This window comes from Amblyomma mixtum, chromosome 3 (genome assembly GCF_055824585.1).
Source record: "Amblyomma mixtum isolate Tamu chromosome 3, ASM5582458v1, whole genome shotgun sequence".
Taxonomy (NCBI): Eukaryota; Metazoa; Arthropoda; class Arachnida; order Ixodida; family Ixodidae; genus Amblyomma; species Amblyomma mixtum.
Window position 1 is genome coordinate 253,068,031 of NC_143014.1, and position 60,948 is coordinate 253,128,978.

Consider the following 60,948-nt stretch of genomic DNA (forward strand, 5'->3'; position numbering starts at 1 on the left):
AACGAGAGAGGAAATGCGCACTATCTGTCTCCCTCCCGGTGAGCACCTGAAGCGCGTCCTGGCGGAAGGGATGAAGAAAAGAGTGAAAGAATTGAGAGGGCAAGAGGCGCTGCAGGGGAGGCCTTTTAGTTAATTTCAACTACCTGGTGTCCTTTAACGTGGCTGACATGGCACAGCATGCGGGTGTCTTTTGTGTTTCGCTTCCATCGGAACGCGGTCGCCGCGGCCACGATTCGAGCCGTGCCCTCTGGTTGAGCAGCCGAATGCGCTACACAGCCACCCCGCCGGATAACGATTACATTCCAGCGAGGCAAACCATTCAGTGCAGTCAAATGAGTCAGTGCCGTCGCCAACGTATGATCGTTTCCTGATTCCTTATACCACTCAGTCATCACCGCAGCCTTTCGCGCGGTTTGTTACAACCGGCGGCGTCTCGCGCTACGTGTGTTGGTTAGTCGTCTTTCTAATTTTTCATCGTTTGTTTTGTGCTTTCAAACGCTTGGAGCCAGTAGTGCTGCGCCTGCGTGGCTGTGCAACTTAGCCGGTGGAGCCAAGAGATGAAAAGGCCAGACTGTGTTGCCAATGGCAGTTTTATGTAGCTAGATAGAAAGGTGAAACGGCGCCACATCGTGTCACTGAGCACATGAAGAGCGGGCGTGTAAGCACTGAAAATAGTCGAGAACACTCAGTGCGCTACCCATTACTGCAAGTGACTGAACGCGGTGGCACATAAAGAACCAAAAGCAGCGACAGAAGACGGGCACACCCTCCACTTAAGAAAAGTTGCTGGTGGCGGAGGCTGCTCAAAGAGCGAAAGCAGCCATGGAAACTATGCGCGATGACTAGTTCGAGGAACAGAAGACGGTGAATACATCTGCACGGTCAGCTGCCAAACGCCGTATCAGATGTTGCGCTGCCAAAAGACATAACGTTCCCTTCAAGAACTGATTTCTTAGGACTAAATGACTAATTATTTTCCTTTATCATCATCTTTGGCACCTGTGTGGGCGTGCGGCTTTAGCGTGACAAGATGAAACCAGATGTCTTGTGCGAGTTTCTTTTCGTATGGCCTGATGAAGCCTCGGCACCGTGAGAGGTGGCTCACTGTCGCTACCAAATATTTAACTCCTGTGCCCACTCCACAATCACGTCAGCTTACACTCACGTTCACTCACACTCGTATCCACTCATCCTCACATAAACACAGCTAGCAACAACCTTGCCGCCGAGGCTGGTGCTATATATAAGTTTAAATATCGAAAGCGGTTGGTATTAGAGACCGCAGTGTAGCGGAACGCTGTCCTCCCAGAGGAGAGGATTCCGCCGATGTTTTCCTCCCTGCTTGTTAGCATTCTACGGAAAGCCTGAGATGGAAGCCGGTGTGCCACGTGCCGCTATAGCGTATTTTTCTTCGACATATGCTATCGCCGTACTAAGGAAAGCCTCAGACTGCCGCCGCTCTGCCACGTGCCGCTATAGCGTATTTTTCTTCGACATATCCTATCGCCGTACTTTACGTTCAACTTTTCCTCCAAAGGAAACACATCACTGCTCATTACGCGCACGCAAAAAGCGTAAAAGAAAGCAAAACAAAAAATGCACAGTACCGGTCATTGTATGCCAAACATCCTAAGTGCATAGGCATGTTCCACCTGACGGTTCTCAACTAGTCTCCACTCCGTCCTTTGAAGGAAAAACAATTGTCGCAAATTGAGCGCCCTTCATCTTGGGTGTGAAAATGCTTGAGAGTGTTAAAATAAGATCACGCACACAGAACACTGCCGGAACACAGACACACAGGATGGACGCTACAGTTTAAATGATGGTCAATTCAGTGGCCGTGTAGTTTAATCCCTCGCGCCGCGACTGTTTTCACCAGACGTTTACAAAAGAGGTAACTGAAAAAGAGCGGATACATATATTCTAAGAGGAAGCTTAAGAACGCCGCAATGAAGCAACAACAACAACAACAAAAAACACCAGAAATGAATGCAAACATGTTTGAACTTTTAGGCCCCGTTTTTATGCCCTGTTTTTTTTTTGTTTTTTGCGCATGCTCGTAAACTGCAGCGACACAGCAGAACCAAGTCAAGAAAGGAAACAAGGGAAGCGTTGCAAAAGAAAGAATGCACAGGTGATTGTACGATGTCATGCGACAAATCGGCGTTATCAATGTTGCTTGTACAGTCAGGCCGGAAGGAAACGCCAACAGCACATGTAAACAGAACAAGATATCTTGCTTGTGTACTTTCAGCCTCGGCGTACAACCATCCAGATCCAGGTTCCCCTGTAAAAGGTATACCGGAGTGCGCATTGATAAACCGGATGTAAAGGAATATCTCTCTGCAAATAGAATAGTGCGGCAATGCGTGTTCGCGTTTCATTCCTGCCTGACTGTACATTTTGCTGCTACAGTGATCGCCTGCTGTTTCGCCTTTGAATTGTATTTCGCCGCCGCATTTTGTTGCAGTGCTGCGTGGACTTTTCGTGCGCGGAGGCGTGTGGAGGGCCGTAGTGAGTGAATGGGTTTTGGGTGAAGCTTCTGTAGGGTGAAGGTAGGTTGTTTGGTGGTGGGTCCAGGATCCTGGAGCAAAGATGGGTGGAGAGCAAAGGTGGTTGGGTAGTGGGTGGTGGCTTCATGAAGGGTGGCCGCGGCATCGCACAACAGCAAACGGACATATTTCGCCCAAGTAAGGGTACAACGGTAGCTATTTGAAGAAACAATACCAAAAAGCGGAAAAACGCACACAAGGAAGGAAGGGGCTCGTTTATATACGAACCAAAATAAGCAACAGGTGACAGTATTGCTTTATTTTTTTTAAGTGCTCAATAAATGGAGAAAAAATTGCATAAGCTGCTTGGATATGAGATTTTTGCTGAAATTTGGCAGGAAAGACAACCAGAAGCCATTCGTCGCATCCGAAACCCCATCAATCGCATGCCATTTGCAGGGCTCTACTACTACTCCTCTTCCTGCTTTCGGATGTATTCGTGTTGTGTGTAGCCGAACCTTCCGAGTGTCCGGCAGCGCAACACACGACTGCAGCGAGGGATATGGCTGTGGTCGGATGAAGCATGCGGCCTTCTTAGACTGCAGCCACGTGGAACGTGGGCGAACGGAAGGCAGCGGAGTAACGCAATTTTCCTTCTCTAATCAGAGCTAAAAAATAACGAACCTCTTTTCTTCGGTTTCAATGACTACTGACTTCCTTTGTAACACAAGGAAATTAACACACAGGAGTTCAGCCGAAAAGAGCTCTGAGGCGTAGCTGTCAGGCTGTGTTTAAAAGAACGTCATATGGACTGGATGGTGCATATTATTTGAGACTCAAAAAGCAATAGCGCTAAAGGGAGACGCATACAAGAAATACTGACACAGGATATGCGCTGTTATGCGTCAGTCTTTCTTGCGTGTGTCTCCCTTTAGCACTATTGCTTTTTCAGTGTCAGGTTGTGGTTTAATGCATCTGTACGGATAAAGGTGCGACGGTGACAGTGCTCAGGCAGTTTAGTCCTTCGACCTGCTTAAAGGGCTTCAAAAACTTCCCCACTAGCGTGCAGCTTGAATCTGCCGAGAACATCTGGCGATGAGGGCTGTATGTGCACAAGGAACGTAGCAAGGATGAGATTACAAGAACCCCTGCTCCGTGTACCTCGGCGGCTGCGCGGTGCTCCTTTTTTCTTTCCTGTGTGTGTTTTTTTTTCTCTGTCGGCGCATTCTTAGCCTACTGCCAACGTTTTTAGATAGGAGCAGTTGGAAAACAGCGCCGGAGCACTAGGGAGCGGCGCGGACCCACGAGATCGCCTCCTAGGTGGTGGCGCTGCGGTCGCTTTAGGATGGACGCGTCGTCTGCTACTCCCTGCTTGAGGAGCGTCAGCAGAGGCTTTTCGGTTTGCGGTTTAAGGGGGTTTAACGTCCCAAAGCGACTCAGGCTATTAGGGACGCCGTAGTGAAGGGCTCCGGAAATTTCGACCTCCTGGGGTTCTTTGACGTGCACTGACATCGCACAGTAAACGGGCCTCTAGAATTTCGCCTCCATCGAAATTCGACCGGTGCGGCCGGGATCGAACCCGCGTCTTTCGGGTCAGCAGCCGAGCGCCATAACCACCGAGCCACCGCGCCGGCCCAGCAGACGGCTGCTAGCGTGCGAAGAAAAACGTATTTGAGGGATACAAACGTAGTTGTCGCCTGAATCTCTTTTGAATGAATGAAACAAGACCGCTTAGTAGCGTTTATAACCATAACTTTAGGCGGGCACGATAAAGACGCGTTGGCAAACGGCTGCTCGTCTCGTTGTGGCTTCCTAGCTCGGCAAACTTTCAGTGAGCCGATATAGTGAGCGAATGCTGTGCTGAGTCATGGAGGCTGAAAAGCTCATTGTTCGGGCTTCTTTTATCGTATCTGCATGCATGCCAGGGCAAGTTACTTTCTTTAGCCTCCTAGAAGCCGGTGAGATTTCGTATTTAACGAGGTGATTCTACGAAGTAAGTGGGATTTGCACCCAGGCCGAAGCGGCGAAATTAGGTAGGTGGTTCTGTTACTTCTGAGAATGCCAATGAGTCAATCTTTTATTCCTTAAAACAACTGGTGAAAGATCTGAAGGGAAGATCGCTTAAATGGTGTCTTTCTACTGCAATAGGTGCTGCAGGGTGGGCACTAATGATCCAGCACTTCGCAAAATTGAGTGCTGTTGCTGCGACTTCAGCCGCAGTTTTAGAGGGGTTCTGAGCGACGTGTAAGAGTTGTTGCGCTTCATATCGCCAGTAAGACAAAGAAGATAAGCATTAACGGTCAGCTGAGATGCGGTCTCCACACGGCTGACGAAGCGGACCTGCAAACTACTTTGCACAGCCGCATATTACTCACGTGAAGAATTTTATCAAGCAAAATTATGAGGGGGTAAGCTGCATGCCGTGTTTCTTCCATTTTAATGAGTGGATGCACGGAACGAAATGCTTTCAGTTTCACTCAAGGTCTACACTCAAAAGCTCAAAACGCCGAGCATCCTGCCCTGTCGCACCCAAGGCGTAGAGCGCACGCGAACTTTGCAATACGCAGGCGAAATCCAAGCAGTGAACATCAATAGCGACACGCGGCTAGAAGCAGCCGGGTACGGCGCAGACAGTGCGACTCTCGAGTCAGCGTAGACCATTTATGCGCCCAATTGGCCGCGTGACCATGCCCAGCAAATGGGTGGCGCAGTGGCGAAGAGAAAAACAACGAGGAGAAGAGCGCGCGCCCCCATCGAGACCAGCGCTGAGAAAACTAAAGCGCTACTGTCACCACTCTAGAAATGGGGATCGCGTCTCTGAGGTTAACGTAAGGCTTTTTGACGGGCTAGTCGGTACATATTCATATTTGAAAGGCTGTGCCCTAAAAAGACGTTCACAGGAAAAAGGACAGAGACGACAGGAAAGCGCTTCTTTCCTGTCGTCTCTATTCTTTTTCCTGTGAACGTCTTTTTAGCGCACAGCCTTTCAAATATGAGGTTAGAGCGGCGGCTGAACGGAGCCGCATCCGTTGAGCAAGTTTTCCAAAGGTCCTAAGCTAAAACTGTCGCCTACTGCCTACTCCTCTCAACGAATTTTTCAGCAAACTTCTTTTCACGAGGAACTACTTAAAGACTGCCTTTGTCAAGCGCCATGGTAGTCCGCGACAAACCGCTCACATGGATTGAATACTTGTGGAGCTATGAACACGTGCGTACGACTGCCGCCTGTTGTACTCTTTCCGTATCCATTATCTAGCCGCCGACAGCCCTACAATGTCTGATGGTTGGGACGTAGATTTCCCGCTCCTTGATAGGCAATACCTGTTATATTCGCCGTGCAATGCGAGCTATCGCCGAGATGTAAGTTGCTCATTGGTTTGATCAGAAGCTTTCGTAAAAATTGCTGCAGCTAAACGCGGATCCAGGACGTGCCAGTCCAGTGCAAATCTCCTGCGGGACGACCAATGTCCCGCAGGTTGTGAAAGTCTGAATGGCTGCTTGGCTAAACAGCTCTCAGATATTAGAGAAACTGCATAGGCCCCCAGCAGTAGAGCTCTTTTTTTTAAAGTAGAGGAACTGCTAGTTTCTTTCAGAGTAACAGAAAATGACGAAGGCAGAGTAGTGGCAGAGGTACGCGGCAACCTTGATACTCTCGTTAAAACACCACCCGTTACTTCCATCGGCCAGTAAAGAAAGTCTTGGCAGTAGCGCAGATTGAAATTGCTGAACAGTTGAACATGGAGCTAATAAACTGGAACAGTAGAGCCGCGAAGATTTCTCATGTTTATATTTGCACTCTCCTTCTTGCTGCCGTCGGTGCGCGACCACATCAATTTTTTTTCTTTTTTCTGTAAGGCGAGTGTTTGCTACTATATACTCGATACTATACTTTACTATATAATACTATGAACTCGATAGACGCAACCGGATCGCCCTGGTAATGCTGTGCTCACGTGCGACAGCGTCTACGACCTTCGGTACTGCTCACTGAGTTGTAGGCGCGCTATCTGGAGAGTTACTCATTATCATCATCGTTAGCCTGACTACGCGCACTGCAGGACAAAGGCCTCTTCCATATCTCTCCAATTAACCTTGTCCAGCGGCCCCCTTATCCTAGCAAACTACTTAATCTGATCCGCCTACCTAACTTTCTGCCGTCCCCCGCTACGCTTGCCTTTTCTTAGTTTCCAGTCCATTACCCTTAACTACCATCGGTTATCTTGCCTTCGGACTACTTGTCCTATCCGAACTAATTTCTTTTTCTTGCTTTCTACTAGTATGTAATTAACCCATGTTTGTTCCCGAACCCAATCTGGCCTTTTCGTGTCCCTTGACCTTGCACCTATCATTTTCCTTTCCATTGCACACTATATTGTTCTCAATTTAAGTTGAACCATTTTTGTTAGCCTCCACGTTTCTACCCAACAGTTGAGTAGCGGTTAGACACTGCCATTCATGATCTGAGAGAATCTGCCAAATTAGCTCCACCCCATTTTTATTCTTTTAGTTATTACATTCTCGCGATCCCGATCTGCGGTCACTACCTGCCTTAAGTAGACTTTTTCCCTTACCACTTCTAGCGTGTCGCTGCCAATCGTAAACTGCTGTTTCCTTCCAAGACTGTTGAACGTCACTTTGGTTTCCTGCATATTAATTTGCGGGACTTTAAATCTGCTATGCGTCCGAAGGTGAAGCCTGATGCAAAGCCAACCCTGCTGCGTTTTGCCAGCCCCGTAAGTTGCCGGCCTTCTATGGCTTAACTTCAAGGCTCTGAAATATGACTGTGTCTGCATGAACGCATAGCGCAACGGCATGGTGCTATGGAATGACTTGTTCGCATTAGAAGGACTAATCAAGGCGTCGTTTGGGAGCCATGAGCTTTCGCTAGTTACCTGCAAAGCTTAAGAAAGAATTTCTGGAGTCGTTTGCTAGCATCGTGAGTAAGAAAAGAGAAAAATTGTTGCTTCAGTCGCGTGCCCAACACGTTGAAGAGACAGTCATTCTCAACACCGAAAAGATAATGCGCCTTCTCTGACAAGCAGATCCCGACATGACTGAAGAGAAGACAGTAAACTTCTTGATGCATGGCGCTCGTTGTACTAGACTAGTGCTAACACGACGTGATTCTAAGCAAAATAATTGATCACTCACTACGATGCGCCCGCTGACCTTAAATCTAAGACCATCACATTGTTGACAGACGATGACATGCCCTCGAACACGATCCTCGAAATTCATGCGGACCTCAGAATATTTGTTGAAGGCGTCAGCGTCCCACTCCGTTTATACCCAAGAATTCTGCACAAAATATTTTTGAACGGAAACGAGTTTATGAACGCACTTTTCTCATATATTGTTAGATTTCAATATAACAATCAATATATCCGCATATCTACCGTCGCCAGGCTTGAATTTTTTTTCCCATTAGCGTTTTTGCTATCGTCAAAAGCGTTCCCCATTGGTTTTCTAAGGCACTCTTAACTGCTTGATGCTAGCGATTGAAACACTACAAAAGAAAGATGTTCTTACATATCGGAAGAATGGAAGATTATCTTCAATATTTCCGTATCTGTACCTTGCAGCTTTCCAATATACTAAATCTTTGTCGAAGAATGTCGTACATGAAACTTCATGGTCTCCGCAGTCGTCGACGCTACCGATGGCACCGAAAGTATTGTCAAAGGAAACGCGCAATTACAACTCCACCATGGTATCGGAATAGCTAGAGGCTTAGCGTGCTTCCAGAATATAAGAGCAAACGTTTTAGTGAAGAACTTCAGCCGCAAATACTGACGCTTGAGCAAAAGCTACCCCGTCCCCTTCCTGAATGAAATTGCAGTAGTGAGCAACGCATTCTGTTCTCCAGCTACATTATCAACTACCTCACTGATCCAAGCACAGACATCAACTTTCGACTTCAGCCCATCACTGCCAAAGCGCAGAAAACACGAGCTGTAAAGATTTTTAGGTGTATAGAATGTATTTTTTAAAGCGATTTTTTAAAGTTGCTTTTTACTCGTCAGAAGTCTAGTAAAGAAGAATCGCCAAGCACTGGATTATAATCAACGAATGCGCACGACCTGTCCTCCGAGCCACTACCGTGTCTCGACGCAAGAACACGGGACCAGCTGGGACAAGGTTGACCAGATGCCGACGACATCATACAGCCGCCATACAGCCTGGGATAACTGCCAGTTCATGTAAAAAAAAGAAAGACCGCATGTTACGATGTTCTGTTGGTACTGTGACTGTAGGTTGAATAACGTAACACCCCATAGCACGAATTAAATACATCTTGGACTGGCTGTGCCACGCGATGTACTTCTCGTCGATTAATGTCGGAAGCTACTGTTAGTAAACTGAAGTCTATGAAACAGGAGGAGAAAAAAAGAAAAAACGCCCTCATCATAGTTCAGTGTAATGCCATTCAGACTTCGTTCGGTCTACGCAACATTCACCGCGCAAAGTGCACAGTGTTGGCAGGCACCTAGAGCCGAATTTGTCTAATCTACTCAGATGACACTGTCGTCTTTGCTTCGAACTTCGACGACCTCCTGAACAGAATGGTGGAGGGGGGCAGTGGGTAGCCAAGGAAGTCATCATAACTATCAGCCTGACTACGCCCACTGCAGGGCAAAAGCTTTTCTCATTTCTGTCCAATTAACCCTCCAAGAATGAGGCAGTCAGGAGTAAGCATGAAGCCGGACGAACGCTACCTTTGCCTTCGAGAAGTTACTCTCTCTGGGCCGCATTGTAAGCATTGTATGATAGGGCCCACCGAAAAGTTCAGTCACATCTTGTCGGCAAGGCTATGATTTCTTGTGGCCTGAATTTTTCTGCTTCTCGACATCGTTGTGGTTGTGCCTAAACATTATTTTTCCTGACCACAGGGACAGCTAAACGAAAACCTAGCAAACAAATGGCCAGCTGCGGTTTCCTTCAAAGCTTTTCTTCAAAGCATTGCTTCATGCTTCAAAGCATTTCCTCGAGTGAATGAGCGTTGTATTTCGTTATTCTGCTTATTGTTTGTAACCCCATGTATTTTCTTAGTATTTGTCATTTTCAATGCCTTGTATAGCCCCTCTTGCATGGGCCAATCTATTGGCCTGCAGTATTTTGAAATAAATAAATAAAATAACTGGTTTGCCTGCTAGTCTGTACGCATTACAAACTTCGACAATTTTTTTCAAGGCCGCTTAAAGAAAAAGTGAACGATGTGCAGCTTACCACTCTCCTTCTTGGCTCCATTTTCTTTCGAGTTTAATCGAACTTGAAAATATCTGTAAATTCCCCAGTGCTTTTGTTTTGCTCATTCGTTGAAACTGAGCACCAGAAGATCAAGATCAGTAGTGGCAAAGGCGCTCTAAAAATGCATCTAGGCAGTCTACTCTACTCTGGTCTCGAAACTGAAACTTGTATGGGCTGCCTTTTGAAGGTAGGACTTCCTACTTGTTAGCTTCAAAATATGCATAGCACGAAGCTCGTCGAGCGGCAGCTGGATCATGCACAACGTTTTTCAAAACAAGAAAAATAGATATACTTTCCGACAGGTTGCATACCTGATGTCTTGAGCGTGGTACTCGATCTTCTTTGAGTGACCCCTGGCCGCTGTGAAAGTGCTGTAAAACGTGTTTTTAATACATGCGGATGTTTTAACCCCACATGGCCTGCGAAAAGAGATAGTAATCGCGATGGATCAACATAAGAGCCGCGAGTTCGCTAAAATGCCTGCCCAAAAAACTAAATAAAAGAAATAGTAATCTACAGCGACTACAAGTTCAATGGCACACTAAGGAGCAACTGGGCAGGTAAGCGCCGAGAGCTTCATAGTTATCTACAAGCCTTACTTGCATAGCATTGCTTGACGTCACCGGAAACCGGCTTGGCGGTAGCGGCGTTGTGAGAGGGCTTCAGAGAAACTCGCGCTTAAAGGAATATTTGGAAGAAGCACTGCATTTGCTGGAACGCCACTACCCGCAGGCCAGATCATATGTGATGCAAAGTCGTGTGAGTCGCTGCCTTTAGAAATTGCCATCTTGGACTGTGTAGTTGGAATGGCGCCTGACCTGAAGTTCCACACCAGTGGCAAGATGGAGATATCGAGCCTAGTATGTGTCAGTTTTGCGTTTTGCTCTCTCATTACTTGCTGCCAGGCAAATACAGCAGAGGCATCAAACAGAGGTCCAACCTTGCTGGACACGATTAAAATGGCTTTGGGCAAGGCTATGGACAACGGCTCTCCCGAAATGATGAAGAAGCTCCTGTACGCCGATTTGTCAAGCAATTGCAGCTTGGGGCTTTTCAAGCTCATGAAAGGCATACGCAACCTCGACCCATGGGCCTTGCGCTGTAAGTAAACACACATATTTTGATGGCGATGAATTCCTTCCTTGTCGCGGCGGTATCTGCACCAAACTGTGGGTGTTTGAAAGTAACTCGCTGCTGCCCGTCTTGATATTTACGGCTGGAGCTGGACGGGTTTTACCGTAAACAGAACAAGCATGAAGACAGAAAACGCAATACCTCAAATGTTGCGCTTGTTCCTGTCTGTGTGTTTCTTCGATATGCGGTAAATACCTGATAATGAAAACAATTTTTCAAGCCGCAGGATGTAAGCCATTGCTTTTGGCTTTTTACTTTATTTGCGCGTTATGCAGTAATAAGCCATTGCTCCACGTGATTTGAGATATGTTTCACAGCTGTGGTGTTTATAGCTGCCGGTGCTGCTACACTGCTGATCTTTTCAAAGCACACGATGAGGAGTACGTTTAAATAATTCATGATATCCTATGCGAGGTTATGCTACCAGACAGGCACTAAGTGAAAGGATAACGGACGACATCAATCTGCCAGTAAAGTGAAATCGTTAAGAAAAATATAAGCCATTCCTGTGAGCGTGCACGTTTGTATTGAAAACTTAGAAGGCGTCAAGTGCCTAGATTATTCGTTTTTTTTTTCGAATTCCTGTAGCATGCCTGTCTTACGAAATATTCCCTTGAAATTTCTAACTCGATTAGCGTAATTACGCATGCTAAGCAGAGATTATTATCTTTGAACAGCTTCCCGTGTGACGCAGCTGTTACTTACGGCGTTTCTTCTGCCAGCGATAAAGAGCATTGGGCGAAGCTGACAACTGTTCCCCTTTCTCTTGCGGCTAGCGTGACCATAAAAAACACAATATGCTACAGTGGTGTCACGCCTGTATGGTATTTTAGCAGGGATCATCATCTTTCATGCGTAATTATGAGTGTCAATTTCTTAATTGTTCACCTAATATCTCGTAACATGGGCGTGTTGCAAAATTTATATAAAGTGTAATAGCCGAAAAATACGACCGCCTCTAATATGAACGTGCCTGCTAATGGCAGGGACGGAAGCTTATTAAGTAACTCTATTTAATCAAGGAAGGAGTGGCGACAATTATGTGCGTCTGATCGCATAACCTACGTGCAGAAGCGCGCTCAAGCACTGCTCATCTTCCGTTGTCAAAAAAAAAAACACACCCTTAAAACTGAATTTCCAATGGCCCGTATTTTTCGATAACACGATTTATGAGTTCTCTTGTCGATAAAGCGCACGCGATTTGCAATCCAAGTGATGCTCCTTCTCGCGCTGTTAACCTGTTGTACGAATCGCTTGAAGGTATCGAAAGGTATCGAATGCACCGTTGCTGTTTACAACAATGCTCGTTGCTGTACGCTGTAAATACTTCTACTAAACCACATTTCTTCTTCTGAAATGCAGTTTTCTGAAGCGTTGGGAAGCCTTTGACATCACATCTGCGCAAACATGTTTTTTTAACGCTATAGCGTTAAGAACCCCGTTCAGCGCAAAACTCAGCGTCGTCGTCGTTGGTGGCGGCGGCGCGAGCAAAAAATTCCGAGAGGACCAACCTAGGTGGCCAACGGAGAGAACCAACCTAGGTATTTCATTGCAGTGGCGTTCACCAGCGTAGGTAAACGCGTGTCAGATATGACTCTGGGGATATTATCTTTAAAGTGTATAAGTTCTCAACAATATACTGTGCAATCTAGCTACAGCACAGAACCTCAGATTCATCAGCAGCCGCTCTCTTATTGGCGGTGGGGGTGAGGAAGACGCTTCTCCGATCTCGTCTGCAGCATTGTATACGTACACCAAGAATTTACCTCCTTCTCCATGAACGGAGCAAAGTAGTCGCATCAGTTCAGGAGCCTCTCAAACACACGAAGGACAAAGAAAAGCAGGCTGTGTCCGAAAAACCATTGAGGGAACACAAAAAAATCCTTTCAGTGCCATTTGACGGCGGTCACTAGTATAGCTCTGTACTACTTGTGTTTATTTCTATGTTCACATGTATACGTACGATAACAGAGCGGTCACACTAAAGTAGTTGTGTTGGGTTGGGTTTTACGCCACATAGGCATCTGAGGTTATCATGTGCCAAACGCAAGGTTAGCGTATTTGCGTTGAGTGACAGAAGTAGAATGATTTAGGATCTTAAAAATTTTGCAGAAGCTCTGCTTGCTTTAAAAACGCGCAAACACTGGAAATTTCAGCTAGAGTTTTTTCTCCCTTGAATCGCCTAGGACGAAACAGAATATGTGCATCGTAAGAATGTGGGAAAACACTTTTTATGTAGTATCTCGAGTTAACTGCACGAGCATAAGATATGGATTGCGACCGCCATATTTCCGCATAGTTCACAAGTCAGCTTGCCCTGTTTTGTCAGAATTAAGTTGTGTAAAGTGTGTGCGTCCGGAAGGACGACGCCATAGTCACTTGAACAAGGCGTTACTAGGTGTGTTCACTGCTTGCATTCCTCTAAGACTGGTTTTATCAGGTGTAGCTTGTCATATGCTTGATTACTACATGTGGACTACCATTTATACCTCAGTTTTCTGGGTAGTAGCTTCATCCAATTTTACTAGGCATGCTTATTTTTTTCGATTACCTTGTTGCGAGTTTGTGCAGCGCATACGTTTGCTCTCTCATTGTCATCACTTTCTGCGTGGCTCGTAACCCCGGATAATTTTTAGTTATATCCTTTCGTTATGATTCTCGGTATATTGAGCACTGCATTCCCCTGTGAAGATATGTCTGCATTTATGGAGTGTAGTAATGTTAGTACACTAAGGAAATCAGTGTGGATAATACTGTTCTCGATGTTGTCGGTAATTATTTTCTTCAAAGTTACTAACTCTGCATAACACTCGGCTTAATATATTTGCGTGAACGGAAGAAAAACTGTTTTTTCTCAGTGTCTCTCCACTACTGTACTTCCTACGTAAACTGCAGTTTTCGAACCACCGTGTAAAACTGGGTAGAGCTATCATATTTTTTCTTTTAGTGTGGGGTTTTCTTGTATGCAATGCTCTGTTGGTGTTTTGTTGAACTGCGTAGAGTGAGATCACAGGCTGTCAGCAAACCGCACCATGCGGCCAATCGGTCGTGGCTCTGTGCAATCTCCGGTAGTGTCCAATATACAAAGTTCACCGCACATCTCTTCCAACCGCATAAGCAATGGTCTCGCTGCTTGGTGTTGGTTGGGTAATATTATTCCAGGAAGACAACTTGCGACGACCGGATAACATAACGGTTTTGTTCGCTACCAATTTCTAAAAAAATATATCTAGATGTGAGTGCTGTTCCTCTAATTTCCAATCACGGCTCATTTTCAACCACATGAAGGCTGACTACAGGGGACGTTCAATATGGTCCCACGTTAGGCGCGGACCTAGATAATTAACGGGATCTCTGTGCTCTCGTAGTCTAGAAAGGGCGTACGAGATAACAATAAATGTGTAGAAGGCATACTTTATTGGACCCCCATCATTTCCTTAAGGACATATTAAAGATGTTCACAGCTCGGGAAGTCTAGACTTTCAAGTTGAATATGTGCATCAGGAGCGTGAGTTTTTTTTATAAAATGTTATGCCTAAAAATTTGTGTTCATGTTTTACTGGAAATAAGGTTTATTTATGTGCAGGATGGCACCGATCTCCAAGCTTGTTTGAGCGAGAAAAGAACAGCAACTGTTTTTTTTCAGGGAGAAATTTAAATTTAAATTAACTTCTGTCAGCCCAATTCGCTAGTTGGTTTAATGTAAGATATATCTGTGCATTGTGCAGTTTCTCTTAAATGTTGATAGGCGGGAAAATGTGCTTGAAATTTGAAAGTTAAGAACATCGAGGGAATAAATTAGGGACTGGGGAATTACTTTAGCTAGGAAATCGTTTTTACGATACACAGTGTATTACCTAAAATGCGCCCTTTGTTACCCAATTCTCCGGAACGAATTTTCTTGACAGGGTTGAACCCATACGTACCTGAAATGATCGGCCAAACAGGAAATCTTTCAAGCAGTTCGGTATCCTACGGCGGATACCTAGGTCTGAGAGGTCGCGGAGTATCCTAAACATGCATGTGGTGTCGCAAACCTTCTCCATGCCAAAGAAAACTGCTAGTGTTGTTTATGCATGAACGCTTCTCGGACTGTGTTCTCAAGGCGGGCGTAAGTCGGAAAAATCTCAAAAATTTTAAATGGAAACATAAAAAGAATTTAGCCGGCTTCGGGGTTCGAAGCGATGCCCTCTGCGTGCCAGGCGGGCACGCAACGCAATGGCGACGAAGGATTTTTTTTTATTTTTGCCTGTTGCGACAGGTACAGAAGCACCCCAACCGTGCCGTTAGGTATGGCGTCAAAATTTATTTTAATTTTCTCGATAACATCCACCACTTCAATGACTTCATGACAGAACTCTTGGTTCCTGAGGATGTCACGCGGCTTACATATATTTCAACAAAATAACTGCACACAGGACGCTGCCAGGATTACAGTTTCTGACTGCCATTCAAAACCGCCATATCGCATGCAAGCCAAGAAGAAACAGCACATCATATAGAATCAGCTTCTTATTAACAGCGAGAAACCGAATACCTATGGATGTGAACCGGAGGCCTGTTTTTAAGGGTACGTTGCAGGACGTTCCAAAACAATACAGTGTCCCAGCAATCGCGAAATAGATGTTCGACCCTCCCTGGGTTTCTACATAGGAGGCAATTAGTCCCCCATGGCAGAAACACACCCCTTTCTCGTAGCCGAGGACCTTTGTAGCCAAGGCATGTTAGAGGGGCACCCAGTGAACGCGCGGTGGTGTGTATGTCTTATTAACGTATGCTTGGGATGTACACTGATATTAGAGTAATGAATGAAAAACAAGTATAAATGTGCTACTTAGGCGTCAAAAATTGCGCGGAATTAAAAGGCGGTGTTACGGTGCTTCATTTCACTGAAACAAATGGCGTGTATGAGTATGTTCTGGCGCAGTATTCGCGCAGTGTGACCTAGATAGTGACTGGTAACCGGTAATTGTGAATGGCGATTGGCAATCGGTAATGTGATCGATAATTGTGATTGAAATCGATGACCGTGATTGATAATGTAATTGAATTGTGGCCGGTAGTTGGTGGCAAATGAGAATGAAGGGGAATAAATGAAAAAAAAGGAGTAGAAGCGCCATCGCACCTACTGTAAAGGCGAAGCTTAAGCGCCCTACTAAATATTTAAATGCAAACTGGTGCACGCGAATAAGTGGACGGGATTCTAGGATAAACATTAAGTTAATATTCAGAGCAGTTTCGGAAGATTTCGCGAGGGAACTAGTCAGTGCTATGGGCCTATAATTACGAGAGGAGGTTGGCAGCTGGCCAGGTTTCAAGAATAGTGTAATCGCGGCTTTTTTTCCGCCGTCAGGTGTTTTTCCTGATGCCCCTTTTTTGTTAAGAAATCTTAAGAGTGCGTCTATAGCAAGTTGTGAGAGATGGGCTAGTATTTGATGATGTATTTCATCACGGCCGGGTGCAGTATTTTTTCCAGTGGACCGTAGTGCTTGGATTTCTGCTTTTTGGAAGGCTTAGTATTTCCAGTGTATTTTTGTGCTTTAAAAATAGATGTGTGCAATGCAAGGAACAAGACAGGCTATAGAAATGTTCTTGTTCATCAATACTTGTTTGGGTACGAGGGTGATGGTGTAGGTTTGGTTTACGGGGTTTTTGTCCCAAAGCGACTGAGGCTGTGAGGGACACCGTAGTAGAGGGCTCAGAAAATTTCGACCACCTGGATGGAAATTCGTGCACTGACATCACACAGTACACGGGTCTCTAGCATTTCGCTTCCATCGAAAAGCGACCCTCACGGCCGCGATCGAATCCGCGTCCTTCGGGTCAGCAGCAGAGCACCATAACCACTGAGCCACCACAGCGGCTGTACCAGGGTGAGTCAGAAAAGGAATCGTGAAAGGAGCCGCCATCATGTATACGAACTTGGTGTCGCAATTTCTGTATGTGATTAAGCAGTTTGATTAATTTTGCTGTTTTCCCAGCGTCGCGACCGGTATGCGTTGCTTCAGCTTTCGCCTTTTAAAATTCATAACAATTTTTTTTGTTACGTGTTTTCGAAAACTTCCCTAGGCTTCATTTTCTTTCGTTTTTGCTTTTCTACGCTCCTGCGTGTACCAAACTTTGTAGTTTCGTCGTATCAATCCAAGCAATGAGGAATAGCTAGGTCCGTAGCAGCTATGATGCTGGTCGTAAATATTTATTTGAGTTCGTAGAGGAAAAAATAATCGGAAAACATTTCATCCGGACTGCCCTTTTCTAGAAACAGTGACCAGTCGACTTAGTGGAGCTTCCAACGGCGTCACACTGAAGTAGTCATTGCAGTATGTTTCAAAGGCGCAATTTAAAATGCTTGCTGTGTCTATTGCTGCCTAGGTGCGTAACTATGCTGTGAGAGCGCTGTTTTGTTTAAAAAGACGACCGGGTTGCCCCTGTTGCTTCTTCCACAAAGCATATCAAAAACTGTCTTGAGGTGACTTTACCACATTTCAAGGTAAAATAAAGCGGCAGATTTGAGAGTAGCGATCACAAAGTGCATCACGCCCACTACTTATGTTAAGTGCAGTCATTCTCAAAGCAAACATAAGAGCTGGAATCAAGATAGCATTCAGTTCGCTTCGAGACACAAGCTCTGTTACAGTTACTGTAAGGACATTCTTCTTGAGCAATGTTTCCACCTAATTACGCTCATAGCCGTTTTCAGTCAGGCGCTGTGTTTGGCAATTGTTTTGTCCTCGATGCTAAATATTTAGGCTTCAGCAGCCTACGTGCTGGGTAATGATTTAACCTTCGGTCATTTAAATAGAGACAAGAGAAACTGAACTGCGGCGCACCGCCACGGGACAGCAAAAACGAACGTAAGAAGGAGAAGGAATGAACTGTTTGTTTTTATAGATTTTTGAAAACAAAAATCTTAAGAAGGTTTAGACAGAGTCACAATTTAGTCGGTCGTGATGTAAAATGATATATAATTTTAGACCACTGGAAGGAAAATGAACTAGTGAACATTCTCCTTACTCAGGTAAAGCGGCACCCTCGGTGGAGGTGCAGTTTTTGTTTGGTATTTAGATGGCAAAAGCTGACAAAAACAGAGAAAAAGTTTGTTCTCCACGTTTTTCGAATTTGGCTGTAAACTGAAGCAGATAGTGAAGGCTATAGCTGCAATGTCACCATAACTTTTAAAAAGTGCAGAACACTAAAAGAGACTGACTGAAATGCCGGCCGCCTTCATTTCGATAGGAGGCTGAGGCTGAGGTCGGCCAGCGGCAGGGCCAGCCTTCCTCTCTGGACTGCTAATTAGTTCTTCACATGAGCTACAGTTGAGACTACAAGCTCACGGATTGCGTCGAAATACGTGACAATTGTATGTGCCCAAGGGGCGTGCCAGAACCAGTCGTATAAACAGCTACCAAGTTTTCCCTGTTGTTTCTCGAGGAGTAGAAAGTATTTAGGACACACCATGGTGTAAGGATATATTCTTACACCCTGGTGCGAACTGTCGCCGTATGTGGCCCAGTTTGCCACCGCGAGGACATCTGAAAAGCCGGGAAGCCTTTTTCAGTAACTATTCCTTACCTTTGCAGGAAGAAGTATTAATTCTGTACAGTAGTCTGGCAGCAATGACATTTTAAGTGATGCGAATAATACCACCTTACCTTGCGTCGTGTTCAAGATAACACATGATATAGCCAAGTGGGTGACCACGAACACCACACAAACGATAAGAATCTGAAGATGACAGTCCAGTTTCGTGGCTGAAAAAGTTGTCTGAAGCTGATGCACTGCATATATTATAATTTGACGAAACATTCTCCGCCAGCACTGCCTCAGTGTTCGACTTAAGAGCGTTAGCTATGGGAGCTTGAACTGTTTACATCAGTGTGCTCAGCACACGGGCAGAAGGCCAAATACAAACATCCGCGGATGTTTCCTTTCCAGAAACATCTCTCCTAAGACACAAGCATTGCCACCTACCCCATGGATTTTGCACTACTATTGCGATTTACAGCCACCTTCGCTATATCCGGTAATTTCCTCGTTATATCACTCAATAAATTTAATCAACGTGCATCACAATAGGACGAATCGCTTGACACCATCAGGAACCCCCTGCGACTAACGGTTCGGCCGTAATGGCCTTCTGAAGGTTCTCGGATGCACGGTTTGGGGGGGGGGGGGCATTGCTGCGAATCCCACACATATTTTGGGCTTGATCTCAATTAGTAATTTTATCCTTAGGAACATGTAGAGTCATTTGACGCCACTTGGAACATTCCGTGCCAAACGGGTGTCCCCCAAATTTTATGCAAATGGTGGTCTCAGGGGGGGGGGGTGTCCCACCTCAATGGCCGGTATACTGGCACATACGCGTACATAACGGATCGCAAGTGTGGGGATCAATTGATATAGTTCTGCGATGTGACGTGTGGTCACGTGGTTACTGTTTTGGTCAATTTGACCTTCACTGCAGACAGACGCGTCCTTGACAAGCGCAAGTAATAAGAGCTGAAGGTCTTAAAAATCGAGAGGCATAAATATATTCAACCCCCTCACTACGTGTCGACCAGAAGGAACCCCGAAAACAAGATTCGTGAATGTAAGTACAAGACTAATTACATGACATTGTCCTTTCATCCGAAAACAATCACTGTATCGAACGCGCTTCCAGCGCCTGTGGCGGCCGCTAGAAGCAGATGTTTTTTCTCTTTACTGAACAAAATGTAATTTTGCTCTTCTTGAATAGTTTTTGCTTTTGCACATAAGGATTATTTGCACTTTTATTGTTTTCATTTGTTGTAACTGTTGTGGCCGAAGCGATGAGGCAAAGTCAGAGTGACGAGCAACGTAGACGCTTTATTGGCACGCCCATGTCGAGCCGAGAATGCCGAACGCCAGCGGAGCCCAGCGCTTTTTTAGCGCTGAGCGACACGCTATCAATGCCACGTCACACGCGATTCGCATGACACCACAGTAACTGTATAACCTGATGTTATCCAGCGATAGTCACGTGCGCTAGTATTCTGTTTTCCTCAGTTAAGGTCTTGCCGTCTTGCTTTTCACTTTGCTGTAGTCATGTTTGCGTTTCATGCTGCACTAGCAGTTGAACTGTCACCAGTATACAGGCCTACAAAAGCATATGCAAACATCAGGCTTGGCACCATTCAGTATTCCTAGGTTTCACGCATTAGTTTGTTAGTTGTGCCATGAAAGTGAGCGATGGTTCAAGATAGCCGCATTCACCCTCTTTTTCTTCGTTCCTTCTTCCTGGTGATCATGCCCGTAGTCATTCCCATAATTATTCAGAGTCCTTAAGTATAGCTACCCATAACTCTGCAATGTAATCGCGTTGAACCTGTAATGGTAAGCTAGTATACCACGTTTTTTTTTGGTAAAATGTCAATGCCAGAACTGTATAAACATTCCCTCAAATCTTTTTTTCCTAGAAGAGCCACATCTTCGCTGCATAGCCTGGATGAATGACATGTTTCCAGTTGACTTATGCACTGAAATGGCAGGTTAAAGCCTAATCCAGAGAGTGCTTGTTTTTTTCTCTATTGCCTTTACATGCACAATAAAAATAGTAGCGGCAATATACACGACATTTCTGCCTAAATCTCCGTGCCTTCAATTACTTCGCAAGGCAGCAATACGCTCTTCGCAGAAATTATTTAATTTCAAAAACATGTAACATAACAAGGGAAAAAAATTTAATACTTTGTGATCAGGTTGGTTGGTTTATGTCGTCGTACGCCACCCTGATATCTTAAAGGCGCTCTGAAAATATGGCAGTGGCTTAGCTCAGCTAGACCAGGATATACTTAGCGAAAGCAGTTTCGTCGAATGACATTTCGGTAGCGACGTCGCATTTCGGCTGGCGAAGTGAGCAGAGGCGAACGCAACGACGAGTCAAGCGGTGTGACGTCATACCAAACGGCGGCGGCAGCTCCGCGACGAGGCGCGCGGTATGACATAATGGGCCTCTTCGATTAACCGCGCTCGGGCAGCCCGCTGGCGGCCCGCAAGTTCGTCTCTGACAGGAAAACGCATCACGGTCACGTGGGCTGGCGGCCACCGAAACCAGCCTGCCGGCAATCACGGCGGCAAGCAACTCGCGGATCACGGAGGGCAGATGCTCTCTCTAGCTTCGCGTTCTGCGTCTCATTGCTACGCACCCGTACGGTAGAAATAGGCATATTGGTATCGAAAACAACGACTTGCAGTTATTGAGGGCTGCGTGCCGCAGACTGCAGAACAAGCAGCTGATCAAGCTCGCACTCGTATACATCGGCGACGACAACGCGAGCGTGTGCCTTCGGTGCACAGTGTGCTGTGTAAGCTTCAAGAAATCCTCAAAAGCATGCGATGAGCAATCGCAATTTAACGTGTTTCAGTGGACACCACATAGGGCGGAAAAACTGCCCGTGCGTTGTTTATCAAACGACAAGCCGTACTCTCGGATTATTATTGCGTGTTTCCTTACTACGCAGTAAGTATGTATGACTGGTATGACCACTGACGATCGACCCTGCATGGTGATTGACTCTGCTGTGGTCGTTGCAATCTATACGCTCGTAACCTGCTTCCTGTAAGCTGTAAGCAGAAAAGAATCGGCATACGTTTCGTTCAACTGCAGTCTGACGGCCGCCGGATTTTGCTGAGGGCAAGGAATGCACGCATAATCTCGACAAAAGCGCATATCAGCTTGTTGAACGTCCACCTAGAACAAGCGGGTGCACTGTATAAATTTAGCTGCGCATCGTATCTGTAATGATAAAGCTTTATAGCAGAGAACTGGCACTGGAATGAAAGGCGCTACAATAAAGCCCTGCGTGTCGGCGCCTCACGTTCCGCGTGTATTTGCATGACGATCAGCGCTAAGAGCTCATTTTTATAACTTTTATTTAATGAGCCAAACGCGAGAAGATGCATGCCTGCGGTACTTCTCAGATATGTTGAACATGTGTGGCAGAAGGCCCGAGCATGAAGCTGTACAACAGTTGGCGACGACAGAATCAGCACTTGGTCGGCTGCTGTAATGCCGACAACTGTGTGGCCACATACATGCCCGCAGAGATGCCTCGAGCAATGTGCTCGTGAGGGCTTTTAATAAAGGACAGGTTTCAGTCAAGCGTTTTTCAAAGCATCTCCACTTTTGCACTGCGCCAAACGCAATGAAGACCATATATACGCTCCCGTATCGCGCTCAACCAACACTTCGTAAAACACGTTCAGCACATGCATATACAGGGTGTTTCACCTAAGACTTTCTGCAATTTTTAAAAGTAAGCTATTTGAATTAGATGCGCGCTTTTTCTGGCATAGCATTGCCAGTGGTGTAGTACATTATAATGCAGCTAAGACGTGCTAACTAGCAGGCTTGTTAACCAATATTTAATAGTTAACTTTTAAACTATTACCGTTGGGCTCCTTAATTATTGAGAGGCATGTAGCCCACCGTACGTAATGTCGATATCCGTTTTTAGAATTTCGAGAACGCGATTATCCTCGGCGCTGTGGCCCAACAAATTTTGGCTATCTCGACGAGTTAGGTTCACTGGAGAGGTTGCTTTGCCTGCAAGGTTCTCAAACCGCATGTGTTTTGGCGCGATCTAGGCGAAATTTGTTGGGCCACAGCGCCAAGGGTAACCGCGTTTTCGAAATTCTAAAAACTGATATGGGTATTACTTACGGTGGACTACATGCCTCTAAATAATTAAGGAGCCAAACGGTAATAGTTTAAAAGTTAACTATTAAATATTGGTTAACAATCCTGCTAGTTAGCACGTCTTAGCTGCATTATGATTTACTACACCACTGACAATGCTATGCCAGAAAAAGCGCGCATCTAATTCAAATAGGTTATTTTTAAAAATTGCAGAAAGTCTTAGATGAAACACCCTGTATGTGCGCGTCTGAACGCGTACTCGGAACTGGAATCCGGCTGCTCTCGTGAAAGGCCTCGAACACCGTCGCAATATCAGCCGAGCGCACGAAATTAACAGCCGAAATATTTTGTGAATCAGATGAAGCGAGCAATTGTGCTTGCGAGGTGGTGAGACGATCGAAATATGATCGCGCATACGCACGAAAAACATATCAATAAACTGCTAGAACTACCGCAAAAGGTGCCATTGCAGGCGATACAGTCGATATGCACCGTGGCCTAGACGAAACAAATGCCTGTATCGCGCAAAACATCGCGTGAAGAACCGCGGTCCTTCTAGTCCTTATAAAACTGGCCGCGCGAGCTTCCCGCTACCTTACACCTCTCTGTCGTCTGCTAGCTGCCCGAGCGCTGCCAGCACAAAATCGTCCTGGCGAGTCTGGCCGCCGGCTGGCAGCCCGAAATCGCCCAGCCAGAGAAAAACGAACGCGTTCCGGGCAGCCACCGGAAGTGGGCGGAGCAACCCGAGAAAATCGAGCGCCTGGCAACCCGCGGGCTGCCAGAGGCAGATAATCGAAGAGGTCCAATGCCAGATGGCGCGGCGAGCGCGCGGCGTTCACCAGCTGCAGCGGTTGCTAGGCAACGGCTCAAGGTCGGTTTCTGTGCCTCCTCGGAGCACCGCCACAGCGAAATCGCAAGTTTGTGGCAAATGTAGCTTTTGCTACAAAAATTGCGGTACGCTTGGGATGTGAAAGAACGTTAATTGACGAATAACCTCCGGGAAGAAGTTTTTTAAAGCGCTTTGTAGAAGGGGAGTTATCTGCAGTCAAAATTTGAATTTTATCGTCTGTCGCCTTCCCTCACATCTCTTCCCTTTCCGCAAGCTGAAATGCCGGCGCTCATCCGCCGGCCCCACCACCGACGCGCAAGGAAATTCCCCGAGGGCGAAGCTTCCTGCTTCACCGGAGCAACTAGGATTACTGTCCGTAGCCATGGTAGCTGCTTGACGTCTGAAAGAGCCTAACCAACAGCCATCTCTTGACCGGCATACTAAGGAGCGTGTGACGGAGGCGGGTGCGAGTATGAAAAAATCGCCGGAAAGGCCGCGCCAACATCCGCAGGCGATTGTGGTTTATCTAAAAAAAAAAGTGTATAATTTGGCCAGATGTTTATGACAACACAATGTAGTGATTGAGCGAGTTAATGGGCTCTCCTCAGAATGTGTTTCAGAGCCCCTTTAAAATGTCATTGATAATCATAAGGGTAGTTTCTGAGTGTCGGCAGTTGCAACACATTGGGCTACAGCAAACATTTCTAGGGCACAGCACTATGTTAATCCCTTCCAAATTTTCTTTAAAACCCGGTTTCTTCGGCTCAACCCTGTAGTTGGTTCTTTCCAGCTTGCATTAGTGTAATCGCCGAAGGACATACAAATTTGTTATTCTACGCTATACTAACGTTACAGTGATTCCTACAGTATTTGATGCTATTATCTTTTCATTCTGGTTTTGTATCAGGCACACTGTTTTCACTGTCCGCACAAACGCACTGTCCGTAACAATTACAAGCAATTTGAGCTGTGCCTAACCAACTTCTCTGAGCCCCACCCTAACCTCAATGTATGTGACCTCACATACCCTTTGTAAAATATGAACAGCCTGACCACCTGTTCCCGTCTCTACTTTTACCATCGGATCCCCGCTTATAACCTTCGTGCACCGATACCCTGTCCCCATATATAAGCGAACTTAGAACACCGTCTCCTCTCTTGCTCCCTCCCTATTAGAACCTACCTTCCATTTTTCTCACTCCTCCGCCTTCTGGAGTGCATGGCTGGCGTCAGCACAACGGAGCGACCAGATGGCGCTAATACGACATGTAACAGACTTTCTCGGGGCTTAATATTGCGAATAAATTAAGTTAATTGCTCTCTCTTAGTAGCGTCTCTGAACACACTGAAGGCTTCTCCAATTGTTCTCAAATAAACTGCACGGCTGCTTCGTTCTCTAAATAAGTTATTCTCGTCATCTAGCATGCAATGGACTGTGCATCATATTACTATGATTTCGTAGCTGCCGAGCGGCACGTTTAATATCTCTTTGGATATCTGCCACCTCACGACGGGTTATCATATATTATATACCGCACCTCTTTTTTAAATAGTATGTAATATTTTTTTCAATATCTCCCAAATCTGCTTGGTGGCTACATGAATGGTTAATTGCCTTCAGGAGTCGGCAGTTTAGCGGATTATCTTTAGCCCATCTCTGAGTTCTAGCCAGTAAGCGATGTACCCCTGCGTTTTCGATTACACTTTTTTATATTTCTGTGATTTGTTTCAGGCTTTTTATTCATAAATTTTTAGACAATTTAGCTAATATGTTAATGTCCTTCGATACTCCATTTCATCATTGGCCCGTGTGTTCTGAATTCATTTCTCTCGTGCAACTTGAATGTTTCAAGTTGGTCTTACGGGGACGTCCTGTAATATTCATCCCTGCTTCGCGCCTTTTCATGACAATCATACTTTTGCATAGTTTCCGACAATAACCCGTAGGGTATGCTATTATAGAGCGGTAAGTGCCAAAATTGCAAGAATTGAGTCCCTGACATTTCAATCGTCTCTTTAATATAATTAGGTTGGGGCGCACGCTTGTGCCCATCACCCTTTCGGCCGTATTCTCTGTACGATCACCTAATTGTGCGTGAGCTTTCTCTATAAGCCAACACCGGTCTGTAACGTAAGCCTGATGCGGTGGACCTGCTGTCGACTGCTGGGACGACAGGGGTAAAGCTTGGGGGTTAAAAGTAGGCTTAGAACCCATAGCAATATATCAAAGAAAAAGATTTGAAAGCAGTTTTCTGATTTCACAGCGCAACTAAGATGTCGTCCCTTCGTGAAGAGTAACTACGTTCATTCTAGAACAGATCATGAAATCACGAAGCGTCATTTCGAAGGCATCATCATGGTCATCATCATCAGCCTGACTCCGCCCACTGCAGGGCGAAGGCCTTTCCCATGTCTGTGCAATTAACCCTGTCCTTTGCCAGTTGCGGCCACCGTATCCCCTCGAACTCTTTAATCTCATCCGCCTAGCTAACTTCCTGCCGCCCCCTGCTGCGCTTGCCTTCTCTTGGAATCCACCCCGTTACCAGCAACGTATGGGATTGACTCCCGGATGATGGTACGGAATGGAAGCGCGGCCCGTTGAAACGCATGTAACAAAACGTTCACAAATATTTTCTTGTTTTCCAGAGTACCCATGAAAGCGGCTGTTCGTTAACAGTCGGTGAGTGCTTTGAAGAAAAGTGTGACTAAGTATGGCACGCCATTTCAAAGCTCTCTTCGTAAAACGCCACGATAAATGTGTTTTCCGAAGCCGGACATGCCCTCAAAGAGCTCTCTATCCGCTGGGTGTTTCCCCAAATTGCGCAAGCTTCTCTTGTAGTCCGACATCCTGCCGCGTGCGCTGCATTTGCTCGCTAATACAGTCGCTCAAACTAGATATCCTAGGCAGCATTGCCTGACAAGGCAGTTCTCAAATGCCGCGGCAAGCGCCCGAAAGAGAACCTCGATCTGCAGCAGACGATGCTGCAGATGACACGCCGGCTGCCTCCTATGTGTGCAATCACGGTACAGGGCGCGCTTTGTTTATCGGGCTTTTTGAGGGCTGTCTTCAATGTTGACCTGCGAGGAAATGAAGCGTGCGCGGCAGAAATGTCAGCGGAACGGCGCGCACTAAGACACGGACAAGAAGGGAGACACGACACACACGAGCGCAGCGCTCGTGTGTGTCGTGTCTCCCTTCTTGTCCGTGTCTTAGTGCGCGCCGTTCCGGTGAAAATGAGTTACCAACTTGCCCAAGCATCTGTTTTAAGAAATGTCAGACTACACGAGAAGCTTGACCGATTTCGAGGAACACCGAACAGACAGACCCGCCGCGGTGGTTCAGTGGTTGAGGTGCTCGTCTACTGAACCAAAGTACCCGGGTGCGAACCCGACCGCGGCGGCCGCGTTTCGATGGAGGCGAAACCGAAAAAGGTGCCCGTGTGCTGTGCAACGTCAGAGCTGGTTAAGGATCCTCAAGTGGTAGAAATAATCCCGGAGACCTCTGCTAAGGCACCTCTTTCTTCTTTTCATCTTTCACTCTCTCCTTTATCCATTCCCTTACGATGCGGTTCGGGTGTCCACCGAGATATGTGAGACAGTTACTGCGTCATTTCCTTCTCTCAATACCAATTCTCATTTTTTCCCAGCAGACAGAACGCATTTTAAGGCTACGTCTGGCTTCACAACCCACATTTATCATAGCGTTTTACAAACAGAGCTTCGAAATACCGTGCCAAAGGCCTCCTTCATTTGTACGCTGTGAAATATATTTCTGAAAGTTTTGCTTAAATCTGTGCCTATGGGCTGCACTCTTGTTGCCGTACCCTCAGCCGGAAGTCACTCCCATGCGTAGGTGTTTTAAAAATACATCCGCTACAAAATGACGCTTCATACTTTCAGAACCTGTTCTAGCTAGGATGAATTTCGTTGTTCTTTACGAAAGGACGACACCATATGTGCACTGTGAAATAAGAAAACTGCTTTTAAAACTTTTGCCTCCGTGTGTTCCTATGGGCGTTAAGCCTACTTTTAACTCTCAGTCATGTCCGCTTTCCACGAAATCACCGCTTTGTTTGTAAACACAGTGTTGGCTCATACCAATTGTTAAAGACCGGATCGGGTGAGTGAGATGATCAATCAAAAGAAAATACGAACTCCGTTTTTTGTCGGTTAAACCTAATGTTATTTATTTAAAAGAAAGGCGGATAACTGAAGGAGTGGCCTTCATCGCGTCGTGGCCGAACCTCGAGTGATGCTTCTCTCCTCGCTTAAAGCACCAGCCACTTGGGTGCCTTGATGCCGCTACATAGAGGCATCCACTGCTTCGCCGCGCCCCCTCCGCTGGTCCTCTGCCGGGGCGCTTTCCTTATCTCCCCTTTTTGAGGTTCCTCCGGTCTCATTCTTGTTTTCGTTGTCTGTTCCTTCCCAGTTTTTCGTTCGAGACCCGCCCCGCTTTCGGGAGAGGGGCGTCTTCTCTTGTAGCGGTGGCGCACATACACACACATATACATATACAGCGCATATTTGTGCTTGACATCCATCTCTTACTTTTCGCTTTTTCTGGTGACCGGGCCGAAGGCACTTTACACGTATTAGATCTTTCCTGCCTATAGTATTTTATCTTATCCACAGATGCACCGCAGCCTGTTTTCTAACCGCTCTTTTAACCCCATTCCTAGTCACCATTACCATACCTCCGCCGTTGTGGTCCTCTGTTTGCCTGTTCCACCCCTTCCTACCCTGCTGAAAAAAAGTTTTATGATGCAAAAACCTCATAGATCATTCATCATAGAATATCATACAATCTGTATGATATATCATACAATTCGTATGATATTCTATGATATCTCTATGATGAATGTATGATTTTACAGAAATGTATGACATTGAATGATAGTTTTCTATGATTTGTATGGTAAGTCTATGATATTTGTATGATAAACTGTATGAGTTTATTGCATCATAGAACTTTTTTGAGCAGGGTAGTATGTGTTACTATTATCAAGGTTTATGACATGCCTTCCCGTGAAAGAATATATTGCTGTAAGCTTTCCTTCTTAGTGTTAGTATATTTCAAGCCATTTTAATGACTTTATATGCCCATGTATGCTCATATACGCTATATTACTGATTTTACGCTTCTTATTCTGTTTCTTCCTTGTCTTTTGCGCCTAACTTTCTTGCTCTGTTTGTCCCAGTGCTTCTGCATAGGGCCTCCGGCCCCCTTGTATACTCAGAACGGGAAGCATCACGGGGTCCGTGGATGCCGGCGGCTGCCGGGAGCCAACTTCGCTCCTTTTCTGGGCACTTTGCCACACCCATAAAAAATGTTTTAAAAAATGTGCTTCCCAACCTACCACTCATTATCCTATTGCTCCTCCCATCTCACGGTTGAAATGAATGCCACATCGGTGGAACCGGTCCTGGCGCCCTGCTGCTGACAATTTTCTGTGCCCACCCACTACCACGAACTTCCTTTTGGTGCCTCAGACTCCTGATTTCACCGCTTGCAGCTGACACTGCTTTCTGAACACGGGAAAGGCAGGACATCCTCCTCATATCAGAACGTCCGCGTCTGCTTCCTTAGGCATCACTTGGTTTTATCCCACCCCCTTCTCCATCATGTAATCGTCACCTGGTTCGCCTTACTGTTGTTTAACTTGTTGTTGTTGTTCAACACTGTTGTTTAACTTGCAGAGGAGTGCCCCAGTCTTCCTCCCCTTCTACCACATCGGGAGACCTTGTCGCAGCTTCACCCGTGGCGCCTCCGCTGCTTTTAATCAATATAGCGACACTAGCTGGCCAGGTTTTGCTCAATTGTATTTAGCCTGTGTTCTCTTGAAGGCCTTTGGTCCGTCTTGCCCTCAGCTTCTCAATCAGCAGGTCCAATGTATTCAACTAGCGTTGCCTGCTGGCCTATCATTGGTGACAGCTTTCCTTTCGCCGCTTATTACCGACATGGGTATTCGAGCTACATGCAGCTTTCCACTGCACTCGCCATATTTTCGCCTAACCAACTTCATCGCTCTTAATTAATATAGAATGCACCTGTTCACGCGTGCCAATCTGAACTACAGACGGCACAATAAAAACACATGCGGCAGCGAAATCCGCCTCCTCCGAACCCGCAGAGTTCTTATTTAGTAAAAAAAGCAGAAAGACAACGTCCAGGCTTTATTCCAAAACATGGAAACGTCCAGCGGGCGGAAAAATATTAAACGCACTCCAAGCATGCATACACCTTATCTCTTCGCAGCTATTTACCCTTCACGACCCACGAGGAAAAATTTCCACCAGGCACCACACGTGGCTTACACGTTCTAGGCTTACAGTATCAGTAGCGTGCCTCGGTTTTCCCTACTATTCTGGACAAAAACAATTTTTGAGCAGGAAACTGTTGATGAACTCATTTTTTTTCATATTGTGAACGGTTTTACTGTAGCATTAAATATATGCGCAGCTCACTCGGCGGTAGTCTTGCATTGTTTTTTCGATTAACGTTTTTGCTGTCGTTAAAACGTTCCCCATTGGTATCGTATGGCAATCTTAACTGTTCGATGTGATCGATGGAAACACTTTAAAAGAAAGATTTTACTGCATGTAAGAAGAATAGACCATTAGATTCAATATTCCCATAACGGTATCTTACAATTTTTCGAATGGCAAAATTTTTGCCCGAAGATAGTGAATATGAAAGAAAAAAACTTGAACGTTTAACGGCTGTTGCTAAGTAGTGCAAACTAACGGGATATGCCCTACAGAAGACACGGTAAGATATAATATGATATGTACAACAAGGGAACTCATTATACGCAGGAATAAACGCTGAGAAAAAGGAATGGCAGTGAAGTAACTAGAGCGAATAAATATGACCACCAATATCGGCCGGGTTCAGATGACAACAGTTTTTCTTTTCGCAAGCTTGCCAAATGTATAGCTCCACTGCATAACGCCCCCTAAGTGCATGCAAAACTATCATACCCTTAAATGGCTTCGACTGCGATTCTTTTGCACATCTTTCATACCTGGCGTCTTTTTTTCTGGCGACAGGCAGTTGTAGGTACCTCCGTTGCTGCGGAAAGGTCTGAGGCCGTCGTTCAAAGACTGTGAGGAGGAAAAAACTTTATTCAAGGCCAGTACTAAAGCACAGTGAAAGAGAGCGCTTGCTCCGTTAAGGCCCGCTGGCAATTTCACGACTGCGAGCACAGCCAACCACTCTATGGGATGAAAGCAGTAGGATAGGGGAAATAATGAGAGGTAACTGCAGCTTAAATGTGTAACGGCACTCACGGGCACAGCCGTTGGCACGAACACAGGCTAGTACGAACTATAAAGCTGCAGCAACAAGGTCAAGAATAGAATTACAGCGCGTCAGCGCACGGAAAAAAAATATGGCATTAAAATTTGCTGCCCGTGTGGAAGAAAATCAGTACACAGGATGCCTCAGGCGAAGCGTGTTCCCTCACTTGAAGGGGAACTGAAGCTGAAGCGCAAAGCTGGCGAGGCATCGCGGCAGCTCCACGCGAAGCAGAAAAATGAACAACGAGCTGCCGCACGAGCCACGAGTCCGCAGTTTGTCATCGTATGAGTGAAGATTAATCTGCCTCTGCGTGGTATGTATGACACGTACACACGCACTTACATACACACAGCAAACCCACGTTGATAAACTCGCAGTGAAGACGCGCTAGCCAGGCTGTGGTATGTGATTAGCAAGTAGGTTATTTACAATTGCTTTTGGCTGCAGACATAAAAATTGCCCTATGTTTAGGTTATTTCCTAATGCGAAATTTGAGCGGAGCTTGATTCTGCGATGTATTGAGGCGGAAAACATGGACGACGCTTAAGGTACCCCTACCCTTAAGAGTAAAATGCGAAGCATTGCCGCTTTAACGTGTAAGACCCCCTAACGATCGCACTGAACGAGCGCTCCTCAGTGGTGTAGAGGGGCGCCGTGCAACCCTTTGCCGGCTTCGGCGTCCTCTCCCGCGTTTGCTGCTCCCTGCGAGAACGCGTTGCAACGTGTTTGTCTGACTGCTTCAAGCAGGAGCTCTGAAGCCACAAAGTACGCGTCTTGGTTTGGAGTAGGCCACGAGGCGCGTGGCCCGAACACTCATAGTAGCGCGTGCTCGTTCTCATGGTAAAAGGCAGAAACGCCCCCCCCGCCCCCTCCCCAATAGACGCCATTATAGGCTCTGATTGGCGGTTCGACTGCCGATTCACGGCGACTCCAGTTGCGACTTGCAGTTTTGTCGCAGGTCTTACAGCGATTCGAACATAGTCAACCACGCACGTGGGTGAATCAGAATTTTTACTCAAAGAATCGCATCTGTTGGTGAGGGCAGTGCGTCGTTTTTCATAAATACTCCAACATGTGCCACCTGTAACGGAGAGTTTGAGGGAGTGTCTAGCTGTTCTCGCGCATCCACCCCTGTGCCTTATACAGTGGTGGTTGCGGTGCACGTTTGAAGCATGACGGCCATTTGCAAACGAGCCGCCGCGGTGGCTCAGTGGTTACGGCGCTCGGCTGCTGACCCGAAAGACGTGGGCTCGATCCGGGCCGCGGCGGTCGAATTTCGATGGAGGCGAAATTCTAGAGGCCCGTGTAATGTGCGATGTCAGTGCACGCTAAAGAACCCCAGGTGGTCGAAATTTCCGGAGCCCTTCACTACAGTGTCTCTCATAGCCTGAGTCGCTGTGGGACGTTAAACTCCATAAACCAAACCAAACCATTTGCAAACGCGTGTAGGAAGTCATTACACAAAATGTGGCGCAAGCTTAGCGTGACCCCTCTCGTCTGCCACCGCCGTACCTGCTCCTCCGCTTTCCACGTTTTCCCTCCCGCAGTTCTCTGTACCACCGCTACCCCCTCCTCCACCTTTTCACTCTCACCCTCCCTTCTTTGTCGCCTTACGTACCCTCAGCATAGGCTGAGTTGTTTGGGCGCTCTGCTACTGAGCTGGAGTAGGCGGGTTCGGAGGCACAAACACACAAGGTGTCCGTGTGCAGTGCGATGTCTGTGCACCTTAAAGATCCCCAGGTAGTCGAAATTATTCCCCATTCCTTCCCTACGGCACCTCTTCCTTTTTTTTCTTCCTTCCCCCCTACCGGCATGGTTCAGCTGTCCACAGAGCACTGAGACAGTTACTGCGCCTTTCATTTCCACAAGACCAATTTTGTCCCCTTACTTTCATTCTTACCATGCTCTTCGCTTTGTTATAACTCTGCTGGATCGCAGTGCTCTTCGCTTTGCGGTCGCTTTGCCGATAACGCCGACAACGACGAGGGCGCGCAAGCCAAGAACGGGCGCCTAAGAGCTGCGCTTTAAAAGTGCCAAGAGGTAATCCCGCTCAATATGACTTTCAGACTTTCGGAATGAACCTGCTGAGTAATCCTCTGGATAGTAAAATAATATTCCCTTATATAGAGGACCAAAGTTGCGCAACAGTGAGCATACATCGTTCTTTGGATCAAGGGGTGAGTGCGCAAATTTCCAGCAGCGCTAAGCTGTCAATGCTTCATGAAGTGATCTGCAGCCACCGCTACTGTGCTGCAGCTGATTTTGAGCGCAGTAGACGTGCTGTTTATAGTATTGATAAGCTGTCGGCTGTCTTTTCCATGAGGTGGCAGTCTTCAAGGGAAAGGCTTTTAGACAGCGCTGATCGCACTCCGAAAACATTGCCACAAGAAAACGGTAGACCATAAGCTTGATTATTCTTCTGTCAGGCTCACAGACCCCAGAACATGAGGCCGCTAGAGACCATATAGGTCCGTAATGCTTCGGCCTTCCAAAACAGCGAAGGCGGGTCAAACTGAAGAAAGTAGAAAAGCGTGCAAGAGGGCCACAGGGGTTGCTTGAGCAGAGCAAGAGACTGTAGCCAAGAAGAGTGGAAATCGGCAGAAAAAAAATCTATGTTTTTCCGAAGGAGACATGTCAGGAGTTATATTTAGCAACTTTTGTGAATAACAGTCATTCTACTGACTTGACAAAAAATAAAAAATAAAAACTCGTTCCTCCTCGTCCCACTGGCTAGTGAGCAGTAGGCGATACCCGCTTCTTTGTTGGCTTGTATGCCAAACCACCGGTGCCGCTTGCTCCTCACAGCTAGCTGTGTTCGTGCGTGTGTGATTTCAGAGCGCAGCACTTTCGTCTCCTTACTATAAGCGGGAGGACATGACGCTCGCTCTACTTCTCGCATAATTAGTGCAAAGAACAAAGTAGCAGTGATCTTCTCCGAGTCGCACGCATGTGATCATACTCATTCCGAGGCGGCGCGAACCGTTAATGGCGAACCAGCTGACGGAAGAGCTTCATCCAGGACATTCAGACCGCCCGCCAAGAGCACAGTCTTGAGCATTATGGCTGGACAAGCGAGAGCGTTAGCCGTTTTGTACTGGAAGGAGAATCTAGCGAGCAGGCCGGCCTTGTCCTGAGAGCGGGAATTGTCGTGTGTTCAAAATCGCTGATAATCGCCATATCATGCGAGCAAAAGATAGTTGACGTGCGACATGGTGATTTTGGCGTGCTCGCCTCTTCGGGATCGTGTCGAAAAGCCTAGGTGAATCGAAGGAGAGGGAACTCGACTAGTTAGTTATATATCTCACTTTTGCTTAAAATCTTTACTGCTTGCGGCAAAGGTTCCAGGGCGATGGAAAAGTGCGAAGACAAAAAGGTGTTGTTCTTCCACACCAAAGTCAATCCCGGAACATAAGCTCTCATTCACATAAAGCTGCATAATGACAGTCTGAGACACAGCTGTAACATGTTATCCCCATTATCTATAACAAATGCCACTAAAGGGAGTGTCCACTGCTTTTGAGACAGTGCTGCGGTCGCTAGCTAAACTCCTCTGCTGCGTCGAGGGTCAACCACTGCCATATTTATTGCGAAATAAATTACGGCAGCACATACAATACCAGGAAAAATAGAACTATTAAGTACTAATGAGTACCCTCTTGAAAGCCGAGAGAGCAAATAAAAAGCGCGGAAAAACGAACAGCTATTTATAAATTTCACAAAAATTTCACTAGTGGACCGTATTCCGCATTTCGCACACTGCATTTCGCATTTTGCACACTCTGCAGTTGTTAGCCGGATTCGAGTCGAATTGTGCCCAGTAGTAGAGCGTCGTAACCACGGAGGAACTACGGCGCATGATTTTAACGTAGTTAAGTATCCCACTTCTATTATTAAAACTCAAACAGTCCGTAATTATTCATTAGCGAGTAATTATTCATTAGCATCCACCCAAGCGCAGCCAATGAAGCCTATGCAGCTTTCCAAAAACTTTGCAGTAGAAAAAGAAGTCCGTGTGAGGAGTCCGAACCCCGGCCCATCGCCTGTCAGGGGCAGTCATATTAACAACTAAGCTAACAGGGACGGCTAACACCGGTAAGCCGAGACCGAATTGATCCACTGCTCGAAGCAGGGACGTTTTACCGATCCATTTTTGCGATCCACTGACTGCTTGCGCCCTCAGCTTGAAATGTAGACTTGCGTGTTGGAATTGCGTATTGCGGGCAAGTGCTCAAGGGACGGTGGGCAAAACACAGTGACGAGCTTGTTGCAGTCATGCACAGCCGTTCTGGAGAAGAATGCACTCTATAGCTGTTAAACCAGCCACATTATTTGCATGCTTTGATAATACAGTACTTTGTGTACTCGCCAGGTTTGTAGTAAATCGCATGTACCGAGTGTTCCAGTGCCTGCCGCTGTTCCCACTGCATGCCACGCTGGGTTAAAGGCGAAGAGAAACTTGTATCAAGTAAGACCTGGTCGGGATGGTAAAAGAGTTAGAATCTTTTAATACTTTACGCCGCGTTCAAAGGGGACTGATTTGCCAAAATATGCATTAATGCCAAGCTGATCATCGCCTGGCCCCTGTCTTCATTTCACGCAGTGCTGGATGCGACGGCGAAATACCCGACTGGTCTGCTGCAAGGCACTCAAGCTGACCTTGGAGCCTTTGATGAATGCCTAGAGACCATCGCTCTTGACGACAACGGCAATGAGTGGGTCCGCGGACAGTACTGCAGCGTCTACATCTTCCCACCCAACGACACGTCACTCCTCAATGCGCTTCTGCCCGCTATGAGCATGTCCCATCCAAAGGTGCGCTATTCTTGTTATTGGCTTCCGAAATTCCCGGCCAGTATTATTTTTTTTCCGCCGAGTCCTTTAAGCCAAACATCTAGGTGGCAACTTCATTGCTGTCTTGTTGCGCTGACGCATGCCCAACCGCTCTGGACAAAAGCATCTTTCAACAGGAAAAAGTTTATGAACACAATTTTTTAATACATTATAAGGTTTCACTGCAACATGTGATATATCCACAGATCTCCCGCCGTCAGGCATGCATTTTTTTGCTATTAACGTTTTTGCCGATGTCAAAAACGTTCCCCAATGGTTTTATATCGCAGTCTTAACTGCTGGATGTGAATGATGGAAAAACCTTAAAAGAAATATTTTGCAACGCATAGGAAGAGTGGACCATTAACTTCAATACTTCCATAACAGTACCTTACAATGTTTCGTAATTCAAATTTTTTTATCCGTGAATGCTGGACGTGGTAGATCGCCTTGAACATAGCTTCGCCCCAGTGTTCCCTCATGCGAGTCAAAGGCAGTGCGAGCACATCAAGCTCAGACTGAACATGTTGGAGCTATATAAAACACAGTGGATGCTGATTTTTCAATACCTAACAGGCATGGTACCGATGAGAAAATCAAGGAAAAAAAACTACCACATGTACGTTTGTCACGCCTAATTATGAGCTTTAAGTGTATGGCCCTAACGCGGCGAACATTCCATGGGTGGAATGTTCGTGCGTTTAAGTAGTACACCTCGTGACTTTATCTTTAGCCCCAGTAGAAACCTCTCTAGGCAGTGCGCACTAACCGCAACATGAGGAATTTCGCCCTTTTGACGGTATCCCATTTGAGGAGAAAAATCTGAAGCAGCTCGAACTGCCAAAAGCTGTCAGGCTTCTGCGCGGTCTACAACTTTTCAAATCACTACACCTCTCTGAAATGAATAACTAAAGGCAGTGACTTCAGTGAGGGGGCCAGTCACTTTAAAATCTAGGCTACAGTGACGGGGCCCGTCACTTTAAAATCTAGGCTACAGTGAGGGGGCCCGTCAGTGTAACACCTACGCTACAGTGATGAGGCCCGTCACTTTAACATCTACGCTACAGTGAGGGGGCCCTTCACTTTAAAATCTGCGCTACAGTGACGGGACACAAAGACTGTAGTGACGCGAGACGCTGCTTGCACTGTACGTTGTCAACGGCTCAACGCCTAACCTAACCTAACCTAACCTAACCTAACCTAACCTAACCTAACCTAACCTAACCTAACCTAACCTAACCTAACCTAACCTAACCTAACGGCTCCAGGTGACGGCGGAGGCAAACAAAATTATAAAAATATATAATTACGTGTAACTTCAAGCAAACTTAAACATCATGTTTACAACAATTTGTTATTTCCCCCTCACTGTAGCCTAGATTTAAAAGTGACGGGCCCCCTCACTGTAGCCTAGATTTTAAAGTGAGGGCCCCCTCACTGTAGTCACTACGATAACTAAAAGCTGCACAATTTGCTTAAAATATTTATTCTGTGCGACGTGACAAAAAATGTACTATGACGCGCAATGAGGATCCAAATGATACGCAGTAAGATCATTTTACGACACTTTAAGTGTGCGACACGACAGGCTATCTTATGTGAAACGAATGCATACGTGCATATATCTGTCTTGGCGCACGTGTGAATACACAGGTTCGTCCACTGCTAGAGACTCAACACAATAGCGTGTGATGGAGCTCGATCACAGCTCCGCCTAGGGTAACACAGTTGTGACGTTTGTGTTTTTTCGCTCGTGCCGGAAGCATGCAAACTCCCCACTTCGCCTGTGCTTGCTCGTTATTTCGCAACTATCGAACACATGACTCCTTCGTATTCACTGTACCAGTGAACGACTGTTTACTTCTGTGATCCCGGATAGGTGATAGTTATAGCCTACTCTCTGTATTGTTCATGCCACGTGTGCATTTGTTCGTCATTATTTGCCTCAAACTCCGCTGAGTCTCCGTATTTTCCATTGAAAATAAGCCTGATTATATTTGTCTTTTACTTAATTGTGCCGCTGCCATTTATTTCGCTGATAACTAGCCTTTATGAGACTGCACTTCAGGTCTAGGAAGAAGCACTCTTGAAATAATAAAGCCTTGACTATAGCTTCTTTTCGAGGGGCAATACGGAAGGGTTAATTTTTGAAAGGTTAATCCATTTTTATTGTTTATGAAAGTTCAACCGCCCGAGTGGGGTTGGTTTATTCTTTACAGTCAAGCCAACCTGGTGGCACCAGAGAGTCTAGGGATTTTATTATCGCAGGTGTCTGATGAGGTAATCATTTTTGGCTGCTCCCGCTTTGAAGGCCCTTGGCGGGTTTGACTGGCATTCTTACGTAAAAGAAGTTTTTGTGGATATGGGCCAAGATTCACGCGGCTTCCCTCACGTGACTAAGGGCCGTAATTTATCACCATTTCGCTTTTGATCGACGATTTCCAGAGTTCTTGCGCCACCCAATCATTCAGTGTCGTTTCGTGGGTGAAGCTTTCCGAACGCAGCTGTTTGCTCCCGACTGAAGTCAGCGTAGACAGGGCATTACAATCGCTGCATGGAGAGCCTTTGCTTGATAGCTATTTGGTTATACCAATTGCGAAACTTCCCTTAGGGCCTAGCACTCAAATCTGGCGATCTGAATACGGTAAAACTCGAAAGATAGCAGACTGTAACGCCACTTGCGGACTTAATACGAACTATTTAGCGATGGTCGAAACACGATCATGGCAGACAAACAGAAGTTGCAGGACGCCTCCGATAGCTGTCAGCCAAACTTATAGGAGGAACCACCATCTGCTACCTTCCGCGAAGTGGGCTCAGGAAATAGCCTGGCTCCGATGCGGAATCTCTCAACTTGTGTGATCAGATAACCCATCGTTTCCTATCTCATATCAAGGTAGGCGCGAGGAGGCGAGTCCACATAGTTGGGTGACAGTAGTTGAAATGGCGCAAAATTTCACCGCAGTGGGAGGTGCCTGCACAATTGCGAGAACATTGTTTTGACAGCAAAAAAAAAATGAGCAAAGGTCGAGGTGCAGCCTGAGTCTGTTAACCAAAGCTTCGACAAAAGGACAAGGCATTTCAAACGAAGACAAGTCCTCTTGTCAAAACGTTGGCTAGAGGACTAAGGCTTCCACTCGGCCTTTGTTCATTTCGTCTTTTGTGCTCAAGAATGTCGTCTTCCTGCCTTCTATCTACATTTTCTCAAACGCATTTATTGTAGTCCTCCGATCAGCGAACAAAATTTATGTGGGAAGTAAATGGTAAAGCCACTAAAAACATAGTCAAGAACCCGGCGAAAGACTCCACCCTAATAAAAACACAAGGATGATGGATACTAGATTATAATAAAACGGTATTTTCTTCTACAGTACACTGCCCGTATTCTGTACGGAATCTTTCCTACCTTCAAAACAAGAAAAAATGGCCCTAACTCTTCAAACGAGAATAATATGCTGCTGTGCTGTGGCGCACTCTTATTCCCATGTGATTATGATTATCATTCGAATTATGGAGCATTAAAAAGTGGGTTTCATAGCACTTTTTTTTTTTCAGGTGGAAAAATTTCTGGAGTTTTCGGATGACCCACGCTTTTCCGGAATAAATTTCGGCCTGTGCATCACCGACGACTGTAGCAAAGATGACCTTCAGAAGATTGCTACTGCTCGTGAGATAAGCCGTTCACTTTTGGCATTATATGAGGAGTACTTTAATTAGAAAATTGTTTACTATGTTCACTTGCGTTTTTTGGGAGCTGAGTTGCACAGTTTTATCTGAAAGTCAGAGACCTGCACTCCTAAATGTATAGGTAGGGTCCTTCAATAGCTGGTATAGGTCATACTACGTACTACCCTATATCTAGTGAATGCTCATCAATAGCTGGTATAGATCATACTACATACTAACATGTATCTAGTCAATGCTCATCACAAGTCACTAAACAGTCATTTATAGGTTACTAACTATCGAGACAGAAGTTACTAATTTGAAAATTAAGCGGCTAAAACCTCGCAAGCGACCCCTAGTTGCTGCAACAACTACATGATAACACAACACTAATTCGGACTAGAAGACAGCACACTATCTGCGATGAAACACCTTTGTATGATACTGGCCATTCATACAAATGTGCTGCCTCGCTCTTCGTTATCATGCACATATTATTTTGCCACAGCGTACCTACATAAATTAGCAGTTGTGCCATATATTTCATGTCCGCATGACGCCCATGGAGTATCCACTTTAGCTTACTAAGAAAAAAAAGAAGTCTATAATCACAAGGTGTCCTAGTTCGAGCAGTTTTGCTGAAGAGGTACAAGCATACTGAATATAATGCGCATCAGAATGAACAGTCAGCCTGAGACTTTCCAGGAATTATCGTTAAGGCTCTACTAAGGAGCACACTATTTTTTCGCGAATTTATCGGGGTGCCGGTATTTACATGAAACCTCATTTTCAGTTGAATTTTATGACTACATTCCGGGACAAAACTACACTTAATTGCTCCACACAGCCTGATGCTCTATCTGGCGCCTAATTTCCGACACCTTTAAGGTTCTTCATCGCTGTCGCACAAATCGCAGTTCATCAAATCGAGAATGAAACTCGAGGCGACGCAAACAGCCACTCAAAAAAGGAACACCGTGAACCACAAACGGTCAGGCAACAGCAACGTGCTTATTGTACATCTGCAGAGCGCATTATTATTCCCCTTTCTGTACCTGGTAATTCCGAACCTCCGTAATTACCGTTGCTTGTCAGTTCCAAGTTAAATTGTATTAATTGCAGATGCTCCTGGTATTGCTCCCGGAATGACTGGCTGAAAACTATTTCTCATCACGTACGACAATGCAGCAATCCAAAATTACCTCCCCTAGCACGTACATTTCGCTCACCACTATAAATGCGGCAAAAAACAATAAACAAAAAACAATCTTGGTGTAGTGGTCAAGAGTGTAGCCTCCAAATCACAGCACCACTGGTTTGAACTCAGATGCCTGCGAGTCGTCGCGATTTTTTCCCTTAGGTCGCCGAAAGGTCTTTTTTGGCTTTAGCACAGACGGCGCATTTTCTCTGGAGCAAGACCAGCAGAGAAAAAAAAATGTTCAAAGGAAGGTCTTGTGAAAGTAAGACCGCACTGAACCGCTGGTATGGTATTTCAACACAGTAAATTCACCGCGGTGGTTCAGTGGTGATGGCGTTCGGCTGCCGAACTGGAGGTCGCGGGATATAATTCCGGCCGCGTCGGCCGCGTTTTGATGGAGGCGAAATACAAACTTTCCGTGTGCTGAACAATGTGAGTCCACGTTAAAGAACACAAGATGGCTGAAATGAATCCGAAACACTCCACTATGGCGTCTCTCATAGTCAATGTGCTACTACGAGAAGGTAAACCCCAATACCATCGGGCATGGTAATGCAACAGAACGAGCGATAAGACCTGCGAGATACGCTCACGCTGCTGAAGTCGTTTTATGGTATATTTGTTTTAACGTCCCACACTGACTCATACCATGATGGACGCTGTAGGAAAGGGTAGCGGATAATTTAGACTCGTTTAGGTTATTTAACGTGCGCCGAGATCGCATGGGTCTCTAGCATTCCGCCTCCCGAAATGTGACCGATGCGGCCGAGATCGAACCCGCACCTTTCAGATCAGCACCCGAGCACCATAACCCCTGAGCCACCGAGGCAGCTGTCCTCAAGATGTGCGTAATCACCACCATGCACCAGAAAACGCTGTTTCAGGGCATACTTCAGGACGCATGGAATCCTCGCTGCTTGTACCACTTGGAAATCAAGTGTCTATATCTATTTTACCGCATCATGATACATCAGTTATTTCTTCACTATTTCGCTCACAGGCAGCACTTATCATCAAAATAATTTGCGGTCTACCTCATCCCCGAGAGCAGGTGCCAGCATGAAGTGTTTCGCAGGGCCAGCCAAGCACATTACACAGCAGGTCATAGATCCTGCTAGCTGCACACACTGAACCAGTCTAGGTCAAGTTTTTTAGGGCGGCGTCGAACCGCTTTTCTTCTTCAGCCTCTTCGTCAGGCGAGTGTGGCAGCCTTCTCTTATGACTTCGCTTAATGTCTTTAGCATATTTTGACTTTCTTCTTGGCCGTCTCATATTGTGAAAGACCTTTTCTAATTGTGCAAAATTCCTGCTGGGCTTTCTTTTTTTTTTTAATTTTCCCTTCCGTGCTCGTGGAAGTTTTGACAGTGGTTTCTCCTTCTTCTTCGTTTTTCTTTGAACAGTCGCAGGAGGGTTGACCGAAATAAAAGTAGAAAACTGCGTCACCAGCCGTGGCCGTCCAATGAGCAGCATAGAAATTGCATGCATGTAAGTACAAAGACATTATTTCCAACTTTCTTCATGCTGCGAAGAAGCAGGAGTAGTTTTGTCGAGGTGGGTGACTAACAATACCAGGATTGTAGATACCACCATGAGACTTCTGGGACGTGTTCGTTTGCTAATTCATTCAGATGCAGTGCCCAATATTAACTGTTGGTAAATATCATCATTAGCGCATGTTCCCGTCTGCGGTCAACTGTTCCAATCCTTTGCCAGTAAGCTGACGACGAGACAGGGAGAAGGAGCAGCTTCACTGACTGCACATTACTAGGGTACTGAGAATAATGCCTTGGGCTTGGCGTAACAGGGTCACCTGAGGAGAGGGACACCTTCATCAAGAGGGAAGGCATAGAAAACAAGTGGACTGAATGGCTACAGGGCAGGAAAGTAAAAAAAATCAAGATAAAGCCTTCTTTGAAGAAACCGCGTAAGCATTTTGAGACCTTATACCAATTATCCGGCGGTCACCTGCCGCGCGTTTGATTGATGACGTATTCCAGGCAAATGTTGCCCTTACAAATATCTCGCGAGCTGAAAATTGTATAAATTGTAGAGTGTGGTGCTGCTGCAGGTAATAGAAAACAAACAGCAGGCCTTTTTTGAACATAATAATCACTGAAAGTACAAGCAATTTTTTCTTCGTATTCTTCCTACACGAGAACCCGCCGCGGTGGCTCAGTGGTTACGGCGTTCGGCTGCTGGCCCGAAAGACAAGGGTTCGATCCCGGCCACGGCGGTCGAATTTCGGTGGAGGCGAAATTCTAGAGGCCCGTGTACTGTGCGATGTCAGCGCACGTTAAAGAACCCCAGGTAATCGAAATTTCCGGAGTCCTTCACTACGGCGTCCCTCATAGCATCAGTCGCTTTGGGACATTAAACCCCAATAAACCAATAAACTAATCTTCCTACATGATTGAGAAGATCTACTTACAACGTATGCAGTGCATACATGCATGCCGCAAGTGCACTGATTGCCACAACAATCAGTAAAGAATAGCCATGCTAGCCATAACGTAGGAGCGAAAGTCTATGAGGCGTTGACGCTTCGGAGTTTGAAAAAAAATTGAAAGCTGCCAATAGGAAGTTTTGTTTCCTCAAGGAATCACAAGGGGCCTTCGTTTAAAGCCGTAAAATTTTTAGCCTTTTTAGTATTTAGTAGCACAAGCTTTTGAGCGTTTACAGCCACCTTGTGAGAATTCACAGTGAAAAAAAGACGTATATCAAAAATGAACATGTTCGTTATTTAGTTCAATGGTACCTACCAAATCTGCGTTTATTTCCCGTTACAGCTTGGCATATTAAGAGTTATTGTAAGGTGCACGCTTCTTCCTGCCGCATAAATTAGAATGTTATGGTATACATGAACTAGGAAGCAAATGTTTTGCGAAGTGAAAGATTAAAAATATATTTACCACCACGGTGCATGCAGGAATGGCTGCACTCATACTGTACGCTGTGAAAGACAGATATTATTGAGCGTACATCCTCGCGAGCTCTTGGGGCTGTAAGCTGATGGAATGTCAATGTCGAAATGGGCCACTTAGGTGTGATCCGCCTAGGGTGGTCTTCGAAGTCAGTTGTGCTCTTTGAGCAGCCGTTTGTGGTTGTGAAAATGGCCCACTATTTTCTGAGTGCACATTTTATCGAGTTGGAAAAAAAGTGCATAGGCGAGGAAGTGTGTGTGTGTGTTATGGGGAGGGAGGGGGGGTAATATAGCTTCTAAGTCTCCGTACTTTGAATTCTAAAATTCGGTCTGTTTTGGATGAATCAAAATCCACGGTAATTTTACCGGGAACGGTTTTCTTTTTACCTTAATGACAACTGCCTGAGAGAACTGAGCTTATAGCTGATAGACCTTCTCATTTAATTCGCAGCGCATATTTCGCCCTTCTCGGACTGGCTGTCATCTGCAGTACACTCTATGACTACGTCAGAAGAAAGAGAGGCGGCAGTGACAAACCAACAGGTAATTAACTGTCCAGTGCGCGCTTTGATAAGGTAAAAAAATGTGGTGAAGGGAATAATTCCTGGTGAGAATAACTACGAATTTTGCACCAAGTATGCGAAGAGTTTTACTTTTTCAGAACACAATCTTATTAAGCCTTTTAATGTCTCACAGTAGGGTAACATGCTAGTTACATGTCGATTTTCGAAAAGACGTTTACACGCCAAACTGCATGCAATAGGAGTGATTCAAAAACACGGAAAATGAAATAGACGATAAAGTATTTTGAGAAATCTCTCTTCACGCCCATGTTTCTACTTTTCAATGGTCATTTACACAGAATGTCGCTAGATTTAGCAGTACTTAATTTTGTGCGAGCACAACGCCGCAGTTGTGACTGCAGCATTAGCGGACGCTTGAGAATATTTTACCGCACCGTTCTTGCTCGCCACCTCGCTGCAGAATACTTTTACTTTGCTTCACCGTAAGAAGTAATATGTTGGATTTCCGGCACTCGGAGGTATGTAAGAAAAGGACTGCTGTCAAAATTTCAATTACACAAAGTGGTTAACTGAGGCCGTAATGCCAACAGATTCTTACGATACGAAGACAAACTTACCTTTTTAAAACAATGCTTAAGAAAGAAACATGGCTTGGAAACATACAGTGCGTCCCAGGAAACACTGGACTGAGGGTTCAAAAAAATGACCACAGGTGCCGTGCTTTGTCAGCATTCATTGACAGATAAATTTTTTTCCTCTTTGTGATTGGCAGCTCCCGCTTGTTGCATTGGGATTGATAGCCAGCAAGCAATGTTGCTCAGCGGCTCTGCCATGAAAGGCGGAGTTTACCAGTAGCAAAAAGCCCATTGAACACAGCGGAAAGTATAGTTGGAAATGACGACTATGTAGTTTAAGCAGTATTCATAGCCTACTACAGTAAGCAAGAAGGCGTACATTCAACTTCACACTAGTGTGATTAGATTAGCAAGAATAATTAACGGCTAAAGCACAGGATAGGCGCCCTTCGCCTCGGCCGCTGCATTTTGTTAGAAGCGAAATGCAAGAGGACGCCCATGTGCTCTGCGCAGTTCTCGCCGAAAACCCCCCGGGGTGTCGAAATTCATTCGAAGCACTTCGCACGGCGTTCTCCACAGCCAGTCTGCGTCCGTTCGGCAGGTTAAACTACACAAACCAAACGGAATCACACCACACGATGCACGCGCGCAACTTTCACTCAGTCGGTGTAAAATCACCTATGGAGCAATTTTTTTTGCGAAGGCCGCTTCTTTCTTGGTGTCTCTTCCGTGCTTCGAAGGAAGCACGATAACCGCGCACACACGCACAGAAAAGCAAAGTTTGGGATGCTCGTTCAGGTTGATGGCTACTGCACCTACACGGACATGTGAGGGGCCAATGATGGGTGGCCGCTAGGGGGGCGGGACCTTTAAACCATGCTTCCCTGCTGGATTTCACTAGCTTTTTGCACAGCGCAGGAAACACTTATTCAATAGGACTATACAGAAGAAAAATTAGCGGCTTGAATTTTTCAGTACAAAACTTTCTGTTATCTCAAGCGGTTACCGAGAGGGTTGGTCAGTTTACGGGAATGATAAAAGTGACATTATAAGGCAGGTCGGAACTGGGAACATGTACGCTCATCCGGGAGTTTCAGAAGTCCCCGATTCATCTTAACTCCTAACCGCAGCTACATGCTTTGGTTGTATTTCTTTTTCCGAGTGCTTGATGCTTGTTTTTATCTGTGCCACCGACTACCCGAGGCTTGGAGGCGTACCTGACAGCCTTCTCTCTGATACTGAACGTGCAACTATTTCTGGTCGTGAACGGCGATGAGTCTTCAGACTCTCACCGCTACCGATTCATCCACGGGCTGCGCTTAGCCAGTGCCATATGGATCGTCGTGGGCCACACCTCCGTCGCCTTTGGCAACAACAATGGTGAGAATGTCTAAAGCTTTTACTGCGACACGAGAGTGACATGATGCCAGCCTGGTCTGTCTTCGCTTGCTGTCGCAAAGCGAGGTTGCCGCCTTCGCGTATGATCAAGGAGCTGTTGTACGAGAGGTGGACTATACTGGCGAAAGATGATAACTTTTTTGTGCCGCAGTATAGCAATGTGGAGAATATTTTCCCTTATGTTTCGAACACACTGATGCATTGTAAATACGCTGCTATTACCGTGCTGCCGTTCTGCAAGTAGACAGGGATGATGTAAAGTCAAATTACCTCGCATTCCGCCGCACCTACTACGACAGCAATCCTCACTAAAGTGTAATCACCTGGATGTGCCAATAGTGAACAGTCGTAACCTTCCGAGCTCTTAAGCAAGATACCCGCCGTGGCTTTGTGGCTACGGCGCTTGGCTGCTAAGCCCTCGGACGCGGGGTCAAATCCCGGACATGGCAGCCACGTTTCGATGGAGGTGAAGTGCAAGACCGCCCGTGTGCACAGCAATGTCAGTGCACATTTAAGAATCCCACGAGGTCGAAATGAATCCGGAGTCCGCCGCTACGTCGCCTATGATAGCCCGTATGCAGCTTTGGAACGATAAACTCCACAAAATTAACCAACCTCAAATTAGATTTCGCTTTCAGTCGAGCGCTTTTACGAGACGTTGTTCACTGCTTTGGTTGCTGCTTCCACTCGGGGTACTAGTGGTGAATGCTCATTTCTGCCACAGTCACTAATAGATACAGATAGTTCTGGGGATTGCTATTAAGCATAGCTGAACACAGCATGCATAGAAATCTGCTTTGAGTGCTCTTTTGGTCAGCGTGGAGCAGTCGCTGCACCCATCGTGCACACCGCTCAATTTTTCGCGCGATTCTTCGTCAACGAGTCAGCGTAGAGTTTTATATCAAATACATACAGTATCAGTTATCTCGCTGACATTAATTCAGCAGTTATAAATAATGATGACAAAAGTTTTTTAGTTTATGTCTGGAGCGGCTAACTTGAGCTTCACGTTCTGAGCGTGTTTCATATTAAGCTGATACCCGTCCACGTTTTAATTCGCTCATTTCATAATATGGCACCTTGCGACTAGTGAACAGCCGGCATTAACTTAACTGAACTCGGCTCTTTAACCTGCGCCGCCGTCAACTTCTTTGAAGAAAAAAAATAGGCAGTGGCTTAGCTCTGATTAAGCCTGGATATACAAGCGAAAAGCATCAGTTATGCTTGGTTTGACGTCAAGGCAGTCGCAGTTCGCGCACAATGCACTGGGAGCACCACGATGACGGTGGAGGCGTTCGGCCGTCCACACACTGCATGTACAGAGGCGGAGGAGGAGACGGAAATCGGCGCAGTTAAAACCAACGTTTTTAGATTGTTAAAACTGCCCGCAGGAATGCGGAGAGGAGGGTTGCCGGCTGCGACGCGGGCAACACGCGGCTGCAACGAAAAGTCAAACTGTGGGCGAGGAGGCGAAGCGCGCAGTTTCAGCGACAGCGAGGAGGCGATGCACATGCGCAGTAACACGCGGCTGCGCCGAAAGGTCAGGCGACGGAGTCGGTGGCGGCGACAGCTGCGGAAGCGGCGAGGAGCGATCACCTACGCGGCGCGTGACGTCAATTGGTTTCGCGCATGCGCATTACTCACCAGTTCGGCTCACGCGAAGCTCTGGTATGACCCGCGTAGCTTTTCGCTTCAAAACTTTTAACACTTCACGGAACTCGTCGCTTCCTATTTTGATGGCTTGTGCTGACGTGGTCGCTTGAAATGTATGCCGGACGTTAACAGGGCAAGGCTTCTCATTGATATTGGGACGAATCTAACCTGATGAGCGGTAATTGCAGTCATGATCTCACGACACTGATTGTCGCAGCATATCATATAAATTCATGAAACGTGTAAAATCCCTCGCTTTGCAGCGTGCACGCACTCGTGCTCTAATTTCGTTCAGTGCTAAAAAGGTGTCGATTAGACAAAGCTCATTTCTGCATCCAAATGACGCATGAATATGCTGCACTTCACAATCTAGGGAGAAGAGTCAACGTGCTACACTATCACGAGAAGATAGAGAACTGCGCTGTCACTGCGGCGTTCATGAGTGTGGACACTTTTTTCTTCATCAGGTAAGCGGCCGATTGCGTTTTATAATCTGACGAAACACAGCTTATCATGGCCTATAGTAGTGCAGTAAACACCTTTGATGCCTCTTCAATGCCGCGAATGATGACGTATGTATGATACGTATATGAAGGATCCTTTGTACACGTTGTTACATGCGTTGTTACATGACAAGAAAAATGATCGATTTTTGAATATTACCTTCTATCTTTCTGTTTTCCATGTGCACATCGTTGACATGGTGCACCGCGATTCCCGGACTACAATCCGCAGTCACCATCTGTAAAAAATTGTGCACTGCGTTAGCTCCAAGCATGGCACAGCGCTATGGCTGCTCTTCCTTCGGGAGAGATCGCGACCGTGACTGTGCTGCGCTGATTTAATTATCTGTCCGCGGGTTAAGCGCCCAGCAGAGTACGCTGAGATGACCGCTCGAAATATCAGCAAGGCTGCACGCGTATCTGTTATGCCCGTCAGGATCCGATGTTCAGGCATATGCTTTATTTTAATACTAGGAACAGGCTACGGGAGGCGTATTCTTTGTAATTAATTTGTCGATAAAGGCCAGTGAGCGCAAAAAAAACAGTTACCCGCTTGATGACAACAAAAGCACAGCGCAAGTATGATCGTAAAACACTTGGTGAGGATAAGAATTGCGTTGGGCATATTATAGTGATGGATATTAAAAACAAAAACACTGCGTTCTCCGCTACTGATGTCCGGAGAGCGTGAGCTCTTAACGTTTAAATGCATGTAATTCCTGAACTGTGATTGCGAAAATGCAGTACACAGCATATGAAGCGCGTATTACGTCCGTTCAGTTCACAGTGCTATGTTTTTCTCCCATGCATCTTTAACAGAGGTGGACTTCTGGAAGTGCATGCAACAAACTTTCGTTTTGTGCAAGAAATCACAACTCTGTATTACCGCGCGCTCTGAAAAAAAAAAATCTCTAGTAGCGCCAAGACACTCAGCTAAAGCATTTGCATCAAATGCAAAGCATTGCGTTTCATTGGATTTCACTTGGCTTTACATGCTACCTGATATGATGAGACGCCAGAGGATCAGTTCATTCGCAAAACCTGAACATCAACCGTATCGAACGGAGCACGTGGAACAGGGAATAGTCAGCAAGAAAAAAATTGTGCACTAAGAGTATCCTGTCTCATAGTAAAAGAAAAGTTAGTTTTCGAAAAAACTTCGGAGTGAGTATTAGAAAAATACAGCTGCAGTAGTTCTGGTTATTTAAGATCCGCTTTCTTCAGCCATTCGTACTGCCGACTTACCATTGTAGCGAACATCGCGGCTTGAGAGCGTTGCAGAAAATCACGAAAATCTTGAAACATTGCAGTACTACCAGGACCTTATCAGTGAATGATCACATTATTCAAACCTAAATGACTTAGGATGCACAAAGCTTTAGGTTTGTGGCACCGAACACGCTTTTTCGTTGAAGCTGCTGTTTGCCGTTTTGCGTTAAATGAATTGCTGATCATTTTTTTTTTCAGCGGGTTTCTGATGACGTACGTTATCCTTCAGCAAGAAGGCAACAGATTATTAGTCATCCTCATCGCCATTATCCGCAGGCATATCAGGTAATGTCCTCAAAGTCAGTCTCTGCTTGGTATGTGTGCAGAATATGAGGAAAGTTTATGCACAAGCGCTTTCTCCAAGCGTCTTATTCTTAATTTCTCACTCTTACAACATGAGGTGAAACCCACCGCCCACCTGCTAGGTCCTTATACTCAGCTCTGTCGCCGTGTATGGCACCGTTTCGAGGTAACGCACCGGTCTGGGGCCCGGGCCTTACCTCGAAACAGACTGGTGAAAAACTGCGATGCGGTACGCAGGCATCGATCGTTGCGGGTGCCGTAGCCTTACTACATAGCGTATAAATGTGTAAAAACAAACCTCGGGGAAGAAACTGGGCCCAAAGCTTAGCACTATAGAATCAGATCTCTTAGAATTGCGATTCATGGTATGTGAGGTAGCGCAAAACGGGACAAGGGTCAGAGAAAGACGCACACAACACACCTTTCCCTTATCCCGTTTTGCGCTACCTCACATACCATGAATCAGAGTTACCGATTAGCCCAAGTTTCTACCCTCGTGTCTTAGAATTGCATACAAATCAAAACAAAACTGAACAGGCAGACATGTCGGTATGAAATTGTTACAGCTTGCAACAGTCAACGAAGTGCCAAATGATGACAAAATACCGATCCTATAAATGAAAATCTCAGTATCTGGAATTACGAAGACAAAAGAAAAGAAATTTCGGGTTGCTGTCTCTTTACACAGCAACGCTCTAAAATGACATCGTGGGCAACGAAGATTGCTCATAAATTAGAACAGCGATGATACGGATTTGTTTATATCAAAAGACAGTGGACCCCACCGTAGAAAACATTTTCAGGATATCTTTTTTCGTTATTTTCCGTTCTCCAGCTGTTCTGCAGGATGTTCGTAGTTTTCGCGAGCGATTATTTCTTACTTTCCTTTCCCATCTTTGTCTTTGCCGGTTTCTCATCGATGAAATGCAGTACTGTACATAAAAGCTACTAGTCTTCTCGCGCTTCTCCGGAATGAAAGAAAGACCGGGACAGATCTGCCGCGTTCCTCCTGATGACGTTTATCGTGTAGAGAGTGGCATGTATACCTATTACTTCTGTTGGCGAGTTTCTCAGCCTGACGCGTTTCTCAGCCCTCACTGACCGAAAGGAGTCCAGCTCCATGATGATCGAAGATATATAGCGGCCACGGCCGGCGAATGCGATCAGTGCTCTGTTTTTCTCTACATAGTTATATTCGATGGTTAGCACCCTGTTTATCACAAGAGCTTCTTCTGAAATGACATAAACCGCAATGTGGAAGAAAAGGCTGCCGTTTCATGAGGAGACAATCGAATATACGTACTACGTATGAAGTCATGAACGGGCGACGACTGCGGTTACCGACTGTATAGCCCACTACGATGTTCTGATAGCGGCAAGGGGGCGCGTTTGTATTCAAATCAATATTTGATTGGTAAAACGCTGACATGCCTCTTTCTTACATTTTTCGGGATGAACCATGTCATGTCAGGGAGTAGCTTAAAAGATGCCAAATATGTTGGTGACGAAATACAGCGATTCTTTCAACAGCATGAATGGTAGTAAGATCTTTCTTCAGAGACCGAAATATGCTACCGCACATGATGAATGTTCCACTAATTTCAAATCAAGCACGGAAGCTATCCAAACCTCTTTTAGCTGCCCAGCCTCGCAGGAACTTTATCTGGAAATAAATTTCTGGCTTCCACGAAGTGCGGCATCTTTCTTAGGCCTTTTTTTGGATCTAATTATTTTTAGTGGTCTTGGGAGATGAAAGTTGAGGTAGGTGCATTGTCAGCTGGTTAATCTCTTCTTAGAAAAAAAGTATTGAGCGGGAGATTAGGCGAGAACGTGAAGAAGGAGACCGACAGGACGGGCGCCCGTCCTGTCTGTCTCCTTCACGTCCTCGCCTTATATCACGCTCAACCCTTTTATCAGCGGGTGATGACTGCTGTCAACGTGCAGCTTTTTCTTCCAGTAGTACACTGGTTGTAAGTAAAGCCGATCACATGGATGAAATATCTCAGAAGTTTGCACCGCTAACACACCACAGCAGCGCATATGCAGTTTACGCTGACGGAAACTAAATCTGGCGTGCCGAAAGATTGTGCACTGTTCGAGATTCATGCCGTTCGAGATACGTCATGAGAGCCGGCGCGCGCCGGCTCTCATTCCGTATTTCGAACGCGCACGGAAAAAAAGAAAACACAAAATGAAAAGAGGACCACCGGGTCGCTACTGCTGCGGCGCCGCTCGGCATTTTGGCGAGCCGAAGTACGTTGCATTAAAACGAGCCAAGAGACACGCCTGCAAATAATGAAGGGCTCCCATTGGCTGTCTCGATCCCAGATGTCGCCTTCAGATGGCTTTGCAATGCAGTTTTGCGTGGCACCGGGCCCGCCGCGTGGAACATACCACTTTTGCTCTCGACAGTACATGTCAGAGGGATGGGTCGATAATCATTAAGGGAGTGTTTATCACCTGACTTGTGCACGGGGATTACTTTGGCTATTCCACTAAGAGGGAATACGATATTCGAGAATTGATTCTGTTCAAGGAGACAAAGGTATTTCCTTCAAGGCTCAGCATAACGTTTCAGAAAATTATTAGGAATATCATCCATAATCGTTGTCATAGCCGCATTCTCGGGGAATTTCGCGCTCCCGCAAGAAATGTTGAATCGTGTTCTATTATCTTAAATCCCTCATGCAGCGAATGCACGAGTTGTTTCCTGAACAAACTACAGAAAAATCCGAGCAGGAAATATAGAAATAAGCATCCATTCAAGCTCGAGAATACTCATGGCGAGGCTGTGGGTCGGGCGCGCTAAGGCGGTGACGACTATTGGTCGGGGCCGGCAGTGAGGCATCCTGTCGTCGTAGTGTGACAAGGAAATCGGCCAAGGGCTGCCTGACCACTCAGTTCTCAGCGACGGGCGATCGGCATCGCCATCGGCCTACCATCACCTCACTGTCGGCATCTGCGTAGCGTGACAAGGGCAAAGACAACGTAAAATCGCGAATGCCGACGGTCTGCTGACCAAGATCGTCGTAATGTGACTTCGCCTTAAGAAATCTTTCTTCAATCTTTGCAGGCAAGAAGTCACTGGTGTGAACAAGGCAAGTTTAATCAATTATTGGCAACGATATGCAATCTATTTGCAAAGTGGCCCTAAAAACTCCTCATAAGTAGCAACCACAACGTCCAAGTTAGGTTTGTTAAGATCCGTGTACGGCACGGCGTTGCCATGGTTTATGAACTTCCACATTACTGCAGACTACAGCGCCAGATTTCCCTCGACTATTCTTTGTGCGAAACTGTATGACTCAACTGGGCTACACAGGCTGCTCGCTGAACAACGCATGCGGCGCGCACATTCTCCTTTTACTTGATGCGCGAAAAATGAGTGAAGTAAAATCTTGCCTCGAACATTAGGGACAGCACAACGCAAGTTCAGAGTACTTGAGCGAAATTAACAATTCAGCGCACCGCTCTTTTCGCAACGCATTTATACGAATACCCAACTGCTATGAAATCCGGCGTAATAGAAGAAGGCCCAAGGGCAGAGCCCCAGCCTGAGAGCCAATAGCTCGGCCCCCTAGCCGAATATTGATCTCCGCGAAGTTTAATAGCTCTCAGATATTGAGACGCTGTTAGGGGGCAAGGATTTGAGGGTTTCTAAATCTACCCAACCAACCAGGTTGGAGGTTCCTCATAACCGTCGATTTAAATGTACTTGTTATCAGTGCTATAAACGACTGCCATAACATGTTGCTTTCGTCATGCATGACAGGCCAGCGAAATACACGAAGCTCGAAGACGTGCTGTACTGTCTTGCGCATTTCTTTCTATCGTTAGCGGCATTCATAGTAGTCATCCTTTGTACGAATATTGCTTGTTTTGCTCCTTGGTTTTGTGGCGCTTAAGCGGCATGCTAGGTTTTGGAAGATTTTAATGCAGGAATGCATTTACCGCCTACATTTTCAACTCCCATTGTCCATCACGGTTGCGTCCATTAAGGCTGCAGAACATCCATGAGGCGCACCTCTCTCGGTTTTCAGAAAAGGAAAGGAAAGCTAGTTCAGGTTGTCGGTGAACACCTCAAGCGCACCACGAACGCCGACTCAAGGCTTGGTAATTTAGTGCTTTAGTCGGCGTTTGTGGCGGGCTTGAGGCGTCCGCCTACAAAGTAAACTAGCTAAATGCGCCTTTCCTTTTCTCAAAACCGAGAGATATTTTACTCCTCGAATAAGGTTAGGCTGGGAATAAGACTGTTTTATCTGCTTCGTGCAAGCCACCCCTGCTCTCTCTCTCTCTCTCTCCGTGAGCTGGAAGCGCGAAGGAGACGGTGGCGACGCCGCGTCACACATCTTAGCCGACGAGAAGGCGGAGCGGCCTCACAGAAGGCCGGCGCACTTTGCATCGTTTATAAAAGTATAGCAGGGGTAAGCAGTGCTGGCGCACCTACTTCGCATTTGATTAACTACACAAATCGGCTATAATTTTGATTAACTACGCGAATGTGAGCACATGCGTTGTGCGGGCACCGGACGCTCCCCTCATCATCTGCGGCGATTTTAACCTCGACGCTAAGAAATCACAGTGGCTGCCATTGTTCATGCGCGAACTACTCGCGGTAACAGTTGTTAACAATCCACTTCAAGCCACTACTAGAAGTGCATTTTGCATTGGTTACATCTTTGCATGACATGCCATTGTAACCAGCAAGAACCATGTGTCTTTCTTCAGTTACCACATACCGTTACTCGCTGTCCTGCGCGACAACACGGAGCACACGTCACATTAAAATTAAGTTTCCTCAAAAACTGTCTAATATTTATGGCAACAGATCATGGATCAACACGCATGCATTCCTGCAGTGGAATAATCTAGGCGTAGCACGGATTAGACAGCTATTTTTTCTTTTGCAAAGCGCTCATAACGAAAGATAATAAGGTTCGTTTTAATCGTCTAATTTTCGCGTAGCAAACATGGTTTGCTACCGGTTGAAGTATGCAGCTAATGGTGAAGCAACTATACATGCGTGTAGATACGGAGACGTAGTTACACCGGATTACTCGACGTAGGCGTGAAAATGAATGGGCCGTACGTCAAAACACTTGCGAAGAAACGCTGTTGAAACACATTCCCACAAAGCTCACTACGTCAGTGCGAAGAAAAGTGCGCATACGCACTGCCGATGACCGTTCGTTTGGCTATCTCTGACGCAGAGGTCAGAGATAGCCAATGCAGTGCGATACAAACATATAGCCACGCGCAGAAGTAATGGAACGCCCGTACCTTCCCCCCAGCAGAATGCCCCATCGACACTCTGAACGGACAGAAAACCTCAATGAGGCCCACAGGGCATGCGAAGGTCACCGGGAATCCCGGCTCAGCGGCCGACGGCTGAAACCGAAGGTTGACACCGAACCACGGCAACAAATACGCGACGTGGTGAAAGGGTCGCCGCTTCGCTCCGCTGTATCGAATGCGCTCATATGGTTCTGTTTGCGGGCAGCCCTCAAAGCAATGTTTTTTCCAGGTCCTCCCCTTTGGGCCGCCTTTCGAACCGCATACCGTATTGGCAATAAACAAGCCTCTGGGTGAATACCAGCGTCGTTCTTAGATTTCGTTCTCATGTAAGACTTCGATGCCGAACAGAGGTGTTGGACGGTTTCGCGCCTCAAAGATGAGAACATTTAGCTCTCTGCACATCAATTCTTGATGCTGCTAATGTAAGTCTCTTCCCTAGAAAAGCGTTTAAGTCACTACCCTGTTATTTGCCGAATGTCACTGGCTCTGGTACATAACACAATTCCTTAGTAACCATCCGTTTTGATAGGTGCCCTATATTTATTAAATGAGGCAGCTATGTCAATGCTTTCAGTATCAGTAGTTTGAGAAAGGAAACGGAGGGGCTAGTTGGCCTGACATAACAGTGAAACAACGCAATGGCCGAAGGGCAAAGAAAAAAAAAGACAACATAGCGCTGATTTACAAGTGACCAAATTTAGCCCTTTCGGCCCTGGATTTTTTATTTCGGCCGTACATTTTTTTGCTGCGCGTTTTTACAGTGCCTAAGACCCCATAACCACGCAGTAAAAATTTAAAGTTTGTGGTGCGAGTATTAACCGATTTACAGGTATGGTGTCAAAATCGGACATCAGGGCTCAATGGGTGTAAAATGCTAGTGGGACCGTTTTGGTAACCGCAACCGACAAGAAAAAAATTAACGAAAAAATTTCTTATTTTGTAGTGTGGAGACCTATAAAGAAGCTTTTTTTACTTTGTAAGGGATAGATAATCTCGCAGTTTCCACAAAAAACTTCGCACGCTCCTGTTTACCTTGCGTTTTGTATCATACCTCCGCGTTCTTGTTCCTGCCAGGTTTGTGTTCCAGCTTGTGTACGTCATGTCAACAGCTCACATGTTCAAAACTTGCGTAGCCTTTCTGGAAGGCGACTGTGGTCACTATAAAGGCTTTCCTCGAATCTGTAACACCCTCCTCTATCGAGCTTCACGAAGCACTTCCGTGGCGCCCAGCTCGAAGGTCGGCAAATCTAAGTTCTAAGCTTGCGCGCGGCACACTGCATCTCGCTTGCGCTTGTTTTCTAACCAGCTGTTTGCTATAGAAGAATTCATATAGTGGAACATAGTCTCGTCGTGTCTGTGTATTGACCGAATGCTGTTCTCTACAGGTGAAAGGAAATTCCCTCTCATCCATCGGCTTATGAGTTCAGGATATCTCTCGGCCGGGGAGAAAACAGAAGCTGATTATCAGCACACCAAATACGCTTTCTCAAGAAAACACAGCCAAACACGCTGCATTGATCCGAGCGTCGAGGGCGCGCCACACGTGCTGCACGAGCGGCGGAGCGTGAGTTTCAGTGTAAATACCCCGGTCGCTTCTTGCAGCTCAGTGTCGATGCTCACAGCTCACAGGAGAAAGATAGAGGTAAAAAAAAAGGAATAAAAGCGCAAGCTCAGGTGTGCATTTGTTCTCGCTATTCCTTTGGTCCGGTTGCTGTTCGCCGACATCCGCATGGTCATTTCCAGGCTCAATCCGAATATTCACCATGTATAATGGCGAAAATTTCCATTTTCTAATTCATCAGAAAGCAAATTTTAAGATTTTGTCTATTTTCTGTAATGAACATTCATGTCAGCAGTCCAAAAAGTCCGTTAGTATAGGTGCATCTGCTAAAATACTAGCAGGTTCTATTCTACAAAGATGACCTATCATCACTCAATGGCCACCGCTGGCAACCGTTGAGCCCTGATGGTGTCAAAATCGCACATGTCAAAAATGTGTTCAAACGCAGAGTCTACGCATTCAGTAATATTTACGACGGGGACGTGAGCTTGGATAGGCGTTTCACACAACATATAAAAATATGAGCGCAGAAGAACGAATGGTTAGTGAGATAAAAATGCAAAAATTTGCTACACCTCGGCTTCTTCACTTCAGACCTCCCATGCTGCTACTTCTTCTTCCTTAGACCGCACAGCTCAATGGAAGTCCGTGAACAGCGATGTCGATAGCAGCAGGGATCCCTAAGGAACTATTGTATTAAAAATTAATAGTATTTTCGTCTGTTTAAGACACCGTTAAGCGCTTCGAAGCGCCTCTCGAACGCTCAGTACGCGTATATGTAGGAGTCAGAAGTTGTTAGTAACAGCACGGTAGCAGTACGCAAGTTAGCGGGTTGTCTCTAGGACCAGAACTGTGAAGGAAAAACAGAACAGGCAACGTTTACGCTTGCTGTCGCCGAGTTTCACGACTTACGTGGCATATTATTAGCTTACACACTTATTTTTTATTTACTTTTGCCAACAGTCATGACATGTCTCCATACTGTGTTTCGGCATCAGTTGCGTTAAGCGGGGCAATGACCTCACATTTTTTTTTTCCGCATGCTCCACGCCACGCTCATAAATTTCGCTCCCCGTGTAAGATTCGAAGGGAGATGAATCATTAGTTGCAATGTCAACGCACGAATACGTGGTCCGTTCAATCACTCCCACTGTAAAAAAAAAGAGCATCATGAAACGCCGCTTCGTACAGATCAATACCTCAAGGTGTTGTGAAGCATACCTGTCTTATTGAGGGCAGCAAAACTGTAGTAGCAAAAAAATCCGCTCGCAGTTCATGCATATAAAACTGGCATTCCGCAGTGAATTAAATACGTGGAAACATTTTGTCGAAACGACCTAGTATAACAGTGTTGCCGTTAACAGCAGGATATCTATGGTATGGTGTGTGGGTTTAGATCTCGAAGCTGCATATGGGCAACAGAGACGCCGTAGGGGGGGGGGGTCACGATTAATTTCAGTCACTTCAGGTCCTTAAACCAGCGCAGACATCACAGCAGAATATGTTCGAAATCTGAGGCACCTGAGTACAATGAGTTTAAGCATGCTGATTATTTCTTCACACCTTGTGCGTGGCCTTGTGGCCATAGTGGCATAGAATCGTTTTTTTTTTCATACTGATATTTTAACGAATACTAATTGCACATTAACAGGCCAGTTGGTTAGTAATAACTTTATTAGGAGAGGGTGGGTGAAAGGCGAGAGGTGTTAACAGGCCGTCTTCGCATAGCGCATCCATCGAAACGCAGCCGCTGTGGGCGGCAGTCAATCCTTCAAGCTCCCGTTCGCCCTTCAAACATCATCTACTGGGAGACTTATTGTGCTTTTCACGAACGCTACGCGTTGCTGTAGGTTCCAAGTGGTCGTACAGTTAATTACAAATGTGCTGAACTTTCCAGCGTGTACTAAAACCGACTGGCCCTGTTTGTAACCACAGTGACAAGGCCATAGACGCTGAGACACTTCTGCGAGCCCTTCGATTGGACAAAATAGAACCATTTGTTTCAGCGACCAAAAGTAACCTGGGAATAACCAACCCGATGTCTCTGATAGACGGCCTGCTAATGCTACAAAAGCACAGGCACTTATTATTCGGTTTAACACAGGATACGTGCTGGCATAAGGTACTTTCATAACTTTTTCCTCTCTATTTCTTCAGGCGTGTTTCCAGTGCGTTGAAAGACATCTTGCTTTATTATGCGAGGACGAGGTGATAGAGCTTTTATTAGGCTAAAATTCCCGATATCTTTGTTGGGAAGAGGAAAAGAGAAATAAAGTGAAAGTGAAATAAAGTGAAACGACACTTACACCGCTACCGCTTCGATTAGTATTTACTCGCGCGCACTTTTTACAGCTAACGTAACTCCGTCCTTTCTCCAGCCCGTAGACACCTCTGGTCTACGACGACTTGATTATGCACGAGCGAACGACAATGCTTAAGGCGCTCGACAGAACATAATAACCTGTCATTTCACTATGAATTCCAAGTCATGTGGACAAATCATTATAGCTGCGTTTGGTCATTGTAGTTCAGCGTCGTCAGAAATTAATTTTTTAGTACACGTTATCCTTATTTTTTCCCTAAAGTCGCCAACGTACAAATCTCGTGTGGCCACTTGTGCGTCAGAGAACGTCAAGCTGCTAACATTGTTTTGCCTTAATGAATAATTGTGCCGTTAATATTGTCACCTTAGCGGCTACCTCGCCGTCCAGTGTCCTAACATACAGCAATATCGCATCTGGCTGCATTTACTCCTACTTATCGGTCCGTGTTTTGAGGGAACTTTCATCCGCCACCTTGCGCTGCGCTTCCTTTTTTTCCACAAGCGCCCTCTGTTCAGCTCTTTCCCTAGGAGTGCATGCTCACTTCTCGTTGCTTGAACGTAGAAACAATCTTGCATACGTTTGCACGAAGGCTGCTGCCTCAGCCTTTTCGGCTTTTTAGGCAGGCAGTAGGTGCCAGCGCGGGACCTCGCGCTTTAGATGGGCGATTTGAGGGTGACGCTACCAGTGGTGTGGCATGGTCGGTACTTTTTTTCCCGAAGGAGCTGCTCTCAAGAGGGAACGACGTCGTGCGCTGTGGTGGCGTGGCATTTATTGAATTTATTTCTTGGACTTTCTCTGTCGGAAAAAGGGGGGGTCATTGTAGTTTTGACATGAAGAATATCTCGCTCAGGGAGGGGGGGTCCGTGTGCATCCTTCTCCTACACTATTTACTGTCAGCACTATGACGAATAGAAAGAAATTATTGCCTCGTCATTCAAAAGCCAATAACAAAATTTGTTTGAGCCGACTAACTTTGAGGCAATGCTATGTCGCCAGTTATCAACAACTACCGCCCATTTTCTGCCTATAGTTCGTGTACTGTAAAAGACCAAATCGAAGGTCTCGAACCAGGTTGAAACACTAGGGATAGTACACAAGTTTTTATCCAATAGTCATATGTCTCCTGGAAAAGTTGCCACAAAATTATAGAAGGGCAATTTTTTAACGCTTGGTGTAACTCGCACTTTCGCGCTCTTTTTTTTTAAACACAGCTTCCTCACAGTGACGCCACACATTTTAGTTAGAAAATGTTGCCGACTGAGAACATCAAATTTTATAGCAAAGCTCCATTTAGTAATCTGTACACAGCGTGCAAACGATATGTCATGAAGTCTCGGCATGGGGAATTAAAAAAAAATGCTACCATGACGACATTAGAGAGCCTCTTCCCGCCCTCCATGTCCCTCATAAATCTCTCACCACTACTCAACAATGAAATCTCCGGTGCGTCCAAATAAATACGCTCCTTACTCCTGCCCTTTATTTCATGGATACCGTCTCCGACCTCCCCTGCATGCCCAAATTCTCCCGAACCCTATGCAAATTTGGTACACTCCCTGTTCCCTTGCCCCGTTGAGTTTAAAACCTGCATTACCCACACCCCTCTCCCACAACGTGGCGGGCCTTGCTAACTTCGGACTAACTGGTTAACCCGCTGGCTGTGTACCCTGGTGAATGGTATTCTCGACGCTTAATGCTGTGTCGTAATGAAGTTGTTTCTTCCTCTCTCTCTTCCGTTGAATTAAAGTGTAAATCCGTCCTTCCGTGACCCAAGTTCGGCGGTGGCTATTTAGTGAATTGCTTTCGAAAATGCAAGACGTCTGTGAGCAGGTCAGGAGCTCTTTGCGTGTCGCTGTGGCGAACGTGCGCGCAGGTCCAAATAATAAAATAGTTTCCAGCGGAAAATCTAAAGCTCCGCCGAGAAGAGATACCGCTAATGCCTTAACTACCCATATATGCGGAATTGGTCATTCTCGGCTTTACCTTCATACACCCCTGAGATCCGTCATATCTCTCTTGAAACATAACATTGTTGCAGGGGTTAAACAATGCGTCACTGCCCTGCGATGGCAGGTGCTGCCAGCGGTGGAGCTCGTGCGATCTTGGTTCCTCTTCCCGAGCAACCTCTCGCACCCAATCATGAATTTAACTGCCACCTGTCACGGTGACCAGTTGACTACCAATTCGGTGGGCAGTTTGTGATGACGCTACATGGTCCCCCGGATAGCGTTAAGGCTCCCGTTCTGCCGGGAGCCTTAACGCTG

The 60,948-nt window shown here is 46.0% G+C and overlaps 1 protein-coding gene across 1 annotated transcript; it reads left to right on the plus strand.

Moving 5' to 3' along the window:
- The first annotated feature begins 10,546 nt into the window (after positions 1 to 10,546).
- Positions 10,547 to 45,772, plus strand: LOC149354387 (uncharacterized). The gene is made up of 3 exons (XM_089575972.1): positions 10,547 to 10,841; positions 35,266 to 35,517; positions 45,582 to 45,772. Exons 1-3 carry the CDS (start codon positions 10,547 to 10,549, stop codon positions 45,770 to 45,772), a joined length of 738 nt encoding a protein of 245 aa, XP_089432098.1.
- The last annotated feature ends 15,176 nt before the right edge of the window (positions 45,773 to 60,948 follow it).

Coding starts and splice junctions, on each gene's coding strand:
- LOC149354387 (XM_089575972.1), top strand. CDS start 10,547: ATGGCGCCTGACCTGAAGTTCCACACCAGTGGCAAGATGGAGATATCG. Junction 10,842..35,265: donor CGACCCATGGGCCTTGCGCT/GTAAGTAAACAC, acceptor CATTTCACGCAG/TGCTGGATGCGACGGCGAAA. Junction 35,518..45,581: donor GCTTCCGAAATTCCCGGCCA/GTATTATTTTTT, acceptor CGACTACCCGAG/GCTTGGAGGCGTACCTGACA.